This window comes from Lacerta agilis, chromosome 14, assembly GCF_009819535.1.
Source record: "Lacerta agilis isolate rLacAgi1 chromosome 14, rLacAgi1.pri, whole genome shotgun sequence".
Taxonomy (NCBI): Eukaryota; Metazoa; Chordata; class Lepidosauria; order Squamata; family Lacertidae; genus Lacerta; species Lacerta agilis.
Window position 1 is genome coordinate 38,298,827 of NC_046325.1, and position 72,089 is coordinate 38,370,915.

Below are 72,089 nucleotides of genomic sequence, written 5' to 3' on the forward strand. Positions count from 1 at the left end.
GAATGGGCAAAGTAATGGTAGGTAGGGTTGGAATGGATTTTTGTGTAATTTTTTAGAATTGGAAAATTTCCCCAAACTAAGACAAAATTTTGAAATTCTATTAAAAACTTGATGTTGAGAACACCATTAAAGAAACATTGAATCTTGAGGTGTTGTGTGACAAAGGAGGAGCGTCTAGGAAATCAGTCAAGATGTCCTACCTGACCATGAGTGGGTTTCCATAGGCAGGATTGGAGACATAGTTAACTATGTAGCAGGTAAGGTCAGGATGTGGAGAGTTTCAGAACTCACCAAGGGTAGCTGCGGATTTCTCCATTCCATTCATCTGCATCTTATTTCCCTCAAGGGAAAGGTCACAGTTCAGTGGTAAAGCATTTCCTTTGCATGCAGACTGTTCCAGTCCCAATTCTTGGTGTCGGAAGCTGAGGAGGCAACAGGGTTTAGTGAGCAGGAAGAGGCTGTGGCAGAGAGTAGTCCAGACTTGGAGGCCGAAGTAGAGGCTGGTGAATTGGGGGGGGGGGGTCAAGAGGCAGAGTGGAGGCAGGCTGCTTAAGAAGCCAGGGGGTCTCTCTTTCTGCTGTGACCAACTCTCCTCCCCTCTGGTCTCTCAGAACTCGAAGAGGTATTAAGAGGGCAGAGCAAAGGCAGACAAGATGGCAGAGTCTCAGATTGCTTTGGAAAAACTCTGGGAAAGAGGAGACTTGGGGAGCTGTGGGACAGCGGGGACCTCCAGTCCTCGCAACTGCCTCCTTGTGGCAAGACCTGCTGGAAAGAGTTGCTGTGTTCACTAGACCTGAACTGGTTGGGTTCTTTGACTAAAGAGTGAACTGCAAGGACACCTTGTGACTTATCGTTCACCTGCTCCCGATTCCCACCTTGACACGTTCCCTGTTTTGGCTGAACAATAGCAGAGGACTGCGCAAGCCTCTCTTGTTGTCCCTCTGTGTGTGTATTCACGCATGTGTGTGAGTACACATGTGTGCCGGGGCACGCTAGGCCCTGTCATAAGCAGTCACAAACTGAGTCCTGGTAATTGCACCTGCTGGAGCAATGCCAGATGTCTGAGCCTGGCTGCCATTTTAATTTCCCACAATGCCGCTGATGCAGTGTAACTCCGAAGCATTTGTGGCAAATGAAAAAGGTTGTTTGTAGCCACCTGGCACGGCTGCTACAAGCTGGCATTGCTGCCAGGTAAGCCAACAAGGCCTCAACCACAGAGGAGGGGCCTGACCCAACGCCAGTTTCTATAAGGCCCCCTCAAACCTGGAACTGCTGGACCTGCAAGGTTGACAGGATGATGTGCAGTACACCCCCCCCCCCCAAGATCTCTGTCTCCCAGAAATTTAATGAAAAAGTAAAAAAAATACAAAATTACATGGACAAAAAGAACCTGCCATGGCTGATGTGCAAACGGCTGATCTTTTGGCCTCAGCGGATATTAATTGGTTGCTTTTGACCACAGCTTTGTGCAGGGGTCACCAGCAAATTTTAGAGTTCTCTGTTAGAATTCATGTTATGAGGTACCTGCATCAGATATTGAAGTTATCCCAGTTATATGACCCATAGGTTGTAGTAACAGGTAGTTGGCTACACCCAATACTTTTTTGGCGGTGAAATTAATGCTGTGCTAGTACTAGTATATCAACAAAAGTTCTGTGGGTGCCAGCACAAAATGGCTGCCATGGTCTGCAAAAACAAAAGAGGTGACTGTATTCCATATTAGTGAGTATCATTCAAAAAAAAAAAAAAGTGCTGGCCCCACCATCACTTGACCTCAGGGTTGAAGAGGGGGTGGGAAGTGTAGGCCTCTCATGCGGCCCTTTTAGCATTCGTAAAGTGCTTCATATGTTATCCCCACAATCCGTACAACAGCCCTGTAAGGTAGGTCAGTATTATTATTTCCATTTTGCAGGTTGAAGGGCAGGAAGCAGAGGATTGCCTAGACTGCATTAGCAACTGAAAACCCAGCTAGGTTGTTCTTTTTCTGAATCCGAATAGGGTTTTTGGCGGCCAGGGGGCGGGGGAAATACATCAAAATGCAGTATTTCATAAGAAACGACAGGATGGATATGAATCGTGGCTAACATTTTTGTGCACACTGATTCCCAAGCCACCAGCAGGAGCACAGTAGATGCAGAATAAATGGGAATGTGTACATTTTGGCCCATGCTCCTAGCTCCTGGGTGCTATACCAGCTTTCCATGTTGACCTGCAGAGACTCCCTGACTCTCTCTCTCTGTGTTTGCTAGGCCCACATTCCACTGCGGATGGTGGTCGGGCCTGGGATTGGGGGAGGAAGAGCCGAGGCTACGCAGAGTGAAAAACACTATTCCGTAAATGCACCAGTGTCCCGACGATGTTGCTCCTCCCCAGGGAGCCGGAGACGGAGGCTGCCTGCTTCTTCATTCATTCTAGAGAGCCGTCTCCCTCTGGGCACCTGTCATTCCTTATCGATGGCAATGGATATGGATATGGCAGACAATGGAACGGCCCAGGCTCAGACGCTACAGACAGCTGCCGGCTCCCGGGTCAGGCCAGGCGGCCTCCTTCCTTAAATCCCAGATGAGTCCACCCATTCTGGCTTTAACCATTTGGAGGCATTTCAGGTCCACCCCAGCATGCATTGTATGTGTGTTGGTCCTGTGCTGTTTCCTGCTATGGCTTGGAGGTGGGGAGAAGGCGCTGCTGCTAAGAAGACGGAGCCTGAAGGCCTGCACTCCTGGCCAGTCGTTCCCTTTCTTCTGCGCAGACATGCATAGGACTGCAAATTCAGAGGCTCAGTCGGTCTTAGAAGGTGAGGCACCAATGTTCTTTGCTGAATTCAGGGCGGAGTGAATCAAAACCAGGCTGGCAGACCCTCCAAGTCTCCCCATTTTCCAGGGACAGTCCTGGATTCACAGAAGCTGCCCCAACTTCTGATTTGATCCCGCAATGTCCCGCTTTTCCTAGGCTGTCCCTATTTTCATTAGAGAAATGTTGGAGGGTATGGTGGGATGTCCCTATTTTCATCGGGGGAAAGTTGGAGGGTATGAGGAAGTCAGTTCTGTTCCTGAGCACTGCAAAAGCGCTCTTCTCAATTGCGATTCTCAGCAAATGTTGTTGCTGTGTTGTGGATGAAACGAGTTACTACTACTAATACTGCTGCTGCTACTTCTAATAATAATAATGGAATAGCTAAAGGTAAAGGGACCCCTGGCCATTAGGTCCAGTCGCGGACAACTCTGGGATTGCGGTGCTCATTTCGCTTTACTGGCCGAGGGAGCCGGCATTTGTCCGCAGACAGCTTCCGGGTCATGTGGCAAGCATGACTAAGCCGCTTCTGGCGAACCAGAGCAGCTCACGGAAACGGCGTTTACCTTCCCACCAGAGCAGTACCTATTTATCTACTTGCACTTTGTTGTGTTTTCAAACTGCTGGGTTGGCAGGAGCTGGGACCAAGCAACGGGAGCTCACCCCGTCACAGGGATTTGAACCGCCGACCTTCTGATCGGCAAGCCCTAGGCTCTGTGCTTTAACCCACAGCGCCACCCGCGTCCCTCAGTAATGGAATAGGACATCCCTATTTTAATTGGAGAAATGTTGGAGGTTTCCCTTCTATTAAGCCCTGGAAGAGAAGTGGTTGACCAGCAGAATTTTTGTTATTACTATTTTTAAAAACTTTAAAATTTAGCACATTCTAAATTTTTGCAGGCCCTTACTTGGCAGAAAATATTTTGCCCAGCCGAATTTGTCTTGGCCTAATGATGTGGTAGGCCTAATGACGTGGTAGGGGACGTGCGGCTGTAGCTAACCCGTATTTCTGTGTGGCTTCTAAAGAAAGCCATATTGTGTGATGTCATTATTTTCAGGGATACCCCGCCCCTGCTGCAGCTTGCATGGGGTGATGACATCATGCAGGAGTGGCGCCAGCAGCTGGCAGGGGGCAGGAAGGGAGGGGGAAATGATGATGGGGGGAGGGGGGACACAGTGAGGGTAGAGTGGCAGCAAGAGCAAGAGAAAAGGGGTTTGCCCCACCCCCTTGCAGCTCTGGCCCCGCCCACCTTTTGCTCAGCCAATGGCATCCTCTCTGCCACTTGCTCTGGTTTTGTCGCGCATGTGACCCCTTAGTTCATCAGCTGCCATGTGGCTCCTTTCCCTTCAATACAGCAGTGGGCGGATTAGATTTGCTTCGAAGAAAGGTGTTGAATTTCATGTGTCGTTTGGACCCTGATGAATGAATATCCTCCTTTTGCAAGTGGCGAAGGCTGTAGAAAGTGATTATTATAGTTATTGTTATTCTCATTTATTCATTTTGAATCCCTCCCTTCACCTGTAGATCTCAGGGCGGTTCGCAGCCTAAAAATACAAGATAAAAAAAACCACAAAATTCAAAATGCGTAGAGAATTCTTGAAGGATCTCGGACAAAAAACGGTTTTGCGGTTGCGGTTTTCTCCTTTTAATTTGATGGGGATGCACACATCTATCTATCTATCTATCTATCTATCTATCTATCTATCTATCTATCTAATGACTACTGCGGAGGCCGTCTGAGTCTGATGCAGAAATGGCAGGGCGTGTTGGATCGGGACATCCTTCCCATAAATGCTGGCACATTCCTGGTGTCGCGTGGAAGGATCAGCCAGCGGGTAATAGCCTTGTGCTGGCGCCACGCCAAATTCTAATGCCCAACGACTTCAAGCGACCGGCTGCTGACATGATGCGGAGCGATAGCTGTCTGGGCAGGGTGGCGCAGCTTCCCACCCCCTCCCCTTCCTTCCTGCCCCCTTCAGCTATTTTGTCCCAGTTTTTTTTTTCCCCTCCCCACCCCTCCTGGGCTCCCCAAGTACGCGAGGACAAATCGGCAGCGACAAGATCCAGGGTCTGGGTTGCGGGGGGGGGGGGAGCAGCCGTGTGACTTAGAGGACATGACAAACTGTGACTGTAGGGTTCTTTTTTGGAAGAGGGTCTATTAGGGACGATCCAGGAGAGAGATTTGTTTTTGAGAGCCTGTTTCTAAGCGGGGGAGAAAAAAAGCATTGTTTTTCAAAGAATTCAAGCCTGTGGACTTGTACAATAGAATCAACATATGTCTTATTCCAATAATCCAAAAACGCCCTCCGGACTTCATAATACAATCCTTCTCTTTGTGGTAGGTCTTTCCTTATACAAATAGGGTATAAGTCAGCTTAACCGGATCTGCCCTGGATGCTATTACAGTTGAAGAACGGGAAGAAGACAGGGCCGGCCCATCCAATAGGCAGATGGGACATTTCTCCACATGTTGCAACTCCACTGGTTACTGCTGTTTGATTGCCAGTTTCCACTTCATTATTATTTTCATTATGAATGTGTTGGTTTTTGGTCAGTTTTGCAAGTTTTGCACATGCTGAAGAATGGTGCTTAAGATATTGAGATGGATAACTAAAAGCAGACGGCAAGGAATGGAAAGACTCGGCTGATGTTTCAAAGTACTGTATAGCATTGTGGGATTGGAGCTTGCACGATGAAGGAAGAGCACATTTGCAAGACCTCTTTTGCAAACTGAAGCAAAACCTCAGCATCTAGACCAGGGATGGGGAACATCTAGCCCATGAGCCAAACTCAGAACAACAGGGCTTCCTATTTGGCCTAGGAGGCTGTTTTCCCCAAACCAAGTCCACCTGTCTACACATGATATTATATGCAATGTAAAAAAATTATATGCATTTGCAAAAATCAGGATGGAACCCTCAGCTGAGGAAATTCAATCCTGCTTGATCTGGGTGGGCATGCCAGCCAGTTCTCGGGCGGGGGGGGAGAGAACTGGCTGGCTTCCCCGACCTCTGTAGAAATCAGGATTAAACCCTAGATCTATGATTGAATCTAGCTCGGAGGAGAGCAGGACCTGGGCTGAATGCTACACTTCACCCGGGAATCAACTCAGCAGAATCAGATGCCGGGGTTCCACACACCTGTGGACCACAATTTATAATAAGAACCATCTAACTCGGTACAGTATTATATTCTCTGACCAGAAGCAGATCTCCAGGGTCTCAGGCAGAGGAAGATCTTCCCTGTCATTTGCTATTTCTAATCCCTTTTCAACTAGTGATTCCAGAGATCTAACAGATCCTGGGATAGCTCAGTCAGTAGAGCATGAGAATCTCAGGATCATGGGTTCAAGCCTCACGCAGGGCAAATAAATTCCTGATTTGCAGGGGATTGGACTAGATGACCCTCGCGGTCCCTTCCAACTACATTTCTATGATTCTTCTGCATGCAGAACAGCTGCTCTGGTTCAGCCATCGCCACCTCTCCTCTAAACAACCTACCAGGTCACGATCATACAGCTTAGTCAGTACTTTTCTGTGGGTTTGTATCCAACTAAGTCCTAGTCGGAGTAAAAAGGACCCCTGACAGTTAAGTCCAACAGCGAACGACTCTGGGGTTGCTAATCTCACTTTACTTGCCGAGGGAGCCAATGTTTGTCCGCAGACCGTTTTTCTGGGTCATGTGGCCAGCATGACTAAGCTGCTTCTGGCGAACCAGATCAGTGCACGGAAACGCTGTTTACCTTCCCGCAGGAGCAGTACCTATTTATCTACCGGTACTTGCAATTTGACATGCTTTTGAACTGCTAGGTTGGCAGGAGCTGGGACCGAGCAACGGGTGTTCACCCCGTTGTGGGGACTCGAACCACCGACCTAGGCTTAGTGGTTTAGACCACAGCGGAAATGAATGAACCTATGTTCACTATGAGTAGGACTAGCCTTGGATATAACCTGGCGACTCCAGAGGCCGTTGAAGGCTGCAATGCGCATCGTGTGCAGTGACCTCCCCCTTATGTGCTGTGCGGCTCAAATGTCCTTCTTTGGGATGCGTTTGGGGGCACCAAGCTGCATCGCGAGCTTGCAGTTTTGCTGGAGCAGGAGGAGACGGGGTTGCCTAGCAACCACAAAGTGCTTACTTTCCTCCCCAGAACTAAATGGCTACAGCAGTGCCGGAAGGATGAGCTATCTCCAGAGCCTGGGGGGGGGGGGAAGTTCAGCATCATCCCGCACCCCCTTTATGGGTAGCCAACACTAAAAAGTTGGCCTCATTGTCCCCACTGCTTTCCCAGAGGGTGCTTAGTTTCCCATACACACACCACCCCATACATCTGCGGGTGGTAGTCAGAGTGCTGCCTCCTGCCAGCCGCCGCTCCCAACCACAATCGCTTCCCTGCAGCTCTGCTTTGACATTGCCCTCGCAGCAGCCTGACCTTCCCTGAGCCTGAACATTCATCCTCGCCTAGCACAGAGTCAGCAGCCAGGCCGGGGCAGAAGTCGCACGGCACGCTGACAGGCCTGCTGTCCGATGCAGCCTGCGACGAGCGGAACAGGGGAAAGGATCTGCCAGCGGCTAGGCCAGATGCGCTTTCAGGAGTTGGGGCCCCCCGCAGGCGAAATAGACTCTCTAACCATTGTGAAAGGGCCAAGCAGCACATACGGAGACAGTGTGGTGTAGTGGTTAAGAGCGGTAGACTCCTAATCTGGGGAACCAGGTTCGTGTCTCCGCTCCTCCACATGCAGCTGCTGGGTGACCTTGGGCTAGTCACACTTCTCTGAAGTCTCTCAGCCCCACTCACCTCACAGAGTGTTTGTTGTGGGGGAGGAAGGGAAAGGAGAATGTTAGCCGCTTTGAGACTCCTTCGGGTAGTGATAAAGCGGGATATCAAATCCAAACTCCTCCTCCTCCTCTAATGTGCCCGAGTCTTCTGTGCGGATGACTCAAGCGAGCTAGCAATGCATTGGCTCTCTCTTTTTACCTTCACCCGCTTCCAGCTCTTCACAGTGAAAGCAGCACGCTGCTTCATAAAGGAGCCTAATCTCTTCATTCTCTGTAAGGTTGCTGGGCCATGAACAGTGTGCCTGCCACTCCACCATGCTCCGTTGTCCTGGGCTACCTTTATGTGGCACATTAATCTTCCAGACCAGTGGTGGGGAGACACTGGCCTAATTTCATGGCAGACCTTCAGGTGCTCTGGGCTCGCTTTTGCTTTCTGGACTGCCCTTCTGGGAATCACTTGTTCTGCTGTTTGCGTGCGGCGGGGAGAGGGGTAGGGAAGGAGACATGGCCGCGCTAGAGTAAGCCCCGCCTCGAGGCTTAATTTTTGGGAGGAAGCAGGAGGGGGGATCCAATTCCGTTCACATTTCACGGCAAACTCACTTTGCACTTCCTGAAACAATCTGCGAACCTAAAACTCCGCTGTCCTTCGAAATCCCCATTTTTGCCATCATGCAGTTCCCCGGGCCAAGTTATATGCACAAAAATGCATACTAGGGTGAAGCGTAGATGAAAAGGCACGTTTTTGCATTGTTTCACACTATGAAACTATTAGGGAAAGCACAATCACGAGCACACACACACACACACACACACACACACACACACATGTATATACAGGGTACAAAACTCAATGGCTTGGAACAACCAGCTCAGACCTCTTAATATGCTGAGCTTCTCAGGTAGACTGTGGGAACAAAGACTTGATAACCTAGCCCCTCCCAAGATGAGCTAAACCTGGCAGGACAGCTTACTCTATGACTTTAACCCCTTCATGCATTAATCAGACTTAAGCAGAGTGTTTTTTCAGCCAAAACATGCATGCCAAGGCCCCGGGCCCTGCAGTTCCCTTAGATAATAAACACAATCATCAACAGGTGGCTGCAGTCCTGAGCTGCTTTGCAGTTTAACAAAACCCAAGTCTTAATCCCGTCATAGCAACCTTTGCTCTGTCCTCCGCAACCTTACCTCTTAAACCCTGACAGGCTAGCAGACCCCTCTCATGGGCCAAGTCTGGCCCAGAGGTTGCCAGTTGCCAATGAACAGCTTTTCAATATCGTCCTTTTCTCTCTCTTTTTTTTCTGGAGGAGACGGGTGCTTCAGCCCTTGCCCTCGAGCTTTCCACTGTTCATTAAAAGGTAAGCGAAAGTCCGTTCCCCTCGGACCAGCTGCTGAACAGCTGAGAGGGAACAAATTCCAGGCGGGCTCTCGCCACCCCCATCCGACAGCAGCAGCTGCCTGATTAAACCTTGCTAATTATCGATCAATATCAGACTACCTATGATTCCCCGGTTGCTATGCCAATTAAGCTTGTATCTCCACTAGGTGCTGGTTTGTTACAGAAGGACCACATAACACAGTCTTCCCAATATGAAGGGATTGTCAAGAGAGCTTGGTTTTCTTAATATCTATCTATCTATCTATCTATCTATCATCTATCTCTCTCTCTCTCTCTCTCTCTCTCTAATAGGACTGTGACAAGTGAAAATACCACATATTCCCCTTATTCCAGGGGTGGGGTGGGGGGGTCTGTTTCAGCTCAAATGTTGCATTCCATTGTAGGGGGGGAATTGGGGGGGCATATGAAAGTGGTAGTTGGGCCAGAGGACAGATTAGTCGATTTCTCTGAACTTGTGACCAGCTATGCAAAAGTCAGAGGTTTCTGTACCCATATATATATATATATATATATATATATATATATATATCCATTCAGCATCCCAGCAAGCAAGAGGCATTCACCGAATTCAGGCAGGCAAAATCACTCGAGAAGCAGGTAGACGGGCTGGTGTGAGGTTTGGTATGACATTAAGAAGGGTAACAGGGGAGGATGTGTGCCAGAGCCAGAAAGTGGAGGGCCACTTTTGGCTCCTGGACCGCTGTGGTGTTGGGGGGCAGATTCAAGACAAGCCCTACCTAATTCGCATTTTCTGAAAAAAAAAAAATCAGAACCAGGAGCTGTCCTGCGGAATTCGCACTTCTTCAATTTTGCAATGGCACTCGGAAGTTTTGGCTCCTGAATGCCACAAACCTGGAAGTGACTGTTCCGGTTTGCGAACATGCTTTGGAACACGAATGTCTGACGGGGTTTCCGCAGCTTCCGATTGGCTGCAGAAGCTTCCTGCAGCCAATCGGAAGCCACGCTTTGATTTCCAAACCATGTTTTGGAAGTTGAACGGACTTCTGGAACGGATTCCGTTCGACTTTCAAGGTACAACTGTATCACCCAGCTCTAGTTGCCATATGTCTGGAATTTCCTGGACATAGCCGGGATTCGGCTGCCAGAAACAGTGTCATAAATGTAGGTTTCGGTGAATTTCCTAAAATATAGCTCAAAAACTTCAAAAAAAAAAAAAAGATTTTGCAAAGAAAGCTCAACAACTGTGGCGAAAAAAATCTTAACAACTTTTGTGTCTGGGCTTTCACTTTTTGAAATATGGCAAACCTAAATTAAAAATCTGTGATTATACAAAAACCCTGCGCAAACGTTATGAAAGAGAATGGAAGATCATTATCCCCTCGCATCTCTCTCCCTCCCTCTCTCCCCCCCCAATATCTATGACAATACTGTTATGTCTCACAGTGAATGTGAATGAACTGAAAAAGATTCCATGAATTGAAAGTGGAGATGCTATATGTATTTTTCTTTGTTTTTTGTTTTTGTTTGCTTTGTAACACAAAAAAACCCTTAAATAAAAATATGTGTACTGGGAGAAATTCACACTTAAATTCTTGATGAATTTTCTCAGGGACTAAAAATGATTGTCACAAACTGATGTAGAAATGTGGAGAATTGACCTTAAGATTGAAAAAATGAGAAACTGAGAGGAGCCGAAATCAACCTCCCTCCCTAACCCAAAGTGCCTTTATCCATTTCTCCTTAAGGCCATTTCTTCACACATTTCTGATTTCCTACGCAGAAGGCAGTCCAGAGTCTGGTTCTGAACCATGGGCTTTCTCCAACTTTTCTTTCTGCTCTTTCCTCTTCTCATCTAACCTGTGTCACCTTATATATCTTACCTGTGTCTGCTTATACCTATATAGTCAAAACTCCACCAGCAGAGCTGTGCACACGCTATAATTTAAGGCACATTGAAAGCATGTGACTTCCCCCAAAGAATTCTGGGAATGGTAGTTTAAAACACACACACACACCCTGAGCTCCAGTTCCCAGTACCCTTGAGAACATAAGAAGAATCTGCTGGATCAGGCCAATGGCTCAATCTATCCCAGCATCCTGTTCTCATAGTGGCCAACCAGATGCAAGCCACAGTTCCCAGGATTATTTGGGAGAGGTCATGTGCTTTAAGTGCCTGGTGTGTGCACAGCCTAACACGCAAAAGATTAGTAATAACTGGGCCAAGGGATTCCCAAGGCATGCAGAAGTACAAAACTCAATGGCTTGGAACAACCAGCTCAGACCTCTTAATATGCTAAGCTTCTCAGGTAGACTGTGGGAACAAAGACTTGATAACCTAGCCCCTCCCAAGATGAGCTAAACCTGGCAGGACAGCTTACTCTATGACTTTAACCCCTTCATGCATTAATCAGACTTAAGCAGAGCGTTTTTTCAGCCAAAACATGCGTGCCAAGGCCCCGGGCCCTGCAGTTCCCTTAGATAATAAACACAGAGACACAAATATTTTAAGTTAATGGGATAAAATAGGCCACAACTTTATTGGTTACAGATGTGAGCGGTTTGGCTTAGACACATAGCTGTCAACTTTCCCCCTTTTTTTAAAGGGAAATTCCCTTATTCCGAATAGGATTCTTTGCAAGAAAAGGGAAAAGTTGACAGCTATGCTTAGGCATTGGGTGAAACCAGACTATATCCCGACTCCTGCCCATCTGCTGGGAGTCTCACTAAGGGTAAACCACCAGTAGGGGGAGCCCTATGACATAGCCAAATCGGGGCATCCCCCAGGGTCCCCGTTGGAGTCGTGGCATGGCGCCTAGCCCATGTCCAGGCTTTGGACAGGATCCACACCCCCGGATCCCTTTAACAGGATACGCTTATTGAGGAGGGGCAGGCGGAGGCTACAACCTCCCCTCCCTTAAACAAAGGCTTACCCACTGCCTAACCTTACAAAGTTCTGACGATTGCTACGAGGTAGGCCAAAACCAAATGGCTCCCCAAGATGAGCTAAACCTGGCAGGACAGTGTACTCTATGACTTTAACCCCTTCGTGCATTAATCAGACTTCAGCAGAGCGTTTTTTTTTCAGCCAGAACTTGCTGGAGCTCAGTTCCGGCACCTATTAGGTGGGCTACATTGCCGTTAAAAGAGAACAAGGGAGGCATTCATGGTGAGTTCCAGCACCTCTTTTTCTAGAAAAATAGCACTCGACATAAGCATGTCAGTTATATAAAACTGCTTATCGCACGCTAGCCTCCCATGTAGGTAGGTAGAGATTGTCTTTGAAAAGCTTCCATCCTTATAAATACTGAAATACTGAAAAGGGGAGGGTGGTTTAGAGAGATTTATACTGTCATTCTACACACACTTCCCTGTGAGTAAGCTCTCATAGAAACAAGGTGACTTACTTCCAAGTAAACATGTCTAGGATCTCGCTGTTAAAAATCTCCATTTGATGCACCTGAATGAAAGGGATTTGGTATATGCCGTTCTACATTGCATAGGGACGTGTTTTTTCCCCTTCAGCGTATGATATTCAGCGTAGGATACTTCTAAGTGTGTTCCTTAAATTTGAATGTATCCATTATGCTGCCTGTCACTCTCCACAGCTAATCTCTCCTTCTCTTCCTCTCTCTCTTTGACCCTCAGTGGCTTCAAACATTAAATTGGCTCTGCTTTATTATTTATATACACATCCCTTTGGAAGAGTCGGGGATCGGAAAAAAAACTGGGGAAAGTGGAGTCTGCGCCAAATTGCGTCTCCAATTTTGTGTCATTTTCTCTTATTAAAAGAAGCCCCTTGCGTTGTTCCGCAAATTGGCCCTCTGCAAAAAAAGAACATGAATGGGGTTTTGTGTTTTGTTTAATATCCCACGCACACACACACCTTGATATTGATTCTTGGAGGATATCTGGGTGGCGGAGAACTGCCCCTTTTATTTATCCAGAATAAAAGGATCCGTGCGGATTTGTTCCAATTTCAGGGGCCCACATGCGGACACACCCAGCTTGAGCAAAAGTGCTGTGTGAACCGGAGCAATTAAACGGAATGGAGAAAATGGAGGCCAAAGGGAAAGGAATCGAGTGAATGGAATCAATGAGTGTTCTGCGGTGACATAATAACCCCGACAGCTGATCACATGCTACACTCAAACTCGTTCTGTTCTCGGTACCCCAGAACAGCTTACAAGGCAAGACGCCACTCAGCAGGGCAGAGTGACCCGCGCATGAGTTTCCCAAACAAGGCTGTCTCACGCATGGGGCATGTATACCTCTGGTGGCATATCTAAGGTGCTGGTTAGAGGTGGGGTTTTTTTTGTTGGGAATCTTGTTCAAAACAGACTGCCCTCTCAGCAGCCTAACTCACCAGTGCTGGCCTCCGGTGTGTTCCTTGCAAGAAAGATTTCTAGAATGGTTCCTCTAAGGGCCGGATAGGAAGGTGTACCTCAGCATCCTTTGGGGGAAGAAGGTCAGCGGTTCGAATCCCTGCCACGAGGTGAGCTCCCGTTCTTTCCCAGCTCCTGCCAACCAAGCAGTTCAAAAGCACGCCAGTGCAAGTAGATAAATAGGTACCACCGCGGTGGGAAGTTAAACTCCATTTCCGTGCGCACTGGTTTCCGCCACAGAGTCCCGTTGCTCCAGAAGCAGTTTAGTCATGTTGGCCACATGGCCGGGAAAGCTGTCTGTTGACAAACGCCAGCTCCCTCGCCACAACTCCATAGTCACCTTTGACTGGATTTACCCTTCAGAAGCCAGAGAGATGGTGGGATAAGATTTTCAGTGCTTTGGGGATTAAGCTCTCTCCCTGTCCTGTCCCCCCCCCCCACAAATACCCATTACTAACAAAACCAGACTAAATGGTGGAAATTGCACGCTGTATTCACTCTTTCTTTCCTTATCGAGATGACAACCCTATACTCATTTGCAGTGGGGGGTTTTCTGGAAAAAAGGTGGCAGAACTCACCACGAAGTAAGTAAGTAAGTAAGTAAGTTAGTTAGTTGTGGGCCCAGTCACAGTGCCACCCACACCCCTGGCAGGGGTGCTGACCTGGGCCCCAGGTTATGGGTGCCCAATGGCGTCTGTGGCATAACATGACATTGTGGCGTCAAGACATCATGTTGTGGTGGCGGCAGTGCTTCCAAGGCCTTGCAGGAAGTCGCATTGGAGCCCTCTAAACCTGGTACCTCTGACCCCTGGGCAGTGGCTAAATGTAAGATGTAATTAATAAACTCAACCAGACAATGATCTGGATTAGAAATGGCCACTGCTTTATTGATTACAGATATAGGCTCAGGCACTGGGTGTCTATCTGTTCCGGCTTCCTCAAACAAAAATATTAAATATTCAGTTTTTTAAAAAGGTAAGGGAACTCATTTCCCCCGAGTTCCTGCTAAAAAAACAACAACCCCACTGCTCATTTGCCTGGGAGTAAGTCCCACTGAACTTGACTACACAAGTCGTAGTAGAGATGCGTTGGATTGCGCCGGAGGTTTTACACCCTGCCCTTCATCAAACTATTCCGGTGGCTTACAATAAAATGCTTTTTAAAAACACAACAGATAACAAATGATAAAGAAAACCAGCTAAAACTGTGAATCTATACAAGCTGCATTAAAAGAAATTACAAGCCACAATAAAAAAACAGTTCATCAAAAATTTAAAAAGCCTGGGAGAATGGAAATTTAAAAAAAATCACCTGTCAAGGAAAGGGCATCTCAGAAGTTGCAACACAAGCCTCTTGGGCTGGTAATTATTATGCAGATAATAAAAGAGAGTATGGAAATCTGCAGGGTTTGCATAATATTCTACAGCTTATGGAATCCAACTTGCCTTTGACAGGGTGTAAAATTTTGGTTCTCCCCACGAGCATGTGCAGAGTGCCTTTCTCCGACACCTGACTGACCTTAACATGCAGAACGAAGTATACACTGGGTACCTTTTGGGCAGCTCTTGCTAGAGTCCCAAGATCCTTTTTTCTGGTTATGTGTGCTTTAAAGCCAAGATGTCCAGCAGCAAATTCACTTTTTAACTGTTTTAATTATTGAAGGAGGCAGAGAGAAAAGACCGAAGCAGGAAATCTCATCTTATCCTCATCTCTCTGAGAAGTCGTGGCAAGCAGCAAGCCCCAGCAGCAAGATGGCTGGTAATTAAAGCACCTTTGCTTCTCTCTAGAAGTTTGAAGGTGTTATTTTCCAGTCCACCGAAGCACAGAAAATCCATCTGGGGCCAGACAGGACCAGTGCTTAGGAAAAGGAAACTCTTGAAGGCCAGGCGAAGATCTAGTGGAATAAAGATATTTCCTTGCTAATAAGGATCCCTTTGAAAAAAATGACAGCTCCGGGGTTGCAAGGAAAAAAACTTAACAGTGAGGGAATGGGCTTAACCTGGATTCAGAATGGCCAAACAATGCTGGAGGAAGAGGGCAGGAAGGCAGTTTAAACTGGATTTAAATCCATGCCTAACCAAAAAGAAGTACCACCGAGTTTGGGAGAGGTTACTCTCAGGAAGGTGGGCCCAGGATTGCAGACTTAAACTGAGCTGAAAACCGCCCTGGAAAGAGTGTGTGATAATGGTGCTGAGATGCAAGGAGTTTTATTTATTATATGCTCTCTGATTCCAGAGACTCATATTTTGCACAGCGGTATTTGCAAGTTGTTAATCACTTTTATTCAGTTCAGGGGAAAGCTGAGCCTACTAAGCCCTGTTCTGTGTGAGGCTGCCTTTCTTTTTCTCCTCTCTCTTTTCCGATTTAATGCTTTATTGTTCGTGTAAGGCTGCCTTTCAATATGACCCAGAAGATTCGGAATGTGGTGGCTCAGTTGTTTGTGGCATCCGGGAGACCAGAACACATGGATTTTGTATCATCTGTCAATTTATTTTTTCTGATAGTTACCTTTTAAGGACTTTGGGAGCAGGTTATTTGAAGGACTACCTGCACCCATATGAGCTTGCCTGGGTCCTAAGACTGACCTCTGAGGTTTTGCTTGCAGGTCTCCCCCCCCATAAGGATTAGACTGGTGAGCACTAAAGACAGGGCCTTTTTAGTGGTGGCCCCACGAGGGCAGGCCTTACCGTTGGGCACCATGAGGAAGGTGCCTCAGGCAGCAGATCATGGAGATATGTTGGGGGCGTGTGCTTTAGCCTATTGGCTATTTCTCTCTGTTGAAGGACAGACCACTGCCCTCAAGAGCGGCAGTCACATATAATAATAATTTATTACATCCACACCAAACATTTACAGTACACCTAACGCACATGACTGCCCCCAAAGAATCCTGGGAACTGAATTTTAGACCTCGGAGAGCTACAATCATCAGCACCCTTAGCAAACTACAGTACAGTTCTCAGGATTCCTTGTGCTTTAAATGCATGACATAGATGTGACTGCTGCCCTATTGCCATTGCTGAAATTAGATTCAACTACTTCTATATGGGCAAGGTGATGGAATCCAATGTTACTTCAGGCAGCAAAATGTCTTGGGCAGGCTCTGTGCCCCATGCCTGTTGAACTCCTTCCCTAGAAAGGTGCTTACAGCCTCCACACGGCTGATTTTTAAATGCTGGGGTGCTTACATTTCGAATTTATATGCTTCTGTATTTTAAAGTTTGCTATTTTTGCTATTTGGCTTAATCTCTGCACTGTTTTACTCTGATGGTATTGTTTGTATCTGCAGTTGTGACAATGTTTTTGGTGTGTTGGTCTCTTCTAGATTACCGGTACTTTTATGATTTTCAATAAACTGCTATAAATGACACTTTTAACATGCTTTGCTGGCTTATTTGATGGTTTGCAATATGTTGGTTATAAAATGCAATTTTTAACACTCTTTGAGAGCAGTAACCATGAATAGCAGACTATCAATACCAAAACAAGCAAATAAAATTAAAATGAAATAATTGGCTGGGGTGATGTGGTAGACTTTGGAGTACCAGGACAGGATAGCAAACAATCAATTACTTGGCATATTATTGTATTTCAGTGTTACTATCGGGGCTAATGGGGTGCATGGCTTTTTCACTCAATCAAACTTGACTATCATGGGATAGAGTCACAAACCTACCTTGTATGCAAACCATGTCAGCATCTGGGAGAACCCTCCAAATTTTGTGTAACTCAGTTGTTAGCACCAGCGATTCATAACTTGGTATCTGAAGAAGTGTGCATGCACACGAAAGCTCATACCAAGAACAAACACAGTTGGTCTCTAAGGTGCTACTGAAAATAATTTTCTATTTTGTCATAACTTAGTGATATCCATATTGGATTGCTGTAACTTGCTTTATATGCGGCTGCCTCTGAAAAGTTTGTGGAAACTACGGCTGCGTCAGACGAGGCCATCAGGGCGCTGCCTGGAGCAATCCCCTGAGAGTATAGGGTGCTGATTTTGTAACAGGGCAGGGGTGCGTGCCACCTTGAATATTGGGGGGAGGACAAGTAAGCCCTGCCCCACATAATCAATCACATGACATGCACATGCAAACCATCTGAATGGCAATGCCCATCAACTTGGGTGGGTAGGGGAATACCCCTCATATTTTATTGGGGGAGGGTGAAGAGACCTCAGCCCCTAGAAGTTGGCTGCTATTATTTTGAAACAAGTGCATTAGCTTCCAGTTTGGTTTCTGAGTCCTTTCAAAGTCGTGGTGGTATTCATTCTTATTTTTTATTTATTTTAAAATGATTTTTATTGGTTTTACATATAATCACATTACGTAACACCATATCCTCTTATTTTATCTCTTTGGCTCAACTGAGCCTAATGACTTCCCTCCCTCCCACCTGATGGTTTACAAAATTAAACTTTGCATCTTTCCATTTCGCTTCATTTCCTATCCTTGTTATATGGTTACCTAAAACATTATATTACTCAACCTGAATAGGTAGCAGTTTCATCGCTGGTGGTGTTCTTTCAAGCCAGCTTGGGGATTGATTGTGTCAGGACTTTCTTGACAGCGGCACCCAGGCTAAAGGAAAACCTGCCAGGTGTGGTTTGCTCCACCTGCTCCCTGCTGCCATTTTCCTGGCTCTCCTGCTGGGATGTGTCATAGAATATTAGAACCGTAGAGTTGGAACAGACCCCACGAGTCATCTAGTCCAACCCCTGCAATGCAGGAATCTCAGCTAAAGCATCCATGACAGATGGCCATCTTACCTCTTCTTAAAAACCTCCAATAAAGGAGAATCCATAACCTCCTGAGGGGTGACCATTTCACTGTCGAACAGCTCTTACTGCCAGAAAGTTCTTCTTGATGTTTAGTCGGAATGTCCTTTCTTGTAATTTGAAGCCACTGTCGATTTCCTTTATACTGTCTGTATTCTTTTCTGAGATTGAGATTGCAATCCTATACACACTTACCTAGGAGTAAATCTGGAGTGATTTGGAAATATGTGCTAACATCTTGAAGCCATGTGAATGCAGAAAAAATAAAAATACCGGTAAATAAATTCCTGAGTCAGCAGAACAGAATCTCCAATCAACTGCTATGTGGAAGCGGCCCAGGTTAGGGAAAGCTGTTCCAGGCCTTTATTTCTCCATCCCACAGGGCAAAGGGAAGGATTTGCAGTTAGTGGGGCTGGGCTGGGCTTGCCATTGGAGAGGCATCTGTCTTCCAAAATAGCCCTCCTGCGCTAAGGCAGGTAGAGGAGTGGATTGTGATGGCAGGCTTATTTGAGAACAGGTCCCATTAAAATCAGTGGGTCCTGCTTCTGAGCAAATGTCCTGCAAAAAAATAAAAAAATGCTCTCATGGGACCACTTTGAACTGTGGGATTGCTGCAACATTTCTGACAAATTGATTGAGAGATGTGCGCAGGATTCTGCAGATCTAGACACTTTCTGCAAGTTGGGGGGGGGATAACCATCCCAAAAACTGGAGCATCGTGACCAAAAAAAAGTGGGGAGGGTGGTTTATGAGGAGGGGGGAAGAAGAAGAAGAGACAATTGGAAGGATCTCTCTATCTGCGTGCACAGAGAAAGATAGATTTAACCCCTGCATTGCCAGACCCAGTCTCTCTCCCTTCCTCTCCCTTCCAAGCCATCTCTTCGAGTAATTCAAACTGCTCTCCTGCAGCCGGCAAAGGAAACAAGAGAAGGAGTGGGGAGAAGCCTTGGAGGGGTGAAGAGTAGTTGTGAGCTGACAGACCAAGTCTCAGGAAATAAACAAAAGAAAGCAAGATATGAGAGATGATAGCTTGGCTGTAGCGGTAGTAGACATAACAGGATCGTTTTTCTTAGGATGGCAGAAATATGCTGAAGTCTCTCTCTCTCTCTTTCTCTGTCTCCGCTTCAGGAAGAGCAGCCCAGGGCATGGATATTTTTTCTAGGTGTAGGTGTGATCACACTGGATCTCTGCCTGCCTCCTCCAAACCCCCAAAACAAGCTTATACCCAGAACAAACTTAGTTGGTCTGTAAGGTGCTACTGGGACAATTTTTTTATTCCCCCCCCCCCCGACTGCGTCAGACCAACACGGCTACCTACCTGATTCTAGCCATGCACTGTTCTCTTTGAAAAGGCGCCTTGGTGAACTATTTTTGTGTATTTTATTGACTTTCTATCCTGCCCTTCCTCCCCATGGAGTCCAGGGTGGCAAACAGATATCCAATCTGAAAGCAAAAAAACGTTCTAAAACAGATCAAAGCATTCTATAACCAATGATAATTAAAAACAAACTTCCGTCAAACAATCTGGAGGTTGCGAGGAGCGGTATTCTTCAGCCACCAAATGCTTGGGTAAACAGGAATGGTGATCAGATCCCTCATGAAAGTAAATAAGGACGGAGACAGGCATGCCCCACTAGGGAGGGCATTTCACAGTCAGGGAGCCACTACTGAAAAGCCCCTGTCATGGGGCAGCTCCCAGCGGTGGCAGCACCAGCAAGGCATCACCTGCTGATCACAGGGTCTAAGATGGTTGGTATATCATAGAATTGTAGAGTTGGAAGGGACCTTGTGGGTCATCCAGTCCAACCCCCTGCAATGCAAGAATATATTTATCTCACTGTCTCCCAAATATATGGTCTTGCTTGATCAGGCCAAAATTCCAGCTGCTGCAGCACTCTGCTTCAACAAAAGCAGACGTCCCTGGAAAACTCAGAAGCAGGATGTTATATCTTGACTGCCCAAATTCTCTGACCATCACAGATCTGTTTCCGAATGTGGATGTTCTTTTAGCTGTTGAGGCTAAGAATAGTAATGGACTATCTTATCCTTCATAATCTTGTCAGCTCCTTTAAAAAAAAAGAAGGCTTCTAAGCAGACAGCTGCCCAAGTATCCAGTGGCATGGAGTTCCATAGGTTGTCCTGAACCTACTCAAATAACTAATCAATGCCTTGGAAAGTAAGAAGATATTATGCCTCACCACCTTGAAAAAATGAGTATTACCTGCCTTTCCCTGTCTGTGGGTTCATACAATACAATAACCATGGATGTTCCAAGCTGGAAAACAAAGGTGATAGAGGTAAACACCCAACAACAACCATTTCTTGTGTTAAAGTCTCAGCAGATGTCCTTTTATTCTGTGGAACTGAGCTCCCCGGACTTTAGGGAAACTGTGACCCTCAGGATGTTGCTGGATTTTGACTCCCATCATCCTTTGGCCGCACTGGCAAAGGCTGATGGGAATTGGAGTCCAACCCCATCTGGATGGCCACAGGTTCCCCATCCTTGCTCCAGACTGCAGGCATAGGCAAACTCTGGCCCTCCAGATGTTTGGGGCTACAATTCCCATCATCCCTGACCACTGGTCCTGTTAGCTAGGGATGATGGGAATTGTAGTCCCAAACATCTGGAGGGCCGGAGTTTGCCTATGCCTGCTCCAGAGCCTATGCCTATGAAAAGACCCCAAAAGTGTGGATTATCCACATCTTGTCCATGCCTTTCCTTTTTTGGGGGGTGGGGGTGGGGAAAGTCATGCCGTATTTCCCAAAATATATTTGGGCAGAAAGGCTCGGCCCTGGGAACTTGCAAATAACATCAAGGGCACCTAAGCATGTGCAAAATGCCTTCTCCTGGGCTGCTACAACCTGCAAGCTTAGGGTGAAGGAGCAAGGTGTCAAGGAAAAGTGAAATGGGGTGTCCAGGCTGCCTTGAGCATGGTTTAAAAAAAATTCCTTTGAAAAATGTGTGCACGTGAGGCTGCGTACGCACCATATATTCAAAGTACATTCTGCTGTGGGAACTGTAGTTTTTTAAGGGTGCTGGGAACTGTAGCTCTGAGAGGTAAACGGCAGATTCCAGGTTTATTGGGTGGGTACGCGGGTGACGCTGTGGGTTAAACCACAGAGCCTAGGGCTTGCTGATCAGAAGTTCAGCGGTTCGAATCCCCGCGACGGGGTGAGTTCCCGTTGCTCAGTCCCTGCTCCTGCCAACCTAGCAGTTTGAAAGCATGTCAAAGTGCAAGTAGATAAATAGGTACCGCTCCGGCGGGAAGGTAAAGGCGTTTCTGACTCCGTGCGCTGCTCTGGTTCGCCAGAAGCGGCTTTGTCATGCTGGCCACATGACCTGGAAGCTGTATGCCGGCTCCCTCGCCCAGTAACGCGAGATGAGCGCCGCAACCCCAGAGTCAGACGCGACTGGACCTAATGGTCAGGGGTCCCTTTACCTTTAGCCATGTGCTAAATGTGCTTTAAAGGTATTGTGTGTTGTGTATGCAGTAGAGTTTAACTTTTTCTCTCGGGGCAATGGTGTGTGTGTCTGTGAATCCACACGTATTCATACACACACATTTTGAGGCACTCTGATAAGCAAACCTTCGGAATATCGCCGGTGGGCTTGTGGAGGTTACCGTCGCTTTGATCCAGCCGCAGCCTTTCCGCAAGAACCCATCCTAACCAATCTTTCCTTGATGAAGGTGATCTCCCCTGAAATTTGGGATCGGATTCTGGAAAGGCTCTTCCCACCCAACCAACACCCCCTTCCCAACCTTTCGGGTTTTTTAAAAAATGCTCAAACACTGGAAAGGCTGGCAAGAAACCCCACTCGAGTCAATACTTTGGGCTCTCCCTCCTCATTCTGGTGCGTCTCTCTCCAGGCAACAGCTGCTGACGAAGTAATATCACCAAAGTCTCTATACCCCCTGGAGATGAAGCCCCTTCGACTTCGAGTGGGTGCTTAACATAGCAACCACCAGAATCAAATATACTGTAGTAACAACAAGGGAGGCGACCTCGTGCCCAGGGACTCCTGTCCTAACTTTCCCCATTCAAGCGTCCCTTCCTTGGCCTTAAAGGTGGGGAGGGCAGCTCGATGTTGGGGGGGGGTGCGCAAACTCACCCACAAAATGCCTCCTGCGTCTCCCTTTCAGCCCTATCATCTCGCGTTCCCTTTCTCTCTCTCCTCCCCCCTCCAAGGGGGTGGAGGAGAATGGAGTGAGGAGGGGAGGGAAGCGGGGAGAGAAGAGAAGAGAGAGAGAGAGACAAATCAATGATAGCATCTTACTAAGATGTACTGAGCAGAGAGAGAGAGAGAGAGGAGCTGAAAAAAAAAGATATCTCTCTCTTTCCTCTCCTTTCTGTTCTACTGTTTTCTCCCCCCTCGGGGTTTTTTTTCTTTTTTCTTTCTTTCTCTCTGTCTTTCTCCTCTTCCCCCGAAAAGAAGAAGAAAAACCCTTTTCCATGTGGAGTCTAGCATAAAAAGGCCACCCCAGAGCATCCCGTCTTAAGGGTGGTATTTAAGAAGACCGGGAACAAGGACTGCCTCGGGTTTTGTTTTTTTTACGCGCGCGCGCGCTCCTCTTTCTCCTTTCCACCTAAAGGGGGATCCTCTGTTTCTTTTCAAGTTTCTTCTTCTTGCCTCTTTTGCTGCTGCTTCCTCGCCCCTCCCTCCACCTCGTCTGTGGTTTTTGTTTTTGTTTTGTTTTGTTTTGGTTTCCCCAAATTATTACCCTTTATTTCTCCTCGCCAGGTCGCCCGGCCCACCCGTCACCATTTCTACCCCGGGGAGACAGCGCGTCCAGCCCCTGCAGCGGCTGAGCCTCGGGCGCAAAACTTTGGTGGCCGCGGCCATCGGGGTGGTGATGATCCTGATTCTGGTGGTCCTCATCCCGGTGCTGGTCAACTCAGTGGGCATCGACGGGCACTACGAGATGCTGGGCACGTGCCGCATGGTCTGCGACCCCTACTTGGCCAAGACCACCAGCGCCAGCGCCATCCGGACCGAGGCGGGAGAGACCCTCGCCAGCAGCGGCCACGCCGGGCTCCCCGCGCCATCCACGTTGGTGCAAGGGCCGCAAGGCAAGCCCGGGCGGCCGGGAAAACCCGGGCCACCGGGGCCACCAGGAGAACCGGGTCCGCCGGGGGCCATGGGGCCCCCGGGGGAGAAAGGGGACCCCGGGAAGCCGGGCCCCCCTGGCTTGCCCGGGCCGGGCCTGGGCAACGGAGCCATCAGCACGGCCACCTACACCACGGTGCCCCGCGTGGCTTTTTACGCGGGCCTCAAGAACCCGCACGAGGGCTACGAGATCCTTAAATTCGACGACGTGGTGACCAACCTGGGCAACAACTACGAGGCCACCACGGGCAAGTTCACGTGCAACATCCCCGGCACTTATTTCTTCACCTACCACGTCCTGATGCGCGGAGGCGACGGCACCAGCATGTGGGCGGACCTGTGCAAGAACGGACAGGTAGGGAAGAGGGGTGCGGGTGCGGGCGGGGGTCCTGATGCGGGTGGAGGGAAGAATCATGCACACCCCATATTACGCAATGTTTTGCCCCTCCTTAGGGCAAGAAGACGCCCCTCCACAGATTATGCTTGCAGAAATAAAATTGGACAGTCTTCTCAAAAACCCAGAATGTCAGCACTAGCAGTGGCTCAGTTCTGCATTGGAAGATGGCTGAGAATCTTTCGATCCCGTTCCCAAAACTTAATGCTAGTATTGTGGAGTTGGAAGGGTCATCCAGAAAGTTCTTCCCGATGCTAAGTCTGAATCTCCTTTCTTGCAACTCCATTCTGTAATTCTTCACATAATTCGGCTGATCAAATAATATAAATAATCAGGGACATGGAGTGTTTCAATCAAGAGCCGAGTGCTTCGAGACCAAAAAGTTAATTCAGTTACACTTATTGTATTTTATTTTTTTAAAACGGTTCTTTTCCTTTGCCCTTCACTTGCTAAGATATCCCTTTGTATGCTAGGAAACCTGGAAGGTACCCTTAACTTATCAGGTGTGCATGTGTGACGAGGAAAGGAGCAGTCCACTTCTCTCAGAGTTTGGAATAGTGTGTTGTCCATATCCATTTCAATATTTTGTCTAATATCTATCTACACACACACATATGGGAGTTATAGAATCATAGACCTGCAGAGTTGGCAGGGTCCCTGAGGGCCACCCTAGTTCAACCCCCTGGAATGCAGGACTCGAACCCACGACCCTGAGATTAAGAGTCTCATATGACTTACTCTTGAGTAGATGCATAGGATTGTGCTATTTGTTCACTAGCAACCCCAGCTGTGGAGGGAATGTTTCGTATAGGCTTACAGACCTTCTGAGATAACTGCACTTTCGTGGTGGGTGGGTGGGGGCACCTTTTCAAAAAATGCCAAGGAGGGGTGGTCCGTGGTACACATCCTTCCCCACCCTCTCCAAATGCTTCTCAGTTCCCCAAAGCATCTTGCCACTCCCCCCCACCACCACCCTAACCTCTAACACACAGATATAGACCGTTTTCATCTTTCAATATTTAAGCAGCAGTTTGTGGCTCGGTTTCCTTCCAACGTCCTGCATCCTCCCCCCCCCCCGGAAAAAAAAACTCATCTGAAAAGTCTATGGAACTCTAGTTCGGGAAATCTTATGCCATTGTATAATTTGTTAGGTCTTTCAGGTGCCGCAAGACTCTTCCTTGGCTGTGCTGCGACAGACTAAGGACTCCTGCCCCTCTGGAAATTCTTACTTTAAGGAAGATTCCTCTTAGCCCTCAAACCTGCAAATTAGAGGGGTGGGAGGAGAGGAGAAGAAAAGAAAAGAAAAGAGGTCGCTGTCAAGAACCCTTCAACTCTCCTATAGGACTCCCCAGCTCTTGCTCAGGCTTCCTGGGAGGCAGAACTGATGCTTACTCAGAAGTAAGGCTCGTCTGGATCTTAACTCCCAGGCAAGTGTGCAGTGGATCGTAGCTTTACAGCGGGATCCTGTGCATTCCTACGCAGGCAGAAATCCCACAGAGATCAAAGAGGAACCCCCCCCCCCAATTGGGTTGCAGCTTCAGTCAATTTCACTGAGCTAAGAAGAAATCCTTTAAAACCATCCGTTTCCTCCCTTACCGACCCTGGGAACTCCACTGCATTTCATTCTTAATATTTGATACGTATGTCTCTTTAATTTTAAAAGAGGAGGATGAATGCAGCTTGGGACATAACGCTCAGGAATCAGTTGATATGTGTCCCTTATGATTATGATTATTATTTTAGAGAATCCTTTGGGGATATTTGGAAGTCTTTCCCTACTTCCTAGGATATTCCGAAGGGAGTCTGGGTTGTTCAGATTTTTTATTTTATTTTTAAAAAATATATGCATACACTCAACTTTGACTTAAGATGATGGAAACTAAAATGCAGATTGGGTTGGGCCCCCCCCGGCCCCCCCCCCCAGCCCACCCCGCCTCCCTCATCAGCTCCTTCTTAATCAAACCATCCCTTTTGTGATAGCACTAGTTAATCCTGCCAGAGGGAGAGCAGGGAAAGGATTCTTGACGCTTTCTAATTGAATTTCATAATTAAGCCCGGCCTCCGCAGAAACTGCTTTTCATGTTGCATCCAGTTACAGATCCATCTCTGTCTCTTTTTGTTCATATGCCTCCTCCCCTCAGTAATCACTCAGCAGTGCTTAAAAAACAAAACAAAACAGGGATGCCACCACAAACACAAAAGCCCACCTTCGTACTCTGGAAAAAAAACACACACACACCAAAAAACCCCTGAATTAATCCAGAAGAAAGGGTCACAGACCTTAGTTGTGTGCTCACAATTGCTAGTTGGAGTATGAGTTTGAGATGCCACTTCGTCCATAGGTATGCATTGAAAAGGTGGAGAAAATTCCCCTTTTGATTGTGAACTCCAAAGGGTAACTAATGTACAGTATATATTTGTGTGTGCCGACCTTAAAAGTAGCTGCTACTTCTCCCTATTTTATTCTTATTTATCCATATTAATTAATTATTTGGATAAATAAAAATAAAATAGGGATAAGTTGCAGCTGCCTTTTAAGGCAGCTATGTGCAGCCCCACACAAATATATCCATATTTATCCATATTTGGATAAATAACTTTGCTGCTATTTATTCATCTTTTCAAGTTCCCACGGGGGGTGGGGGACAGATCAGGAGGAGTTTCTTCAGGCCAGATGTTAGCGATAGTCTTATATATACAGCTTGAAAATTTGATAGTTTCCAGAAAAAAATAAAATAAAATCGGATTTAAAACACACGAGGTGCGATATTCAGAAAGGGGAGAATCTAATATTCAGTCAGTGCCTAATACTTGCTGCTTTGACCTCCCAAAATGATGTTGGTATTCCACTTAGATAAACGTGCCAAGTTGCCCAAAGTGGTTTGCGAGTTCTTTCCTTCCCCACAAGAGGAGTGTGTAATGCAGAACCAAATTTACTATATACACACTATATATATTAAGGGACGCAGTACGAAAGAAAGAAACCTCGTCCAGTCTCAGATCCTGAACCGTCAATAATGTCAATGCTCAGCCCTGGACTAAGTGAACGATACGGTGCCTCTGAACATGTGTCAAGTGCAACAACAAAAAAATTAAAAAATCCTTCCAGTAGCACCTTAGAGACCAACTAAGTTTGTTATTTGTATGAGTTTTCATGTGCATGCACACTTCTTCAGATACCTTAAGTGCAGTTCAAGTGCAGTTCTCGTGCTGCTGAGTAATCACAACCCAAACACACACACAGTGTCACACAAATGGGAGAGGCAGAACCTCTGGCTATCGTCGTAGGAACATAGGGACGGCTGCCTTACACAGAGTCAAATCATTGGTCCACCAAGCTCAGTAAGGTGTGCACTGATTGGCAGTGTCTTTCCAGATGTCGCTGGGATATGTCAGGAATTGAACCTGGAACCTAACTACCTGTAAATACCAGTTGTTGGGGAACAAGCGCAGGAGAGGACAATTGCCCCTCTGGCCCTGCTGGTGGACTCGGGCGTCTGCATTGAAGCAGGACATTCGGCTCCTAGGCCTTCTTATGCTGTCATCCGGCTGCTCCTCTTCCTAGACACATCCAGATCTTGGCTGTGAAAAGTTTCTGCAGGTCTGAAGCAAAAGGTGTCAAGGCTGAGGTTTAGAAGCTCTACCCTTCTCAAACTTGGATTTGAATTTCGTGAGTACAGGTGGCCATAAGACTTCACAGAATCGCATAGTTGGTAGGAACCACTCTGAGGGTCATCCAGCCCAACCCCCTGCAGTTCAATGATCTTTTGAACCCACAGCCCTGAGATGACCAAGCCTCATGCTCTTATCTATCGAAGGAGCTGTCCCAGGCAGTCCTAAAACTTGTTGGGAGGCTTGTAGCCACTGGCAACCCGATGGCAGTACCAGACGGGTGTGGCTGGCTTCCTTTCAGGCCGCTGAATAGAATAACAGAATTGTAAAGGGACCCCTAGAGTCATCTAGCCCAACCCCCGGACGTCATGGTTCTCCATACAGTGCTATTAAATATATCCTTATGTCAATGTGGCAAGGCAGGGAGAAGAGAAGGCTCCATCTTGACTGCTACCTGCCCAGCCATGCAGACTTTTAAGAGTTTTTCCACTAGGGTGTTCTCTGAGATGTTCTATCTCGTTTCAAGGGGCCTTTTAACTATCCATTGCTGATCCGTTTCCAGAAAGGCAGCTGTGTTGGTTTGTTGCAGCACAAAGCAGCAAAGAGTCTTGGGTTACCTTAAATACTAAGACTGTGTACACTCCACATTTAATGCGTATTTAAAGCATTTGGCTTTCTCTGAGCCCGGTTTTTGGCTGGGAAGGGCGGGGGATAAATAAAAAATTATTATTATTATTATTATTATGAAGAATCTCGGGAACTGTAGTTTGTTAAGAGTGATTCGAGTGGATTTCATAGATAGAACTGTAGAGTTGGAAGGGACACCAGGGGTCATCTAATCCGGCCCCCTGCAATGCAGGAATCTTTTGCCCGACGTGGGGCTCGAACCCACGACCCTGAGATTAAGACTTGATTCCTTGTGTTTCTGTGCTGCTTTTCACTCAGAGGAATCTCAAAGCAGCTTACAAGCAATAAATGACGTGAACATAGGAAAGCATACCAACACAGCATCGCTGATATAAAATAACTAGCAAATCATTGACGAAAAAATTGCAATCCATAAAACCCTGTTAACGAAACTGCAACTGAAATGTAAGCTAAACATCACAATTACAGAAAAAGCTGCGTTATATGATTCACAAATACAATACGACATTTATCATCTATAAAACTGTATTAACAAAATAACAACTAACAAAAATAATCCAGCCCCCTGCAATGCAGGAATCTTTTGCTTCAGTGTATCTGAAGAAGTGTGCATGCACACGAAAGCTCATACCAAGAACAAACTTAGTTGGTCCCTAAGGTGCTACTGGAAAGAAATTTTCATTTTGTTTTAAAAATAAGCTAAGCACTGTGGTGTTGGGAACTGTAGTTCCCAATATTTGTGGGGCGTCATGTGCTTTACATGTATGGTGTGCATGCAGCCATACATGTGCATGATGTATTATCCTGAATATTTTTTTTAAATGATGACAGAGGTGTGCTTGATATACTTTCCTTCAGTCACAAAAGACGGCTTCCAAGGCTTCAGCAGTAAGAGGAGCCAGAGGTTCAAGCCTGTGGGGAAAATTATCTCCAGTCCTAGGAGTGTTAGGGGAAGCAATGAAAAATAGGCACTCTTCACATGCTCAGAGCACTCGCCTCACTATTGCATTGCATTTTCTAAGCCCTAGCATTCAAAACAGGTTTTTGTGCCCAAATTTAAGGCCCGATGAATTTTCCAGGATTTATGAGGGTTCGTTGCCTTCTCGCTGGGTTTGGTCCCCCCGTAAACAGGGGTTTAGACCTCATATCCCAGCATCTACAGTGAGGCAGTCTAATCGCATGCTCCAGGAACGTAAGCAACAAAAGATGCGAGAAGGCTTCTTTGTGCGTCGCATTTGAAAAGGTAGCATTTCAAGCAGGGCTAAGGGAAAAGTCAGGAGGTAAGATAAGGCAGTGGTCTTCAAGTTTACGGAATCCTTTAGACGTTGCTTCGGCCTCCAAGGAAACCCTGTGTGTCAGCCACAGAGCCGCGGTGCCAGATCTGGGGGGCACCTGTGGCCCCCTAGATGTTGTCGGACATCTCCCATGAGCTCCAGCCAGCAAGGTATTCAGTGATCAGGGATAGAGAGAGTCGGCTGCAGGTTCCTGTGTAGCAGAGGATTCTGGGAATCACAGGTGAGCAAAAGCGCTCTTGCATCCTGACATCACACTTCCCAGGGGCATCTGTTAGGCCACTCTGAGAACTACTCACTGTGAGAACAAATACCGGTACTCTTTAGAATACAGTGGTACCTCCGGTTACAGACGCTTCAAGTTGCAGACTCCGCTAACCCAGGAATAGTACCTCGGTTTAAGAACTTTGCTTCAGGGTGAGAACAGAAATCGTGCGGCGGCAGCACGGCGGAAGCGGGAAACCCCATTAGCTAAAGTGGTACCTCAGGTTAAGAGCAGTTTCAGGTTAAGAACGGACCTCCAGAACGAATTAAGTTCTTAACCCGAGGTACCACTGTACCAGGGTCAGGCGGCAGTGGCTCCAGGAGAGATCTCACAAGATCTCGCCAGAAGCCACAGTTGCGCAACCCTGTTGGGTGGGATGATGTCTCATGGGATTCCGCCGCCCAAAGCAGCTGGTTCAGTCTGCCTCATGGGAAGGCCGGGCCGGCAGTCAGTCCTTCCTCCCAGGAAGCTCTGGGAATTGTAGCATAAAATCCCTTCCCACATACTCGGAAGGGCTGGCCTACCATATTTTGAAGGGAAATAATACACAGGAGCTAACATACAGGCGGACGGCTCTCTGCAAAGTCTAATTTCGCCTAAATTTTGTCCTTTCTCAGAGTGCCATATGACCAAAGTCCGCCCCTGCTGTTTGTCCCCCACACGTTATATAATAGTATACGGTCACCATAGTTAGCAGCCAATGATAGCTTTACCCTCCATGAATGTGTCTAATGCCCTTTTAAAGTAATCAAAGGTATGTCTAGACGTTCCAGACATAAGGCGGAAACAGCATAAAGAGAGGGGGATTATGGGGCTGTTATTATTTTTATTTTTATTATGTATTTTACGTTTTTATATTGTGATTTTATCTTGTGAACCGCCCCGAGACCTGCGGGTATAGGGCGGAATACGAATGATAATAGTAATAGTAGTAGTCGTAGTAATAATAATAATAATAATAATAATAATAATAATAATACAGTCATACCTCTGGTTAAGTACTTAATTCGTTCTGGAGGTCCGTTCTTAACCTGAAACTGTTCTTAACCTGAAGCACCACTTTAGCTAATGGGACCTCCCGCTGCCGCTGCGCCGCCAGAGCACGATTTCTGTTCTTATCCTGAAGCAAAGTTCTTAACCTGAAGCGTTATTTCTGGGTTAGCAGCGTGTGTAACCTGAAGCATCTGTAACCTGAGGTACCACTGTAATAATAATCATGCTGTCAATTAGGGAGGGAGGAGACCTTGGATGGTTGAGGGTGGCAGAACTGGGGGAGTGAAGGTCAGAATCAGGTATATAACTGGGAAATAAGAACAAAAAGATGAGGAAAGGGGAAGTTTCCTGCGGGGTGGGGACAGAAGGTGCAAAGTCTTACTCTATACTCTCCTACCTGTTTTATCATCAGCCTTACCTGTTGATGCTGAGTATTCTTTGAGAAATACTCTGCTCTTATTACCTTTTTTTACTCCCCTCCGCAATGCACAGTGTCACTGAAACCCACCCCCTTCTCTTGGAGCAAAAGAAAGAAAGAAAGAAAGAGAGAAATAGTCAAGGAAAGAAAACAGCATGTGATTTTAAAGCACAGATTCTCAACTTTTAATGGGGATGCTCTGTCACACCTTGAATGTCACACCTGATTTTTTCTCAGTGTCAAGCACTAGAGAGAGATGGGGAGGGTAGTTAAGGATCTCTCTCTCTGTGTGTGTGTGTCTATATATATATGTGAGTCATTTTGTAGATATGGAAAGTCTAAAAGGCCGGCGGGCTCTGTGACTTTAAATATTTAATAACTTCCCAATCAGCAAATGTATTTTTCTCCTCCCTCTCTTCTCAAATTTCCCCTCTTCTATTTGCATTTGGAAGGCTCAGTTGTGCACCCCAGAAGACAAAAGGAAAACCCAGCAGTCACTGCCTATAGGGCAGAATAACCCTTTGCTATAGAAAACTTCCCGTCCACCTCCCAGGTCTCTGCCTGGGGTTTCTTGGGTCAGGAGGGCTGAACAGCTTTCGGCTAACCGCTCAGATGACAATATATTTTCCCAAGCAGATCCCTGGTGCTTGAGATGCAAACAGGAACCATGCCAGGAGACAAGGGCAGGAGACAACTCCTTCATCTCCTTATCATCTTGGCAACAGGGTTGCCAACTGACTGGAAAATGTGGCTTACTCTTGCACCCTTAAGAGCTCCTTGATGTGCAGAACTCGGAAGCTGAGGCTTTTTGCCGGTACAGTACAGAGATCAGTATGGTCACCTGCTAATACAAAGAGACCGAGCTGCTTTCGAAAGGCATAGGTGCAGGACCTGGTTCAAAAGCTGGCAACACTTCTCGGCAACAGCCCCATGAACGAGATGCGTAGCTAGGAAATGGTAGGAAGGAGAGTTCTTGTGGGTGCAAAATAAATAGTTATCTGCGTGGCATTTCCTCCTGTTGTTGCTCGGTGTGCTTAAAACTACTGACATCACAGGAATCCTTACAACAACCTAGTAAGGTAGGCCAAGCGTTTTTCATCCGGGGAGGTGGGGGTCAAAGATAGTATGATGGCTATATGACTGGTTTAGTTTATGGGTCTGCCTCTAACAGGAACTCTCGGCTTGGACATCAGCAGGTGCCATGCTTTATATATACATAAAAAACCAGCTTTTGGCTGCTATCCAAACTCCTGTTAAAGGCATAAGAACACCCTAAACCCATTTTTTTGGTCAGTTGGCAATCATAGCACTGAATCTAGGATTTCCTGGTCATTTTTCTGAACCATTTAACTAGCTTCCTTGGCTAAAGTGTACCTATACATTTCCGCAAGCATTCACATTTTGCAAAGCCTAGATATGGCTTAAGCTCTAATAATAATAATAATAATAATTATTATTATTATTATTATTATTATTATTATTATTATTATTATTATTATTATTTGTGCCCCGCCCATCTGGCTGGATTTCCCCAGCCACTCTTCCCCAGACTTCGCCTCCTCTGTTAGGGGTTGCCAACTTCTGAATTTGTCTCTGTAGGTGTATCTTCAGCAGCAGCAGCAGCAGATATGTTTAGAAATCAGCAGGTGATAATACTGATCTTCATGCTGCAAAATCACACCCAGGCATTTCCTCCCCATCAGTTGGCAACCCTGTCTCTTGTTGTCCCCGCCCCCCCCCCAAGACATCATATAATTCCTTTGGTTTTAAGCTCAAGCTGTTGGAAACAAAAGCTGTTTTGATGGCAGAGAAGCAGTGAATTGGTTGATTGGTTGTTGTTTTTTAAGACTTTTCAGTGCCTATTGCGGTCTCTATCAATGGGAGGGTAATAAGAATGTTTTCAGAACTCAGTTAATCATGAAAGTAGGTTTAATATAAAGGGGTTTGCTGCCTGGGACCCACAGAACAAAATCTCTTACTATTATTGGACCAACTTCTCTGCATAAGTGAGCAGATGCTTCAGATAGTCAGATCTCACCACCAAGAAAATACGGCCCTCCGGGGATTGTTCTAGTTCATTCTGCAGATGTCTGAATACAACACATACATAAACGCACTTTCCTGCATATGTAGAAAAACAACAACCCTAAGTGTTCAGGGACCGCTCTAGGATAGACCTGTCATGGTAGTTTTCTGTGGATGAAGCAATCCAAAGGAGAAAGCTGTCCTATGTGATTCCTACCTTGCACCACTGACCATATAGATTGCTTCTCAACTGCAGCAATTGTGTCTAATTATTTCATCCACCGAAGCCGGTAAACACAACAGAATCTACAAAACTGATCTGGTCTGAAGCTGATTCGAGAGCAATTATACTGTCACGTTTTGCCCCGATGAAATAATCATTTTCGCACATTGTGCATCGTTCCCCTTGGTTGTGTGAGCCGTGTCACTTGGAACAGGATGGAAAGGAGCTTTAACCATGTTGCAGAGTGCACAGATCAGAAGGGGTCGGCCTGATGAACCTGGAAAGTCGAGAGAGCAAGAAAGAAATGATGGCTGCCTAGATAGCAAGCCAAACCATCTAATGTGGAAACCTGGCTTAATCAAAGATGAGTGTGGGAATAGCTATTACCCACAGATCAGGGTTTTTAAAAAGGTCCCTGGGCAGCTCCTGGGCTTTTAGCAGCCACTGTGATCTGCTTGAATTGACAAGGGACGTTTTTTTCATGGAGGAGGAAGAGGAGGAGGAGGAGTTTGGATTTGATATCCCGCTTTATCACTACCTGAAGGAGTCTCAAAGCGGCTAACAATCTCCTTTCCCTTCTTCCCCCACAACAAACACTCTGTGAGGTGAGTGGGGCTGAGAGACTTCAAAGAAGTGTGACTAGCCCAAAGTCATCCAGCAGCTGCATGTGGAGGAGCGGAGATGCGAACCCGGTTCACCAGATTACAAGTCTACCGCTCTTAACCACTACACCACACTGGCATAAAACAGGTGTGGGGGACCTTTGGGACTCCAGATGTGACAGAACTACAACTCCCATCAGACCCAGCAAGCATGGCCAGAGCTGATGGGAGTTGTAGCTCAGCCAACTATGGATAGCCAAAGGTTCTCTCCATACCTGGCATAGAGTTAAGGCTTACCATTTGCCGATGCCTGCTGCACAAAATTAAAAAAGTTGGCAACTCCAGAGATGGTGGTTGGTGTTGCTATCGTTATTATGATTATTTATTAAATTTGTATACCGCCCTTCATCCGTAGATCTCAGGGCGGTTCACAACTTTTAAAGCATGAGAAACACAAAATATATAATCGAAACAAAAGGAAACCCATAACCCCCTCCCAGAACACATTTAAAAAGGGGTATCAGATGTCAGTCAGCCTGGTTGAAGAGGAACGTTTTTACCTGGTGCCTAAAGGTGTATAATGAAGGTGCTAGATGAGCTTCCCCGGGGAGAGCATTCCACAGATGGGGAGCCACTGCAGAGAAGGCCCCGTTCTTGTGTTGCCACCCTCTGGACCTCTTGTGGAGGGGGCTCACGAAGAAGGGCCTCACAAGATGATCTCAAGGTCCAGGTAGGTATATATGGAGAGAGGTGGACCTTGAGGTATTGTGGTCCTGAGCCATTTCTTTGCCTGTTCTTCACCCAATGGCCCCAGGTCAGGTTAAACATTAAAACACAGTATTAAAAACAGCTAAAAATGACTTAGCAAAGAACAAAATACACAAAAGCCAGAGTAAAGACCTGTGTCTTCAGCATTCACCAGAAGCTATATAAAGATGCTAGATTGATCTGAGGCTACAATAGTGACAGGAAAACATTCTGTGCATGCTCTGTTGTACTCCCCCCCCCCCAATGTTCCAGGCCTCGATGAAGCTTACAGAAATCATACAGAGCTGGATGTACAGAAAATCTTTCTATGGGCAGCAGAGCCAAGTTCTCCGTGTGCCCAAGGGAGGGTGGCAAATGACTCTGGTTTGCCCCCAGGGGGCCTGGCACAGGGCAGCAGAAACGCGCTGGCTCCGTTCTGGGCCTATGGTTTTGTGGTCAATTAGAGCTGAAACCTGACGTCCGTCCCTATCAAATTTAGCCAATTAAGGTTCCTTGGAATCATTCGTTACCTGGAGGTGGGAGAACGTAGAGACTGGAGGGCCAATTTGGTGGAATTGCTACAAAGCCACACAACCGTTAGCTGGAGAGGAGGGGGGGGCAGATTAGAATAGGCGGGGGGGGGGCAGCTGCCAAAGAGAACAGGGTCCCTGCCCCCTTAATAGTTATGAGGGAGAGGGAATTTCAGCAGGGACCATTTCAGCTATTTGTATGAAGGTGTGTCATACAAAGTCCCTCTTCGACACAGCTATTAAAGGGGCAAAATCCCCCAGCTTTTTGTAGTTAGCCACCTTAACTTGGCACCTTTGGGCCCCTCCAGACTATTGGGGTGGTTTTGGGGGCGGGACGGGCAGGTGTATTCTCCATCATGTCATTGAAGAAGTAGTAGGGCATTTGTGGTGGATTTAGACTAAATCTCACACAATCCTGCTTCATCAGTATTGCAATCCCAGTATTGCATTATTGCATACCCTCCAACAACCCTCTGAGGAAAATAGGTATGCCCTATTCAATAATAATAATGATGATAATAATAATAATATTAATAATAATAATAATAATAATAATTTCATTATTTATACCCCACCCATCTGACTGAGAAACTCCCAACATATATTAGAACATAATAAAACATTAAACTTTTTTTAAAAAAAGCTTCCCTATATAGGGCAGCCTTCAGACGACCTCTAAAGTTTGTCTTATCTCCTTGGCTCAGGGGTCGCATAACTCCATACCCTCCAACATTTCTCTGATGAAAATAGGGATGTCCTAAGGAAAAGTTGAACATTCTGGGATCGAATCAAAAACTGGGACGTCCCTGGAAAACAGGGACACTTGGAGGGTCTGATATTGTCATCCTGAGGGGCACTCTTGCATTGTAGCCAGTGCCAGCCTAACACATTTTGGCAACTGAGGCAGACCCTAAAACAGTGCCAACCCTGCTTGCCAGGGAAGAAAGAGTGAGGGGAGATGTACATCAGGAACAAGAAGGGAAAGAAATATTGACTTAGGGATATACTGTACTGCCCTGGTGGATTCTGCCGCCTGAGGTGTTTGCTTCACTTTGCCTCATGGTTGGGCCAGCCCTGGCTATAGCGTAACAAAAGTTGGACAAAAAATAGAGATAAAACAGAACATGTAGAACAACACGAGACTCTTAATCTCAGGTTCGTGGCCCAAGTTTGACAAAAGATTCCTGCCCTGCAGGGGGTTGGACTAGATGACCCTCATGGTCCCTTCCAACTCCACGATTCTGTGATTTGCAATAAGCAAAATTACAGGATTTCCGCAGAAAGCTACGGGGCATGAAGCAGTAGGTCTGCCCCGAAACATTTGCAGGTGCAAAATCAAGTCTTGCAAGCAGGGTCTGCCTGATACTATCATGAGCACGAATAATCAGGGCTGCAAAATAAAAGGGATCTCTGGAGATGCTCTTTATCTAAGGAACGGTTCTTGTGCCATTTACAGCTGCACAATGGCAGGCGCAAATTAAGCAAGGAGAACTGAGTATAAGAGCCTGAAGGGTTTTTTTTTTTCCCCTGGGCTCCTGCACCTTTAAGAGTTGACTTTGTTGGAAGTTTGCAATGCCGCTCCCAGGCTTAGAACTGAAATTAAAGTATGATCTGCCATTTCACAACGTTTCGTTATTGTTAGCACTGCTGTGCCCTATGGTTAAATAAAAATGATCTTTGCTGAAACCTACATTCTAATAATACCACGCTACTGCCAGTGCCACGCAAACACACACAATCACACACAAACCTCCCTCAGCAGCACCTCCCATTCCCTTTCTCCACATGAGACTTTACAGGTTTTTCATTATTATTTTAAAAGTTGATCTGAGCCTCTGGCCGAGTGTTTCTGAGCATGTGCAGAGTGATGGCCCCTGAAGGGGACAGCATGTCTGGTTTTAAAAATAGACTCCCAAGGGCACCACATTTTATTTAGAGGGTCTTTTCCTTGCAAAGGGAATCAGCTCATACAGTACCTAACTGGCTACAAATATATATCTCTCCACAGCAGTTATTTCAAATTCAGGATGGAAAAAGCGGGGGGGGGGGGAGGACCCGCCATGTTCAGCTCCGTGCTCAGAAATACTCAACGCCCTTCAGTGCAACTATTAAAAGTGCAAGATGACTGTCCCACAGGAGTTGCATCAAAGGGAGAATTTCCATGTGCGCCTTGACAACACCCGTGAATTCATTTCCCCCAAGGTTTCACAGTCTCCTGGTAACTGGCCAGTTGGATGAGGAGATGCTAGCTGGCTCTGCACAGCTCTAGCTCTCTGGGGGAAGCGCATAGGGAGAGTCCAACATTTTGGGCAAAGGGCTGGGTTCAAGGATTGCCAACTTCCTCACTAGCCCCGGGCTCCTCCGCTGCGAACAAGAGTTTGATGTGCAGGCACGAGCAAGTGAAATCCTTGAATCCGAAATCTCTGAACATGCTTTGGATATTTTGAGGACTTTTATCCCTTTAGGTTATTTCCCTTCGTAAGATGAGGATGTTTTATTGTTGCAGTATTTGGGGGCCTATTATTCTTTTTTTTTAAAAAAAAAATTAGGATTCGTGTTACCTTATTTTTGTTGTTGGTTTCTAGTCTCCTCCAGTGTTAATTAGGCGCTACCTCAGTCTCTGAGCGGCGAGAGACATCAGGGGTGCCTGTGCTTTCCTTGGGGGTTTCATTTCCTTGGAATGAAGGACAGCAGAGACTGTGGTGTATTTAGAATATATGGTTTTATATATGGATTGAGATTGAATCCCAACAAGGCAGAAGTATTGTTTCTGGGGGACAGGGGGTGGGCAGGTGTGGGGAACCCTGGTATTGAATGGGATAACTGTGCCCCTAAAGGACCAGGTGCACAGCTTGGGAGTCATTTTTGACTCACAGCTGTCCATGGAGGCACAGGTCAGTTTTGTGTCCTGGGCAACTGCCTGCCAGCTCCATCCGGTACGCAGGTTGAGACCCTACCTGCCCGCAGACTATCTCGCCAGAGTGGTGCATGCTCTGGTTATCACCCTCTTGGACTACTGCAATGCACTCTACGTAGGGCTACCTTTGAAGGCCACTCAGAAACTACAACTAATCCAGAACGTGGCAGCTAGACGGGTGACTGGGAGCGGCCGCCGGGACCATATGACACTGGCCCAAAAGGATCTTCATTGGCTCCCAGTACGTTTCCGAGCACAATTCAAAGTGCTGGTGCTGACCTTTAAAGCTCTAAACAGCCTTGGTCCCATGTATCTGAAGGAGCGTCTCCACCCCCATCATTCAGCCCCGACACTGAAGTCCATCTCCGAGGGCCTTCTGGCAGTTCCCTCACTGCGAGAAGTGAAGCTACAAGGAACCAGGCAGAGGGCCTTCTCGGCAGTGGCACTGTCCCATCAGATGTCAAGGATATAAAGAACTATATACAACTTGTAGAAGACATCTGAAGGCAGCCCTGTTTTGGGGAGTTTTTAACGTTTGATGTTTTACTCTGTTTTTATATGTGCTGTAAGCCGCCCAGATGGGTGCTGCTGCTGCTGCTGCTGCTGCTGCTGCTGCTGCTGTTGTTGTTGTTGTTGTTGTTGTTGTTATCAACTAGCCATCTGATTTCTGCAGATGAAGCTGCTGTGAAATACCCCAGAGCCAGCAAAGTCTTATTTTCTTCTGCTCATTCGGCAACCCCTTTGTTAACTATTCCTTTCCTGGCACCACTTGCTGTCCTCCTTGCGCTGCAATCAGAGTCTCATTGGCAGATTCTGAGCAACATTCTACCCTCCAGACACTTGGACTTAAGAGTTGTTGTTTTTTGCACTGCACAAAACTCAACCATCTTCTTCTCCCTGCGCCTTTACCTCGAGAACTGAATGCAGAAATGCAACAGGGGCAGCTCTCCCTGCCGTGGAGAGGGGCAACGAAAAGGGGAAACTGCACGTCTACTACACCCGCTGCATTTCTGCCTGAGGTCCCTGTTAAAGCCACAGGAGCAGTGCTTGGGGATGGACATGAGTGACAGCCCTAGTCTCACACTCGAGGGAACACTCTTCTTGTCTGAATAGTGCAACTGCAAGGGGGTAGTGTTTCGCAGCCTCCCCACCCCTGAACTCATGAACCCTGGGTCAGTCTGCTGCCGTCACTTCCTTCCTCGCTGTACAAACCTGACCCTAATCTTGTTTGAAGAAAGACAAGGTAGCTAATGGATTTTTTTTTTCAATGTCTGGGGTTTATTTATAGTTCCCAGCATCTTGAAATATGCCTCCCACCCCGCACTTCCCTCTGTAACACACACCGCAGGATCCCCAATTCACACTCCAGGCTGAAACCAGTTTGCCGATAAAGCTTCCTTGCTATTTAAAGGTATGCAGAGCAAGCACAGGGCAAGTTCATCCTAGGTCGGGGCCTGGAGTTGGCTGGCGTCACCTCCCAAGTCCTGCCCCCCAAACACTTGATCGGGGAGCGCTCGGGAGTTGCCGGCCTGTGGGTAGCCTCCTTGCCAGAGACTGGCCCACATTGCAACCGAGAGAGCACAACCATGCTTAGCACTTGCCCATCTTGACTTGAGACAGTCAGCAGGGGGCAGATTGACTTGCAGGGACCCGAGAGTTAAAAATTGCATGAATGAGGAGATGATCAGAACTGTACTTGATTTGCTGTTGGCATCCATTGCTGTCGAGAGACAATGGAATGTGCCTCTGGGGGTGAAGTCAAACCGCTGAGTGCAAGGCCAGGCGGTGTGTATGGAGGTCTTGGGCTGCCCTGATGACAAGACCCCCACTCTCAGCCTCGCTAAGATGGTCCAAAGGAAAGCAGAGCAATATGTTTGGCACCAGCTTAGCTGCAGGAGTTGCCGGAAGGAGGGGTACAAGGAGCCATCCAACCTTCTTAGGGACTCCACTCTGGATTTGTGTAGGCTTTACTCCTGAGCCTTTTCTTCTCCTCAAGACAACCCGCAAGGCTGCAGAGGTTTAGGATCAGAGTTTTCCTTCTCCTAGACGGGCGACATTCACAGGTCGACAAGCCCCACACCTCAGTGCTGTCAAGTATCCCGTTTCCCCCGGGATTCTCCCTTATTTCAAGCAGTTTCCCGCTGCTCTCCCTTATTTTTTATTTCCCTTAAATTTCCCGTTTTTAATGGAAGCAGCTCCTCCCCTGCTGGCCAGGGACTGGGTGGGAAGACCTCACCTACTTGGAGAGAAAAGCCTCAGCCCTCAAAGCAAGTGGGAGCCGTTTCCCGTGCTTACAGGGGGTGTATTCCTCCCCCTGCATCAGCCCCTATCCGCTGCCGCCGAGCCCCTCAGCCGGCCAATAGGGTTAGCTGGCGGGCGGAGCCTGGCTGCCTTTGAGCAGCTGCTGCTTCCTGTCCTGTTTTGATGGGATCAGACAAGAAGACGATGGGGCTCCATTGCGCGGAGCACATGGCTGCCCTCCTCTTTGCTGGCTGCTCTCCTCTTTGCTCCGCTCTGAGCCCGAGCCCGCTTGGAGTTTACATTGCTGCTTCGCCCACTTTTGCTTCTGGCTCCGCCCACCACTGACACGTGACTGTCCCCGGGATAGGTGAGACTGCTGATCCCTTATTTTCAAATCCGAAACTTGACAGCTAAGCCACACCTGCCCCTCACTTCCCTCCACAGCACGTGTTGGAGGTCAGCTTGCTGTGTGCTCCATCCCCAAATATGTGACTGGTCAGACCTTGGTATATATCCACATCGCAAAGACATTTTATTGGACTGGGCACAACTCCACGATATTGAGCGACGAACCTGTGCTGTCTTCGATGCTGGAGAGAAATGGCATCGAGGCAGGGACCTTCTGACCTCAGAGGTCCACCAATCAGAGCTCAAACCACCAGCTTACCTTCATAGCAACAACACAATGATTGTAGAATCATCGAGTTGGAAGGGACCCTGAGGATCTTAACCCCCCTGCCATGCTGGAATAAGCAGTTGTCCCATATGGGGATCGAACCTGCAACCTTGGCATTTATCAGCACCATAAATGTGTTTTGGACGCATTGCAGTTCCTTACTGTCACATATATTTTGGTACCTTTTGGAGGGCGGTGGCGCTAGGGCTTGGGGAAACTAAACTTGGAATTTTGCATGCCCCGGGAAAGGTTGGTATTCGGGGTAAATTTACATCAGTAACCTAAAACTGGGCTGTATGATGTGGTCTTCACCTTAGGAATGGACTCAGTTGGGTGGGTTTTAGCCAAGCTACTCTTTTTTTCTCGAGCCTCCAAACATGGCCTACCCTTCAGGGCTGTTGTAATGATTGTGAAGACGATGTGCCTGGAAGGAAAGCGCTTCACCTTCTCATTATGGATTGTTAGGGGGCAAAAGGTGCTTCCCTAGCCGGAGGGATCCTCAAGCGCCGTGGGCGTGGGAAGCTGTGTTTGTTGGAGTAGCATTTCCCTGAGCCATATTCCCGAAGTGCGACTTGCGATGGCTTTCGGAAAAGCCGCCCAAGCCTTCTTTCCCGATCAGTGAAACTGCCTGTCCCCGGTCACCGTGGATGAGAGACGCAAGATCGTTATGACCGTAAATCAGCCGTGGCAGTTCGGGAGCACCAATGTACCATGTAATTGCTATCTACCAGTGATCAGAGCTACTTTGGTCTCCGGGGGGAAATAACTCGCCTCTCAGTGACTGTAATCCTTCTCTGGATCTATTGCATTGTCAACAGCCCCAAATTGGGGGGGGGGAGGGGGTGTCTGCCTTGCAGGAACAAGGAAGCCAGTTTGTGGTGGTCCAGTTGAATGCGGTGGGTGGAAAGTTGGCTGTTAGGGCTGGGAGATCTGAGTTCAAATGCTACACCATACCCTCCAACATGTCTCCAATGAAAACAGGGATGCCCTAATACCATACTTATTCTTATTTATACCCCACCTATCTGGCTGGGTTGCCCCAGCCACTCTGGGCGGCTTCCAACATACAGTCGTACCTTGGTTCTCGAACAGAATGCGTTCCGGAAATCCGTTTGACTCCCGGAACCGTTCGAAAACCAAGGCGCAGCTTCCGATTGGCTGCAGGAGCGTCCTGCAGCCAATCGGAAGCCGCAGAGGCTGTGCCGCATGTTCCGTTTCCGAAAATCGTTCAAAAAACCGGAACACTCAGTTCCAGGTTTTGATCATTCGGGAGCTGATTTGTTCGGGAGCCAAGCCGTTTGAGATCCAAGGTACAACAGTATATAAAAACATAATAAAACATTAAACATTTTAAAACTTCGCTATACAGGGATTTCTGCAGATGTCTTATTCTTTTTTTCCCTTTGTTTTCGCAAATAAGTGGAGATTTTACTCACAGTTACAGCAAACAAGTTTCCATCCATTGGCAGTAAAATAAAGAAGAGAAAGGTTCCAAACAACTTAATAAAGAAAATAATGTAGTTTCCTTAGAAAAGAATCATGCAATCTTTGCATTAGGAAAGAAGCAGGCTGTAAAAAAATTCTCCTTTTGGAGAGATTAATTAACTTGGAATCAGCTTCTTCAAGGAAGTAGAGAGCAAAGGAAGAAGCAATGATGGTTGGGAGCCTGCTGAGCTCCTTCTACTGGTTACTTGAGCTCAGGGCTCAGATTAACCCTTTCATGCATGCAAATGTGGTCTGCAGATGTCTTCTAAAGGTTGCATAGTTGCAAGACAACAGAAGTTAGGCTGTCCCTATCCAGATAGCCGGGCCACCAGCCAAAGCCGATGGAAGGCACTCCAGACCACCAAGGCCACCTGAGCCTCAAGTGACAGTAAAAGATCCAGAACTTACTTACCAGTTCCAGCTGCACCCCAGCTACAGGTCCCAGATAGCGGAGAGCCACCAGAAGCAATGAAGAGACATGCCTGAATAGCACATTCCGCCAGAAGTCTTGGCGAAGCAAGATGAGCTAATACAGGGTGGGAATTACAGGGAAAGACATAGACTGCTCAAAGTCTCCAGCCAAGCCCTCTGTGAATCACTCCCAATTAACGGTGTTCAAACAAGACCTATCCACCAAGAAACCACGGAGTTGTGTACCAAAATAGAGCACCCTTTTACACCATTGTCTCCAGTAACAAAACAATGTCTACGCAGACAATGCAAATGCAAATATTCTATTGATTCAATACCATTTTAACTGTCAAAAGTTTCCTCCCAGAAGCTTCTGGGAACTGCTGTTCGTTGAGAACGCTGAGAATTCTCTGGTAGAGATCCTAGCACCCTCCCACACAAAAAACTACAGTTCCCAGGGTGCCACGGGGAAAGGGAAATCAGGTTACACCTGTAGTGTTTATAAAGGGACACCACAGTTTCCCAGTGCAACAGAGTTTTGCCCTTTTGGAAAGAGGCTGGGAGGGCCACCCTCAAACAGGCGAATAATAACAGCGCAGCGATCGCATGTTTAGAAGGCACCTTCGGAAAAAGCCCCCCTGGGTAATGTAGAGTTACCCAGCTTCTGCTTACAAAACTCTGTTTGCAAAAATGATTAGCAGCCTCTATTTCTGGCAGTTGCCCAGAAGCTTAAAATTCTACTGAACACAGGAACATAGGAAGCTGTTGGAGGCAATATTGTGACTTGATTTGGTTCATTATATTTCCATGCCGCTTTTCATTGCGACCAAACCCCAAAGCGGCTTACAAACCATAAATAACTATAACACGATTGAACATCACAAATGCAACATAAATCATGTGGAATTATTTTTACTGGTTAGGTGGAAAACTTGGCCCCATCTGCAGCATTCTACCACTTTAAAGAATTGTGGTTTCCACTCAAAAACAACAACCCCGGGATGTGTTTTTTGGGGGGTAAGGGTGCTGAGAGTTCTTAGGAGACCCTCACAGATTTGCGATTCCCAGGGTTCCCTGATCCCAAAGTTAGGATCTGACCCACTGACTGTCAATATCACTTGGGGTCTATTGTGCTCGCTTGATAGTAATTTGCCACCACCAGAAACAAATCTATCTCTCCCGAGGAAGCTGGCAGGAGCTGCGGCCACACAAGGAGGGAAGGTGACAGTAAGACAGATAATGCTTTAGTATTTCTAGGTGAGCAGCCCTGTTCCCAGATTATTACTTGTCTGGTAAGCTGCTGTACAAAGTGCAGATTCCCTGCTTCTCTGTTGTAAAAGCGGGGAGGAGGATAATGATTTCATCAGGAAATTTGTGAACTCACTAATAAATAGCAGACCAGGAGATTTTGTTTTTTGCCTGAACAAACCCCCTCAAACTACATATACTCCCATGATGGCTTATGTTGCCATGTGCATTTGTTAGTCTTTAAGATATCGAGAGAGTGTTGCTTTAACCTTGCACTCTGCTAATTGGAAGCCAATACGAACCGTGCTCGACAGTGCAAAAGCTTGCAGCAAGGCGGGCAAATTTATTAGCAATGTCCAGCTGGGATAGCTCAGTTGGTAGAGCATGGGACTCTTAATCTCAGGGTTGTGTGTTCGAGCCCCACGTTGGCCAAAAAATTCTTGCGTTGTGGGGGTTTGGACTAGATGACCCTCGTGGTCCCTTCCAACTTTATACAGTTCTATTATTCTATGAGCTCTCGTGATCCACAGCCCACTTCCTCAGATGCACGGAAAGCCGGTTGGCAAATGTTGTGTTGGAATTTGGGGAAGGGACGTGGCTTAGTGCTAGACCTCCTGCTTTGCATGCAGTAGGTCTCAGATTCAGTCTCCAGGCACGGCTGGGAATGTCCCCTGCCTCAATCTCTGAGGAGCCCCTGCCAGTCAGTGTAGCCAGCATTGAGCTGAATGGACCAACAGTCTGGCTCAGTCTAAGACAGCTTCCTATGTTCCTACATTTTGTTCAGTCCTGTGCCCCTTATGGTCTGTATTTATGGGCTGCATGCACAGCGCAGATCACTTCCTGCACGCAAAACTACAACTCCCAGCACCCTCGAGAAACTACAGCTCCCAGGATTCTGGGGGGGAGCGGGTGTGTGCTTTAATTGCGTGGTGTGTACACAGCCGGGATTAATTTGATACAGCTGTTTAGCACGCAGTGTGAAAGCGGGAGGGGAAACTAATCTTTTTTCTTTATGAACACCTTCAAACCAACGCTGGGATGTTGTTGAGGCTGGATGTAGGGCCTTGCCCACCCAAGAGCATGTAGCATTGTTACTCATCCTGCTCGGGAACTTTGTCACAGCAGGGCTTTGTTACTCACACCCATCCCGCTTCCCAGCACAGCAAGAAGTTGCAGGGGAAGTGCCACAAGGGTTTGGTTGCCTTTGGATAAGACAGTGCTGGAGGCTTGGGCCAGGGCTGGCACACCCACGAGGCAAGGGGAGGCAATGGCCTCAGGTGGCAGGATCCACAGGGGCAGCAGATCTGGCCTCCAAGGAATGCATCAACCGATCGCAAGCTCGGTGGTTCGAATCCCCGCGACGGAGTGAGCTCCCGTTGCTCTGTCCCAACTCCTGCCAACCTAACAGTTCAAAAGCACACCAGTGCAAGTAGATAAATAGGTACTGCTGTGGCGGGAAGGTAAACGGTGTTTCCGTGTGCTCTGGTTTCCGTCACGGTGTCCCATTGTGCCAGCAGCGGTTTAGTCATGCTGGCCACATGACCCAGAAAGCTGTCTGTGGACAAACGCCGGCTCCCTCGACCTGAAAGCGAGATGAGCGTCGCAACCCCATAGTCACCTTTGACTGGACTTCACTGTCCAGGGGTCCTTTACCTTTTTGTTGGTGGTGTTGATCTTTATTCCCTCACTTGTTCCTGATGCAGCACTTCACTCCTGTCTTCTTCCCTGGCAGGCTAGGGAGAGGACAATTTTTTTGGGTTGGCCTCCGGCTGCCAAAATGTCTTGGGCCAGCCCTGCTCAGGATGCTCTTGCAATTTTTATATTTATTTACAAATGTGCAAGCAGGAGATAAACATGCTCTTTTTTTCAGGAGGCATCACAGATTCATTACGCCACATCAGATTCCTAGACTGCAGCTCATGCAGCTCCTCACAGAGATGCATTCAGATTTTGCTGTCTCCGGCTGAATGCTTAGCTGTCTCTCCTCTAAATTCAAAACTCAGTAGCAAACTGCTTGCCTCTTCCCCTGTCTACAGGGGATGTCACCTTCAGAAAGCTGGGTTTCCAAACCATCAAGAAACCCACAGAATAAGATTCTAGCTGCACAGCATCAGATCACAATCCCTGTTGGCACATGTGATTTTAAAAAATGGAAGTGTTTTTTTCACCGTTCAAAAGAAAGTAAATACAGTTTTCAGTGCAGAAGGGTGTCACTCTGCAACCATAGAAATTTTGTCAGTCGTTCAGTGCATGTGTCACTCTGAGGTTTTTGGTTTTTTTTTAGCTCTATCAAGCATCAGGGGAGAAAAATTCACTAGTTATTTGTAAGCACTATTATGATTCCCTTAGTGAAATTTCTGCCCTCTAAGGACACTTCTGTTTCCAGATTTGTTTGCAGGGGAGTTAGATGACACCAGCTATTTAATGAGCTGGTTTGTTTGCAGGGAGATTAGATGATGTTGCCTCAAAGGGTTATCCCACACTTTTCAGTGCGATTTTCCTGTCACTTTCCTTACAGCAAAAAGGCCAGTCTTTGGGGGAAGTGGGGTTTTGTGCAAGCCTATAATTGTGAAACAGTATAAAAATAAACTGTAATTGTATAACCTGAATTGGCTGCTATGTGAGTCAATCCCACACAAAAATAGTGTTAGCACCCTAATTCATAGTTACGAGGACCATGGGCGTAGCCAGGATTTTTGTTAGCGGGAGCAGGACTTTTGTTGGGGGACAGAACCTCAGTTTGCTATGTATTTTTATGGAATTTTATTGATTTGGGGGGGCAGCTGCCCCTCCCTGGCCCCCCTTGGCTACGCCCATGATGAGGACAGGAAAACTACCGGTAATCGCAGCCACCAAGGGTGGGCAAATTTGATGGATAGCTAAGTTCTATTCCGCACAATGGTCCAAGGGGGCAGATCAGGTCCTTTTGTATGGGAATTTGCAAAAATCAAATTCCTCCGGCGTCTCTGATGCTGACTTCAATAAGACGACTTGAAACTTGGGGTTTTCCATAGCTTCGTGTGAGCTAGGAGGATTCAGCCCAGCAACTTGCTCTGAAAACGCCCCTCTGTGCCTTGTAATACTAATAATAAAAGAGAGCCCCTGAGCATGCGCAAAGTGGATTGTGCAGCTTTCTCACACGTGGAGCCTCATAGCTTGCACCATCCTTGCTAGCTCCTGTTCTGGCTCCGTTCTTTTGAAAATGAGCATTGCACCCAGCTGCGTGCCTGCCATCGCCACCCGGACTATCTGTTCCAGGAGCTACAACCCCAATCTGCCTCACGAGAAACCCCACAACCGGAGCTCAAACCCATTTCCCCGATGCGCCCACCTTGGAAGAAACAGCAGCACCAGGAGGCCAGTTCTGGAGCAGCGATTTATCTTCACTAGTTAGAGGATTATGTCATAACGGGCTCATGTGCTGTGACAAGGCAGCTTCTTAACGAGTGGAGATAAATGGCCTCAGTGACAGAGCCGAACTGCCTTTCGCTGCCACTGGCGTTTAACAAGCGAGTGCGTTGCAGGAAGCAGAGGCGGGAGGAAAAGTATTGGGGGGAACGAAGAAAGCAGCTCTGGCCCTGTGGAGAACGTTTGGGCTAGCACTGCATCAGCTTTCAGGGATCTCGGAACAAGGATTCTCAACCCAGCCTGTTTGGATAACCTGTTTTGCAAAGAACAGAAGCAGCGACGGTCCCCAGCCGAAGATTTAGCTGGTGTTCTATTTTTGTTTTATTTCAACAGGTACGCCAAACAATGGTGGATTTATTCTGGAACGTCCACACACAATTCCCAGTTATTAGTTGTTCTGCGATGCTTCTCTGATGTTGCTACACTCCTGGAGGGACACTTTTGTGCTGTGCTGTGCAACGACAGCAGGATAATAATAATAATAATAATGAACCAGAACACTGGAGGTTTTTTTTTTAAAAAAAAGACAGGATCTTAGCAGGTAGTTAGGAGACATGTACTGAAATGAAGCAGTATGTCCGCCTTGAAGCTTTTGTGGGTACTCCAACATTCCAATATCATGTGCACAAGTCATCATGAATGCACAATAAAAAGGACATCTGGAGGGGCCCTCTTTCTTTGTTTTGTAATCCCACCCCACCCCACACCCCCTGGACTTCCCCTTCAGTGTATGCCACACATAGCTCACTCATCTGAGATGTCTGAGCTACTTTCCTTTGCAGCCACCATATCATAGTCCATCCATTCTTGGCTTGCAGCAGACTGTGTAGTTTCGCACACAGGGAGACTGGTGGGTGGATGAATCCGCTGCAGTGGTGGCTGGTGCCCAGTTAATAAGATTAATTTGTTGTTGTTGTTGTTCAGTCGTTCAGTCGTGTCCGACTCTTCGTGACCCCATGGACCAGAGCACGCCAGGCACGCCTATCCTTCACTGCCTCCCGCAGTTTGGCCAAACTCATGTTAGTAGCTTCGAGAACACTGTCCAACCATCTCATCCTCTGTCGTCCCCTTCTCCTTGTGCCCTCCATCTTTCCCAACATCAGGGTCTTTTCCAGGGAGTCTTCTCTTCTCATGAGGTGACCAAAGTACTGGAGCCTCAACTTCAGGATCTGTCCTTCTAGTGAGCACTCAGGGCCGATTTCCTTGAGAATGGATAGGTTTGATTTTCTTGCAGTCCATGGGACTCTCAAGAGTCTCCTCCAGCACCATAATTCAAAAGCATCAATTCTTCGGCGATCAGCCTTCTTGATGGTCCAGCTCTCACTTCCGTACATTACTACTGGGAAAACCATAGCTTTAACTATACGAACCTTTGTCGGCAAGGTGATGTCTTTGCTTTTTAAGATGCTGTCTAAGTTTGTCATTGCTTTTCTCCCAAGAAGCAGGCGTCTTCTAATTTCGTGACTGCTGTCACCATCTGCAGTGATCATGGAACCCAAGAAAGTGAAATCTCTCACTGTCTCCATTTCCTCCCCTTCTATTTGCCAGGAGGTGATGGGACCAGTGGCCATGATCTTAGTTTTTTTGATGTTGAGCTTCAGACCATATTTTGCGCTTTCCTCTTTCACCCTCATTAAAAGGTTCTTCAATTCCTCCTCAATTTGTATACCGCTTCTATTCCAAAATGGTTTCCAAGGGGTATACATCTATAAAACCAATCCATAATTAAAATACAAACCCGGCAGTGCATTAAAGCATCCTTAATTAAAATATACGATCAAACAGTTAAAAAGTACAATTAAAACAGTTAAAACCTTAGAATCAAAAGATAAGTTCTGGGGACTGCTTGCCTAAACAGGAGCCGGCGGAATGCCAATACTGATGGGGCTTCTCATATTTCAGCATTTTTCGTATATTATTATTCAAATTTGTATCCAATCAGCTTGGGATGTTTTTTTCAGGGGGGTTTATCCCCGCAACTATCCTGCTGGGTAGGTTAGGCGGAGTATCTTTCTGAAAGCCACTCAATAACCTTACATACGAATATGAGAAGCTGGGATAAATACAGAGTCCATCTAGCCTTCTCGGCTTTTCAAAGGAGAGGCCTTCCCCACACTCCTGAAATCCTTTCAGTCAGGGTTAGGGGACATGCGGATGTTGCCAGACTGCCGCTCTCATCATTGCTGTCAGGGCTGGAGTCAGATGCAGGTCAGCACCCAGAGGCAGAGGTAGTGAAGTTTACTCTTTGTTCAAGGAAATGGCACACAACTCAGCAATGCTTCCTAGTAGGCCTTGCCCTGCGGAGCAGTTGCCAGGACTGAAGGTCCCCTGCCTTCTACACTTCCTAAGGCTCCTCCTCTCCTGGATGTTTCCCAAGCAGTCTCAAACTGCATCTGTGGACCTCTGGCCTCTGTTCTGCCATCATTATCCTGTGCATTCTTGGAGACAAGCGAGGAGGGGAGCTTGTCGCAGCAGGAGAAGGAGACTCCCTGGATTCTTCAGCAGTCTCTTGACACACACACACACCCTTTGCTTCAGCCTTGGAGCTTGAACTGCTCTCTGTCACCGTCTCTTCCTGATCACTAAACCCTGTTGCCCCTTCAGCATCCAACACCTTCCAGTCTTCTCCCTCTGACCTCTCCTCAGTGTTCCACCACCAATCCCAGGGCTCTCATCCTTCCTCCTCTGGGGTTTCCATTGGGGTTTCCCCGGCTGGTGCCTCCCGCCACTCCTCCTCGTCCACTCGGTCCCTGACAATTCCTGACCATCGGAGCTGGAGGGTGGCAAATTGCCCATCCCTGCTTTAAATGGAGATGTGGGTGGAAGGGAGGTTGAACATGAACCTTCTGCTTGCAAGACACATGCTCCTCTGTTGAGCTGTGTTTCAGGAGCATGACCAGGAAGTCACCTCCAGTTAAACTGGGGCCCGAGCCCAGATTCCTACCCACTGTGCTACATGGCGGAGAGGGGGAGACGACGATCGTAACGGCAGTGAAAAACGAGCGTGTGGGGAAGAGACTGCCTTGTCGGCTACTGCTGATAATGAAGTCCTCCTGTTTCCAAGTATCTTTCCATCCAATAAGTCCACCTCAACAGGAAACACAAAGTCCTAATTAAGAGAGCTCTTGAGACATAAATTGATCACGTGGGCCTCAGTTCTTGAGTGGCAAAGACACTTTCTTTCTCGCTGTCTCACACCCACCAGGAGGCCAGAGCTGGAGAAAAGCATGTAAAAGGGAGGAGAGATCTGCTTTTGACACATAAGCAGATGTGCTCTGGCGTTACACCCAGAAGGCGTGGGGACATGGCAGCAGCTAGCAGAGGATGTGGCACGTATAGGTTTAGCAAAACGGAAGCAGCGATGGCGGCAGCAGAATCCAGTCCGGCTATGACTGCTCTCTTCAGACGAAGAGCAAACCACTCTCTGGTCACAGATGCCTTCCACGGAAACATATGAGCCCGAGAGAGGACCGAGCACAGCCTCAACGCTGCCTCTAGTGTGACAGTTTAGTTCGGGGCAGAGCTGTGCATTACAAGGCAGGATGGAACAAAAACGTAATCCAGTAGGCATTTAAAGCTGAATTGATCGAATCCACACTTTCGGAAACAATCTGTGAAACGAAACACGGCCGTCCTTCAAAATTCACCTATATCTGAGTCATGTGATACAGCTCCCCGACCCACCAGTGTTTACAAAAATGCATATATTAGGGGAAAGCGTGCATAGGGTCTTAAAAGTGTTTTGAGACTTTCTCTTTATCAAGGGAATTTTAGTTTTTTTTTAAATAAAATAAAAATGCAAAATTATACATCTGAGAATGATACAAATCTACCTGCTCTAAAAAGGCACACTGAAAATAAGTTCTACAATATATGAAGCTTAATATGTCCATCACATACAAATGTCAATGGAAAGCATACGGTATGAGTTGACATCAGACATGGTGAAAAACAAGAGCTGTGTAATGAAAAAATGGAGGACAAGGACTTCAGCCTAGTGGGGTGGGGGAAGCCAAACTTGCAGCCCCTCCAAGTGTCCCTATTTTTCAGGGATAGCCCCAGATTTCAGAAGCTATCCCAGTTTCTGATTTGATCCTGGAATGTCCTGCTTTTCTTTAGGACGTTCCTGTTTTCATCAGAGAAATGTTGGAGGGTATGGAATTATGTGACACACACACATACACCCCGAGTCAAGGAGATAAGTAACTAGACAACCTTTAGAAGACATCTGAAGTCAGCCCTGTATGGGGAGGTTTTTAAATGCTTAATGTTTTATTATGTTTTTATATATGTTGGAAATACATCCAACATATAATACCAGAGTGGGGTATTATTATTATTATTATTATTATTAAATAGGACACCCCTATTCTCATCTGAGAAAATAGGGTATGAGCTTGGTCTACCCTTTTGCTTTGAACAACAGCTCGATCTGCAGAACTCAACAGACAGACACAGGTTCACACAATCATCTAACCGCAGCAGCGGAATCCAGATCAATGGCTGCAGATCAAGCTGCAGGTAAAAGTAAAAGGTAAAGGACCCCTGGACGGTTAAGTCAGTCAAAGGTGACCATGGGGTTGTGGCGCACATCTCGCTTTCAGGCTGAGAGAGCCGGCGTTTGTCCACAGACAGTTTTCTGGGTCATGTGGCCAGCATGTCTAAACTGCTATAGGCGCACGGAGGACCGTGACAAGTGCCAGAGCTCACAGAAATGCCATTTACCTTCCCGCCTCAGCGGTACCTATTTATCTACTTGCAGTGGCATGCTTTCGAACTGCTAGATTGGCAGGAGCTGGGACAGAGCAACGGGAGCTCACCCTGTCGCAGGGATTCGAACCGCTGACCTTCCAATCAGCAAGCCCAAGAGGCTCAGTGGTTTAGACCACAGCGCCACCTGCGTCCCGGATCAAATTGCACAGCAGCAGGGATCAGTGTAAAACAATATTTGCAAGCTCAGTTTGTTCTTTTAAAGGTTTGCAACCCCGATACTACACACACACACACACACACACAACAGCTTGGTTTGTGGTAAGGAGGAGGAAAACACAGGCCTGATGAATGTTGAAAGAAAGGATCTTCAGCTGAAGCAGTAAAAGGGGTGGGTGGGAAGGGAAGGACGTTGTGGCTGATGCAGTACCTCCTAATCACATGGCAAAGAGGCATATGGTTGGCAAGGACCTCTCACTGTGCTGAGGCATACTTGTACCAGCTCAGCAAATTGCAGACAATTTAAAGAGGCGGAAAATCCACCATTATCTCTACTTCCGCAAAGCGTTCACCCTTGCGCTAAAGCCACTGCTCTTCGGCTCCCGGCTCCCAAATTGCTCAATATGTAGGGAAGGACTTGCACACTTCGTTTTAAATTAAGAAGCAGGCACACCAGCAAAGGCACCATCATTCTAGACCTCTGACCCCTGTTTAGACCACATGCAGTTATTCCTCTGGAGCAACTACAATTCTCATCCTAGAAATTCACGATTGCTTCTACACTGGAGCCTTTTACCCATTCCTTCTTCACAATGAGCTGGAAGTGGGATTAAAGCAAGTGGTCCCATACGGTTCCTAACAGAGCAATATATTGTTCAGCAACACCAGTCCCCAGAGTTGTGCTTCTATAACATTTACTCAGCAGTCCTCTGCAAAATAAGTTAGTAGCTTCCTCCTTCAGCTGCTTCTGTTAGCTTCCTGTTCACTGCAGCAGCAGCATGACTGATTCACATCTAAATTAGTTCCTGCCATGAAAGAGTTTTCTCCATATTTTGAAAAATGTGGAGTAGCAATATTGCATTGTAAAAAGATTACAAGAAAAAAATAATGAAAGGAAACAATTATAATGCCTCCTTGAGCAATAGGAACTGCCTGATTAAGATACAGTTAAGAAACTCTGGGTGTTTCCAGACTGTCGCTATTTTCAGGTGGGATTCAATCATATCTAGATTCGGGTAATGCAATTAAAGCTGATCTGGATCTCTTGTGCAACAAAACCGCTTCTCCGAAAAATCCGACTCTTGGTGATGAGGCAAGTGAAAGGAAAATACACTGGAAAGTGTGGGATAGCACTTGCTTTGACATTGTCTAGCCTCCCCACAAACAAATCAGTGTGAATGCTAATTCCAGTGTTGTAATGCTAACGTCAGTGCCAACAATGTAGAATCTTCCTTTGGACGATCAGGATGAATGCTCGATGAACAGATGGTCAACCATGCACCAAACAGGACACAATAGCAGGGGTGGGTATTGCAAGGAGGAAGCTGCCAATTAAAGGCAAAGAAGCCCTGAAACTCTCGAAAAACCTTTTTTCTTTTATTTTTTGGCCAGCCCATACCGGCTTTGCATTTTAATTTGAAATAATCACCACGAATAAAAGCAGGTTTTAAAAAGGCAGAAGCACGGCACTAAGGACGCTGGAAGGCAGAGCCCACTCACTGGAATATGACAGGTTGGCAGTGAAATTTCTGGACCCACTCTATATTTAAAAAGAGTGAATGAAGGGTGGCTGCGCCAGACTAAACCGGCAGAGTAGAAGCAACCCCAAGTGACCGTTTCTATAAACAAAGATGTGCAGAAAACTCTTCAAGTCCTTTTGCTTCATAAAGGGTGGTTGTTTGACCTGTGTTAATTACATTATAATTAATATACCGGTATAAGGACATCGTTACAACGAGTTTTCTTAATATATACTGGGGTGGGGGGTTGCATCTTGAATCTATCCAAGGGAGGGCCTGTGCATTCAGACAGAAACATTAAACACTCCTTTCCCCTATTGCATTTAGAGAATTGCCTAACATGGTCTCTTCTTCAGTGTTCATGGAGATGGAACCATTACTGTACAGTCCCACACACAAAACAAAATGGAGGATGCCTCCCATGTGACCAAAGTTAACCTATCGCACGAGAGTTACTGGGGAACATTCCAGAATGAAACACACAGCAGTGCATTTGATCATTCCCCGTTTCAGTCAATTAAACCACTATGCTTAACAGGCCATGCATTTGACTTTACAAAGGACAGAGGCTCTTCGTTGGGGAGCTTTGTCTTGAAAGGTTTTTGGGTCCAGGTCCACCTTATAGATAAATAACTCTGAGGAAGCAGAGGAGGCGCTAGGTTAGTGGTTTGGCTTCAGTAGGATTTTTGCTGCCACTGCGTCCTCGTGGGGAAGGCTTTCACCAGGAGAATCCCTGCCTGCCATGCACAGAAACCCCTGCCAAGGAGAAAAGGCGGAAGGCTGAATGGAAATTGGCTGATGTGGGCAATTTGGAAATTTGACCACATTAGCTGTTGGCTTCGCTTTCTAAAGTTTAGCCCCCGTACTCAGGAGGGCTAGAATCTTGTCGCTTTTAAAAATCTAAAACGTTAAGCCGAGAATTATCAGTGTTTCCAACAGATGTGATATATTCCGGGCACGTTATGCATCTTGCAGCATAATCGCTGCCATAAAGATTTCCAGTCTTGCCATACAAAAAAAATATATAAGCCTTGTACATCTATTTCACAGAGCCCAGCCATGATTCAACAGTGGACATTGTGTTGTTCTTTTTAACCTCTGTGATCTTGCCCCTGTGTTAATCTTCTACAATAAAATAGCAGCGGCAGCAGACCCTGTGGCCAATACTCTCCTGCTACTATAATTATTATACACAAAGAGCATCTGCTTTTAACCGGACAAATCCCACCATGGACCTCCAAAAGTGCGGATTGGTTTGCTTTGCTGCCTCTCCCAGAGTCCCTTCATGTATCCAGTTGTAATTAAAAGCTAACACTCTTCTCCACCCAGGCCATTCAGCAGCTTTCAAGTTCAATTTTAATTACGGTGCAAACCGTGGAAAGTGAAGGCCTGTTTTCAAAGGCCGCTTCTCTGTATTTGGGTGCGGGGAGACCGAGAAACGCACTTTTCCTGACTCTCTGAGCCAGTTGTGCACACCAGCACAGGTAGTCGAAAAGCAGCTCCATCTGTGACTGTTAACACATTGTCCAGACTAGCAACGGCTAAGCATTCAATGGCACACCTGAAAAATAATTTGGGGGAATCTGAGTGCTCAATACCAATGCCCCACATGAGCCTCTGCTTCCCACTGTCTGACAGTTCCCACAGTAGAGACTCCTCTGTTGCACAAAGTGGGGCATAGCACACACCCACACCCAGATTGTGAGGCCCCCAAATCTTCCAAAGGCACATCCAATCTTTCTCCTGTCACCAGCAGTCCTTATTAATATATTTTCCACTGACAGAGGCATTCTAGATGCATCCGTCCATCTCCTCTGCTTAGCCAACCAAAATAATCGCCACCAGTAGTTCCCACCCCTGGGTCCAGCATCTCTCCCCCCCCCCCCCCAAATAGTTTCAGTAGGGTGGTGAATTATTTTGGTCACCCTCCTCCCATTTTTTTTTTCTCTGTTGGACGCCACTGAGAGGAGGGGAGGCAGACTTGAAGATTTATAATGAGGAAGGATGGGAGGTGGGATACTGGTAGCCTTCCCTGTCAAATCACAGACCCTCCAAGTGTCCCTATTTTCCAGGGACGTCCCTGATTTAGAGAAGCTGTCCAGGTTTCTGATTTGATCCTGGAATGTCCCGCTTTTCCTTAGGGTGTCCCTATATTCATTGGGGAAATGTTGGAGTATATGGAGTTATCCGACCCCCACCCCCGAGCCGTCTAAAAGCAATCCTGTACAGGAAAGTTTTAAAAAAATGTTTAATGTTTTATTATGTTTTATATATGTTGGAAGCTGCCCAGAAAGTTTGCTACAATCCTTGAGCTCTTCCTGCCTTTTCCTCCTAAGGCCCTGTTCCTCTTTCCTTTTCTTTGGATCACCCACCTTCTTCAGTCCCCTCCTATTCCCGGAACATTAAAGCTAAAAAGCACACTCCAGACTCTTTCCACATTTCCCCAAGTTTTAAGTGTGCATGCATATTATATTTGCAGTGTCTGTACGCTAAAGTGTTTTCTTGGGACTGCCATTAACCTGAAGTACGCTTGTAATGTTGTTTTAAATTGCATATTGTGTTTTGATTTTAATTTACAGTTTTAACTGTTTTTACTTCGCTTTGGGAGACACCCGGGGAGCTGTTTTGAGAAGCGATATAAATGCTTTTAATAAATGAAGCCCACTTAACCTGGGAGGAAGCTCCATTGCATTCAGTAGTACTTCTTTCAGATCAGACACGGTAGTCAAAATAATTGGCTTGTTCATGTTGCTGCTTTCCCATGACAATGGCAGAAAGCAGTCCAGACTCAGAGGCAGAAGTAGAGGCTGGGGAGGAGGGAGGCTGAGAGGAGGCAGGCTGCTGAAGAAGCCAGGAGGTCTCCCCCTCCTGCTGCGAACAGCTCCCCCGCCCCGGTCTCCCAGAACCAGAAGAGGTATGAAGAGGGTGGAGCAGAGACAGACAAGATGTTGGAGTCTTAGATTGCTTAGGGAGAAGGAGACTTACTTAGGGAGTGGTGGGAAGGCAGGGGGACCTTCGGTCCTCCCAAGTGCTTCCTTTGATCCACTGGGAAGAGTTGCTGTGCTCACTAGGCCTGAGCTGTTTTGTTTCTTTGAACAAATAAGTCACAGACACCTGATGAGATATTGCTGATCTGCCGATCCACCCTGACACCCAGCAAAGGCTGCTATGTTATGGCAAACGAGGCACTGCCCCACCAACCTTAGCCTGCCTTCTTACACACACTCAGTCGGCAGATGGCTCTGCTTCTCATTGGCTCTGGCACCCCCTACTGTTTTTCTCCCAGTCTTCCATCGCACCAGTCCAGCAGGCACCAGCCAGACTACTGTTGGTACCTCAGAAGGCATCCGAGGGTGTCAGCATCTGCGGCTAGGCCTGCCCTGGTCCTTTCCTCACACAGAACCCGCCTTGCTTTTATTTCTTGGTCATGCTAACAATTATTATTATTATTATTATTATTATTATTATTATTATTATCATCCCACCCATCTGACTGGGTTGCCCCAGCCACTCTGGGTGGCTTCCAACATATTTAAAAACAAATAAAACATTACACCATAAAAGCCTCCCTATATAACATTTTGTAAACATCTGAAGGCAGCCCTGTATAGGGATGCTTTTAAAGGTTTTATTATGTTTTTATATATGCTAGAAGCCACCCAGGGTGATTGGGGCAACCCAGTCAGATGGGAGGGGATAATAATAATAATAATAATAATAATAATAATAATAATAATAATAATACAAGGCTGCCTTCAGATGTCTTCTAGAGGTTATATAGTTACTCATCTCTGTGACATCTGACGGGAGGGTTTTCCACAGGGCGGGTGCCACCACTGAGAAGACCCTCTGCCTGGCTCCCTGTAGCTTCATGTCTTGCAGTGAGGGAACTGCCAGAAGACCCCCGGTGCTGGACCTCCAAGATACCCTCGGTGCTGAACAATGGGGGTGGAGATGCTCATTCAGGTGTACAGGGCTGAAGCCATTTAGGGCTTTAAAGGTCAGCACCAACACCAAATCGCACTCAGAAATGTACTGGGAGGAGCCAATGTAGGTTTTTCAGGACCGGTGTTATGTGGTCCCAGCAGCCACTCCCAGTCACCAGCATTCTGGATTACTTGTAGTTTCCGAGGCGCCGTAATTCTAATTGCATAATATTACCCTTTATTGGAAGATCTCAGGGCAGTGTACAACATGAAAAACACCAGGCCAGCTTGGAGAGAGAGGAGAGGTTTCAAGTTGTAACTCAGCAGCCGCCAGGCTAGCAGTTTGCTGTGAAGAAGTTGACGTCCCTTTTGCTCCCTGCCTCCTATTGCCATAGGAATTATAGTGACGGGCTTTGCAAGACGAAATTAAATAGGAGGAGCAGCACTCCTTCAACTCTTCCCTTCTCCACCTCCTTCTCTGTGCTTGGCCCTGTGCAGCTCCCATTCCCATCACTGTCACCAACGCTTTGACCTTTTCCCCCTGTCTCTTTCCTCCCCTCCTTCTTCCCCATCTGTTCTTTCCCTCTCTCTCTCCCCAACCTGCCCGCGCCCTCTCTCACCCCAGGTGCGGGCCAGCGCCATCGCGCAGGATGCGGATCAGAACTACGACTACGCTAGCAACAGTGTCATCCTTCACCTGGATGCCGGCGACGAGGTTTTCATCAAGCTGGACGGAGGCAAAGCCCACGGAGGGAACAACAACAAATATAGCACCTTCTCAGGCTTCATCATCTACTCGGACTGAGGGCTGCGAGCAGCAGCAGCAGCAGCAGCCATGCTAGTTCCCGGCCTCCTGGATTTCTCTCTTGTGTGTCAGCTGCAAAGTCAGCTGCAGAACTCACATCCACCGACATCTTCGCACGCTGTCCGTCTCCCCGCCAAGGTGCAGGGATGCGGTGGTTGGGTCCTGTTGCCCTTTTCCCCGCCCCTCCAGGGGGCACTGCGGAGGAACAACAGATGAGTCAAGCCAACCACCATTCCCACCCCTAATTTTCCTTCCATGCATTTCCAGGCGCATCACTATTTGCGAAGCCTTCTAAGGTTGTCTCCGTATTTATTTATTTTTTGGAAAGAAGGCGAAAGAAAGCAAAGGGATGGGGCTATGGGGAAGGTCCGGAGAACTTATCAGCTTGCCACTTTCCAGCACATTTTCCTCTCCGTAACCATAGGGGTTGTCGAGACTCAAGCTGAAAAAGCGGAGGTCAGGATTCGAACTCCGATCTTCAGATCTGCATGCCCATATTTCAAATTTTGATTCGAGTACGTACTATATTTGGGACAGATTTCTGTCTTGTGCCTGTCTGCACCTAGATGTTTAAAACACACAAACCATTTTTTAAAAAAAATATGGAAGAAATTTGAGACGGGGGGGGGGACAAAATTAATGTTTAAATTTCAAACTGGGGGGGAAAGTCAACAGTGACATTGCCCTAATTTAAAACTTGGTGTGAACTGGTGGGGTCCTCCTTTAGCTGTATTCCAGATTGTTTCAGAAGCTGTTGAGCCATGTATACATGAATACAAAGTATAGCCAAACCATTGTTTACATGATCTCTTATAACTTAGATGATGGTGGTACAAATCAACAAGCTCACCGTGGGGCTAATTCCCCAAACTTTCTGTTTGCGCCCAAATCAAATTGCAGCATGCGTCACAGTCTCCAGTCCTCCTGCCCTCTGCCATTTGGTCCCAGAGAAGAGAGGCACATATCTGCACAGTCTCCTCTAGTTGGATGCCTCACCCACTCAGTGTCCAAACTGATGTCTACTCAGCACTAGCCAAAACAGTGCTGGCCAGAGGACTTCTTCTATGCCCCAATCCTAAGCAGCCAACCGCTGATCATGTCACCTTCTGATTGCACACAGCCCTCCCCGCTCCAGTGCAAATCATATTTATATTATTTATTCGATTTATATACCACCCTTTAGCCAAAAATCACAGGGTGGTGTACTGCATTAAGAGCATAAAGTATGCAGCATAATAATAAAAAAACATGATACACAGAATAATAATTAATGGTTAGCGTCCGTTTGTCTCGAGAGACAATGGACTGCGCCTCCAGGGTTGATGTCAAACTGATGTGTTTAGCAGCACCAAAGTGGCCTGGTCAGTTTGTATGCAGGTCCTGGGCTGCCCAGACAACAAGACCCCCATTTTGGCCTGTCTGATGTGGTCCAAAGGAAAGCAGAGCGAGACGTTTTGCACCAGCTTGGCTGCAGAAGTTGCCAGAAGGCACCAGCCAACCATCTTAGGGACTCCACTCCAGATTTGTGTAGGGTTTACTCCTTAGCCTCTTCTCCCAAAGATAACCCGCAAGGCAGCAGAGGTTTAGGATCAGAGTTTTCCTTCTCCTAGGTGAGATCCCTTCCCAGGTTGGCAAGCCCCATCTGCCCCTCACTCCCCTCTACAGCATGTGCAGAAACTGCCTTCTTGACCGCTGGACCCACAATTGGTCTCAACCGCTCAATCCACCAGAACATGCAGGGAAATCCCTAACTCACTGAGGGTTTGAGACTCATTGGCTTCCCTCACCTGGTTTAGCCAGCCAGTCAAAGCTGTACCTGGGGTGTGGCTACTGTCACCTGCTGTCAGCTTATAGAAGCCACAGGTGAGAGCTGAGTGCAGGGTGGGGTCCAAAGGTGGACAAACCACCCCAGAAGGAGCACGACATGTTTTCTACCAGATACACTCCTCTTCCCCTAACACCTCCGTTCAGCATAAGATTACACAGCATAATAATAAAAGAATCAGAATAGCAGCCCTCCTCCCAATTTAACATTCCCTACTCATGGCAAGCTCCCTGCCCATCAGAAGGTCAGCAGTTCGAATCCCCATGACGGGAAGAGTTCCCGTTGTTCAGTCACAGCTCCTGCCCACCTAGCAGTTCAAAAGCACGTCAAGTGCAAGTAGATAAATAGGTACCGCTCCAGCGGGAAGGTAAATGGCGTTTCCATGTGCTGCTCTGCTTCACCAGAAGCGGCCTAGTCATGCTGGCCACATGACCCGGAAGCTGTCCCTCGGCCTGTAGAGCAAGATGAGCACCGCAACCCCAGAGTCATCCGCAACTGTACCTAATGGTCAGGGGTACCTTTACCTTTACCTTTACCCTTTACTCATGGCAAGCTCCCTGCCAAAACAGTGGGCATCAGGAGTGCCAACTTGAATAAAATATTGTGGGGGCCCAGGTCAGGCCCACCCCACATAACTGATCACATGACGCGATGCACACTATTTGAATGGCAATGCCCATCAACTTTGCGGGGGGCTCGGCCCCCTCAAATATTTTATTGCAGGGGCTGAAGCTCCTGCGGCCCCAGGAGTTGGCTCCTATGGTGAGCACTGCAGACAAGCTGCATCCATGGCAAACTCCACTGCCAGGGAGAAACTGTAAGTGCATTCCAAGCCAGATGCTCCCAGCGGACGCTTGGCAGCTGTGTCTTGCTTGCCGCGGCTTTACCTGCCCTGTGCCTGACATCCTATGATGTCAGGTGAGTGGCAGGAGGATGCTGGCATCCAAGAACAGCCACATGGGCCAACCTGGGTGGTCTCTAGGGGGTGATTTGGCCCACAGACTGGAGGGTCCCCACCCCTGCCCTACTGAGAGATGGTGGGTGAAATTCTTACACTCATCCCATCCATCAGTTGTGTATATATTCACCTCACAGGAATGCTCTATTCATAGCATTGGAAGAGGAAAAGGAAAAGGAAAAGGGATACTGTCTACCTGGGTCACCTGCTGGCCAGCCTTACCACTTTTCTTGGACCGTGAGATAATCTCCCTCCATTCCTTCCTCATCCTAACTTAGCATCCCAGTGGTGAGCTTATTTTGCTAGCTTTTCTGCGGGAATGCATGTGGGACAGGTTTGGATTCGAACATCCGACCTTACTCCGTCACGGGGATTCGAACATCCGACCTTACTGATCAGCAAGCCCAAGAGGCTCGGTAGTTTGGCCACAGCGCCACCTGCACATCCTGGGAGATGAAGTTGCATCAGAGTAAGCGTTACCCCGCACTTTCCCCAGTGCAATTCCCGGTCACTATCCTTATTGCAAAAAGTCTGGTCTTTGGGGGAAAGTGGGTTTGTTGTGCAAGACAATGTAGTATTGCACAACCTGTATTTGTCAGGCTATGACTATTACCTGAAAATATCAACTATCTGGAAGCACCCCTAATACGTTGAAGTGTCCCTTGCAAACCCCTCCATTATGTCTGTGGCTTGGTTCCCTCTTATGCTGCCACCTGGACTATACATTTAAAGCAGGGATGCGGGTGGCGCTGCGGTATAAACCACTGAGCCTCTTGGGCTTGCCGATCTGAAGGTCGGCGGTTCGAATCCGCACAACGGGGTGAGCTCCTGTTGCTATGTTCCAGCTCCTGCCAACCTAGCAGTTTGAAAGCACACCAGTGCAAGTAGATAAATAGGTACCGCTGCGGTGGGAAAGTAAATGGCGTTTCCATGCGCTCTGGTTTCTGTCACGGTGTTCTGTTGCACCAGAAGCTGTTTAGTCCTGCTGGCCACATGACCCGGAAAGCTGTCTGTGGACAAATGCCAGCTCCCTCGGCCTGAAAGCGAGATGAGCGCCACAACCCCATACTCACCTTTGACTGGACTTAACCGTCCAGGGGTCCTTTACCTTTACCTTTTACATTTAAAGCATCATTGTGCCATTAAAAAAAAACAGTCATGGATTCCCCCACAATGTCTTGGAAACAGTAGTTTGTTAAGGGTGCTGAGAGTCATTAGGAGACCCCTATTCTCCTCACAGAGCTACAGTTCCCAGAGTGGCTTAACAGTCATGCTGCCCTCTCCAGCAGGCAGGATGTGCACCACTGTTTCAGAGCATTGTGTCAAAGAGAGGATGGGAGCAGGTCGACATGTGCAGCACTAGATTCTTCACATCCCTGTTGATTCTAAGCAGATGCTGAATTGCTCTTGAAGGAACTCTCCAAACTGGGCCATATCCACATCCCATGTTTAAAGCAGCATCATGCCCCTTTAAACAGATGTGGTTTCACACAAAAAAAAACTCCTGGGAACTGTAGTTTATTGAGGAGGTTGAGAGGTGTTAGGAGACCCCCTTTTCCCCTCACAGAGCCTCAATTCCCCAAGCAGTTTAACAATCCCTCCTTCTTCCCAGGGAACTCTGAACTGTAGCTCTGTGTGGGGAATTGGGATCTCCTAGCAACTCTCTGCACCTATAACAAACTACAGTTCCCAGGATTCTTGCAGGAAGCTGTAACTGTTTATAAAGTGCTGTCATATTGCAATAAATATATACAGTAATGCAGGTGGAGCTTTACTTGGGAGTAAACTCAGCAGGGCATGCATCTGCGTAGTCATGTGCAGTAGTGGTCTGTTAGAAAAAGAGAGCAGTGATGATTTAATGCTAAATTCAAATTTTATTTTATTTTCATATGGCAAAAGCAACCGTGTACAAAGGACACCGCACACATTCACCATACATTAACTGTACCTGCTCTGTAGGGCTTCATTGCAAGGTAGTTCAGGGCATGGAAGGATTTTGTGACAAATAAGGATTTAACTAGGCAGCGATTTCCGTTCATCACAACCAGCGCTGCTTCCATCCCACTGCAGTTCGCTTTCCACCAAATACTATGATTTTTTTCACCACGCCCGCTATATTCAACTTACACTCATTTCAATGTAAAGCGAACATCAAAAAATAATTCATGGATTGTATATCGCTTGTGGACTTTAAAAAAAATCCCCAGTGTGAACTAATACTGATCATATTAGCTTGGCTGATTTCCTTTCCTGACCACAGATAAACTGCAGCAGTTTCTGCTTCCTTTTCAGCTCTTTAAGTATCCAACAACCCTAGTGACAAATGTTTCTTGTTAGTGTGCCTCTGCAAGGTCATAGATGACGTTTGTGATGGGGAGAAACTTCACAATGTACATCCAGATTTTTTTTGGGGGGGGGTTGTAGAACTGACAGCTGACTAATGCGTAATTGGTGCTATGACTCAGCGGGGCTCAGCTCAGAATGTTTTTCATGCTCAACCATACTAAATAAAAAGAAAAGATGGAAGCGGCCCCTGGACATGAGCAAACTATATTTCTCCTCGCCACAGAGGATGTAAAGAGACTTTCTACACACAGCAGGAAATGGAAGGGCATGCAGAGGATGCTTCTACCAAACAGACTTGAGACCAAAATCTTCCTTCATCCCTCGCCAACCCCAGAAATTAAGCACTCCGAGGTATCTCTGACCCATTCTGGTTATGCGCTCACTTTTTCTTCCTACAGGGTTTATTTCTAATGAGCAAGCTTGTACCTCATGATAAGTCCAGGCCAGGGTTCTTCAACTTTTGGTCCCCAGATGCTGATGAACTACAACTCCCATCATCCCCAGCTGGGTTAGCAAATGTCCAGGGATGGTCCGAGTAACAGTGCAACATTGGAAACCCAAGGTTGAAGAGCATTGGTCTGGTCCAATCCTGCGCAACATGTGGCTCACCAGACCACGTACTACTTGGGGGCTGCTTATTATGGCCGTTAACAGGAAAGTGAAAGAACTGAGTAACAGAAATGAATAGGAATCATATTAAATGTACAATGTGGATACTGATTATCCAAAGTTAGTAATATTCAGAGTAGACCCATTTACATTAATGAACAGGTAACTTAGATCAAATGATATCAGCAGGCACACACTTTGTATAACTAAAGATGAGTACCACCCATAATGATTAAATAAATAACAAAATAATCGTATCTAATGGAATATAATAGACTTCCAAAAGTACAAAACCCCCAGTAAACATGGTGCTAAGGTGTTCACAAGTCCGCAAATGCCTGTAATATCTTCAATATTACATATAAATCCTGATGGAAAGGTGTTCTGTTGGCCCCGTTTTGGATCCTTGTTCGTCAAGATGGAGAAACAACATCCTTAAAGAAAAACACTGAAGTCAAGTCTTTCATTGAGACTATGGGTTTGTCCAGCGTGTTAAATCTGAAAATCTAAAAGGCTTTGTGTGGTTCAGCTGGCAGATCCTGCACTGGAAGATGCTCTCAGTATCCACCATCTCTTTCAATGCTAAAATTCTGTGAATCGCAATGGATGAAAATAAACAATGCATTGGAATAGGATGTGAATCTGTTCATTCTGGTCACTACACATCTTTATAAAAGTAACAGGAAGAGAGAATTTATAGAGGCTCTAAATGGATATTTATTTCAATATCTAGTGTTTTTTGTGCCTTTGAGTATAGGCTTTCATTAAACCAAAGATGGATTCTTGTAAGTTACTGCAGCTACTATTTATCAGCAAGTTATTTATCTGAATGTAAGGAGAGTGCATGTTGAGTGGCTGGTCACTTTTAGAATCAGGAAATGTATATATGCCCTTCGGATTTGTGTGAGAAGAAACAGGATAGAAAGAGAGGGAAGTGAAGAAAACATCGGGGCCTGTGCCAGCAGAACAGTCCTTTCTCTCCCCCTGCCCCCAAAGAATCCTGGGAACTGTAGTTTGTTATGGGTGCCGAGACCCCTGTTACCCCTCACAGAACTACAATTTGCAGAGTTCCCTGGGAAGAGGGATTGATTATTAAACCACTCTGGGAATTGTAGCTCTGTGAGGGGAATAGGGGTCCCTTAACAACTCTTAGCACTCTTAACAAACTACAGTTTCCTCATTTGGGGGGGTATGATGCTGCTTTAAATGTGTAATGCAGATGAGGCCTAAATATTACTTCAGCTCTTCCTCAGCTGCACCCAAGGGCAGCAGGCTGGTTTACGTGGCCCAAGGCAGGCCACATGACACATCCCGATTTACCTCACCATTGCTCCCCATCACATGGCACCAGCCGCCTCAGGTATCTCTACCTAACAGTAGGGCCTGTAGATTTGACAGTTGCCTCTTACGCCAACTCTGGTGACGGTATAGGAAACATGCTGCGCAAAGAGTCCCAGGAGTGGCTTGTGGTCTGTAATGATTGTGAAAGGCCGACCATAAAGGAAGTCATGAAACTTTTTGACTCCTTTAACTATTGCCAAACCCTCCTTGTCGATCTGGGAGTAGTTGCGCTCTGCCGACGTGAGAGTTTGGGAGAAGTAAGCCACTGGAACTTCCCTCCCATCTGGGAGCTGGTGGCCCAGTACTGCGCCCACTCCATAAGGGGAAGCATCGCAAGCCAACACCACCGGAAGCTTTTCGTCGAAGTGTGCCAACACTGAGTTGGACACAAGCAAGTCTTTGACCCCTCGGAAAGCCTTGGCCTGTCGAGGGCCCCAGACCCATGGTGCTTTTTTGTCCAGGAGCCTGTGCAAAGGCTCAGCTACAGCTGCCTTGTGTGGCAGGAATGCATGATAAAAATTAAGAAGTCCCAAGAAGGCTTGTAACTCTGCCTTGTTCTTTGGGTCTGGGGCATCGCAAATGGCACGCACTTTGTCCTCTGCTGGATGCAGGCCATCCGCGTCAACCCGGAACCCCAGGAAATCCACACTGCTAACTCCCAACAGGCACTTTTTCTGCTTTACTTTAAGTCCTGCTGCCTGGAAGCGTTGGAGCACTGTCCGTAATCTGGTGGTAAAGTCCTCTTTTGATGATGCGGCAATCAGCACATCATCGAAAAATGGTGTGACTCCGGGAATGCCTTTAAGGAGACGATCCATTAGGCTCTGAAATAACCCTGGGGCCACGCAAACTCCAAACTGTAGGCGTTTGACCCTGAAAGCACCCCTGTGAGTCACGATTGTCTGGGCGTCTGCGGTGGCCTCATCAACGGGCAGCTGCTGATAAGCTTGCGCTAAATCTAACTTCCCGAAAATCTTGGCCCCAGCCAGGGTCGCTAACACGTGGTTCACTACTGGAACCGGGTATGCGTGGTCCTGTAAGGCCCGGTTCAGGGTGCATTTGTAATCACCACAAATACGGACTGAGCCGTCTGGCTTAACCGGTGTGACAATTGGGGTTTCCCAGGTTCCCGAATCTACCGGCTCTAAGACCCCTTGTGCGACTAAGCGATCAAGCTCCTCATCGATCCTGGGTTTCAGCGCAAATGGGACTCTACGGGCCTTGACCCGGATGGGTTGCACTATGGGGTTCAGCCGTAGGGAAATCGGGGGTCCGTTGTACAGGCCCAGGATTCCATCAAAGACTGATGGAAACTCCTGGCAGATTGATTCGAATTCTGCCCCTGGGGAAATCTGATTGAGCCCTGAAATGCTTAAGCCTAATGGTCCAAACCATGCTAGGCCTAGAAGGCTAGTGAATGGGCCTTTAGTTATGATTAGGTTCAAATTCTTGGTGTACTTCTTAAACTGGACCTTGAAGGTGCCCATACCCTTTAGCTGTATTCTTTTCCTCTGGAAGTCCCGCAGAACTATGGGGGCTGTGCGAAGAGGAGGACCGCCGTCAGGACAAAGCTCTTTCAGAGTCTTAGCAGATATTATGGAGTAGGATGAGCCGGTATCCAACTCCATAGTACACGGGGATCCCTCTATCTTGAGTCGCACCCTAAGCTTATTGGGCCCCGGGGACGGAAGTTGCAGTACCCTGGCTGAAGAGGTGGACTGTAACTCCTCCTCTATGTAGGCCTCATGGACACGTTGCTTGGGTCGTGCTCCAAAGGTCTTGGAGCGGCAGACTCGACCAATGTGCCCAGTTTTCCCACAGCGGCGACATGTGGCATTCCGAAACCTGCATGTCCGCCGCTCATGGTTTTCTCCGCAGCTGGCGCAGGTCCCTTGAGGTGCGTCAGATGATCGCTGGTTCGACACTGTGCTCGTAGCTTGAGAGCTGTGGTGTCGGTCGGATCTGTCCGAAGCTCGGTGGACATCCCCATTGTGGGAATCTACTGAAGATGACCGGTCTCGCTGTATGCGGTGAGTTCTCACTTCGGCATGTAGGCTGTAGGCCGCCTCATGGGCGTTATCCTTCTCAAAGGCTGTGGCCATATTTATTGCTTCCATCATTGTGATGTCATCTTTTGCCAGCAGCTTGCGGCGGAGATGGCTGTCTCGCACGCCAGTGATGAATCTTTCGAGAAGTCGTTCCTCGATGTCAGTGAATTGGCAATACATCGCAATTGCCCGGAGCGCGGTGATGTATTCACTCGCTGACTCTTGCGCTTGTTGCACTCTGTGCGCCAAGTCGTAGCGGCAGTGGTTCTTAGTTGGCTGAGGCGCGAGGTGTCTTGTCATAGCCTGTGTCAGCTCATCGAAAGTGCAGGCCTCTATGTCCCTGGGTGCCATCAGACCTTCCAGTAGAGTGATGGCGGAACTTCTCAGCACAGTGAGAAGTACATCTACTTTATCAATTTCCCTAGTAAACCCTTGAAGCCGTACATAGCTCTTTATTCGGCGGAGCCATTGTGGCCATTGCTCGGGGTGGCTCAAGTCGAAGTCTGGTGGTGGCCTAGTCTGCCCAGTGGCCATTTTCGTACCTTGAGCTGTCGCTTGTGTTGTGCTGGTTGATTGCGAAGGCGCTGCAGTGCCAACTCAGGCCTCAAATCCAGGCCTCCAACTCAAGCTCACTGTGTGTGGCAGGCCTCAAAACCGGGAGGGCCAGAATCCCATCCTCGTCGCCAGTGTTAAATATTCAAGAAAAGTCAGAAGCCCAATGTAACTTCATTTATTCAACAGCTCACTCCCATTTTAAAACAAGAACACACTCTGAAAGCCCAACAACAAGACCTGCCCGTTGGCAGTTGACAGTTGACAGAGATTGCCATTAGAACTTTCGTCCACCTACGCTCTGCGATTGGTTAGAATCATAACGTGTTAAACCCAATACATAACAGCACCTGAGAGACAGAGAGTAGGACACATGACACTAACTGTTTCGTCACTCCAAAGCTTGTTTATTCATCCTGATTTGTGAGGGATATATACAACGTCGCATCAAGCAAACGTTTTATCGCACTGTCTTGTGTATTTTACCATCGTTTCCCTTACCCTCAAAAGTCCTATTTTGTGTGTGTGTGTGTTGTGTGTATTTGTTGAGCTAGACAAATCCGGTTCAGTTGTGCAACCTGCATTCGCTGTTGAATCCCATCTGCAAAATGGCGATGGCCTGGAAGCAACAAAGAAAACAACCCTGCAGTTCTGTGACAAGGAAATGTGCGAGGTGAGGAAACACATGCAGATTAGTACCAGAAGAGAGGATATGTCTGCATTTCACTACTGACTGAGCTTGGTTAAAAGGCGTTCCTTCGGCTCAAGGAACTATAATTCAGTGGCATGAGTATAAAACCAATATGCATGGAGAGCATAGCCAGTTGCACAAAATGGAACTCTTATGGTGTGGCCTGCATTCCCTGGTGTGGCATACATTCTCTCACATAGGGCAGCAAGCTAGCTTAGGGTCTGCAGGACAGACCACATGGCACGCCTTTCTAGCCGTTTTCACCCCTCATAATTTGCCGCCTGAGGCAGCTGCCTCACTCTACCTCATGGTAGGGCTGGGCTGGCCCTGCTGACGTGGCAAAAAAAGGGGGGGAAAGGAAAGAACGTCAGCCATCATTACGTAGTGGTGCCTTCATACTAAATGTTTACTATGGAAAATTGCCATACTAGAAAATAATCCGATGAATGATAGTTGCTTCTATACTTTGGCGGTGGAGGCATTGCATTTCTGTAATCCGTTGGGTGCAATATTGAAAGAGTGGATCTAACAGTCACAAAATAATTTGATTATGATCCAGCAATGCCGGTCATCCCAGTGGCCAAGATCCTTCTAGCAAACTTTACTCTGCAGTTCGGATCCGCAAAGATCTCCTGCAACATTAATTGGAGCCTTTCTCCTTGCTGCTTCTGCCTTGTCTAATTGCTTCTTGTCCCAGCAATACTGATGAATTGCCCATTCATTATCCAGCAATTAGCCAGTTCCCATTGCCTAGGGGTGTGGATTCTAATTGCTGGCCTCCTCTTATTATTATTTTTTTATTTTCTTGTATCGCAGATAGTGCCGTTTTACTATTAAAAAGAATAAAAGAACGAGAGGGAAGCAACAATTAGAGCAGGCGTACCCCTGGACAGTGTCATTTGGCTACTCCATAAAAAGTAAGTCAAGTAATTCCAGGCAAAATTGCTTATGGAGAAGGAACCAATGTTAACCTTCCCGACGGTAATATATAAATCACAGAGTGAGGAGGGTGGGAAATGAATTTATTCCATTTTCATTATTAAAGAACAACAAGAAGAAGAACTCGTTGTCTGCCACTGACAATTTGGTTGGCAGAAACTGAAGACGACCTGTGGAACTCAACGGTCCAGGATAGTTGATAACTACTCGTTTAAATGGCCTTTTATAGGATTTTGTGAGGACATGGAAGGATTGTCCAGTCAGCTTGGTGATGGGCAAGACTTTCTCTGCCTGTTGAATAAAGGGCATAGAACCCCTTACCAGCCAAATGAGCGGGGTATAAATTATTATTATTATTATTATTATTATTATTATTAGGGGGCGGAAAGAAGCAATGTTGCTTTCAGGCCTCTTCCAAGTGGAGCTCAAAACTGATCGCCTCCGTCTTGACAAGAAAGAAGGACATCCCTTCACTGTATTTCAGATGTGGGGAAGCTGTGGCTTCCGAGATGATGTTAGACTCCAGCTCCCACCAGTTCTGACCATTGTCTGTGCTGACTGAGATGGATGGGAGTGGAGTCCCACAACATCTGGAGCAGCGCTGAATTTAAGGCTGTGCGGGCTGTTCCCCTGCACAGGGCTCCAAGCTGAGGGGGGCACAAAATCATCATCATCATTCCCTACTGGGAAGATCCATTAAAAAGCAACTGTACCAACAATAATTATTGTGAAAATAAGAAATGTTTGGGACGCAGGTGGCACCGTGGTCTAAAGCACAGAGCCTAGGGCTTGCCGATCAGAAGGTCGGTGGTTCGAATCCCCATGACAGGGTGAGTTCCCGTTGTTCGGTCCCAGCTCCTGCCCACCTAGCAGTTCGAAAGCATGTCAGAGTGCAAGTAGATAAATAGGTACCGCTCCGGCGGGAAGGTAAACAGCATTTTCGTGCACTGCTCCGGTTCGACAGAAGCGGCTTAGTCATGATAGCCACATGACCCGGAAAAACTGTCTGTGGACAAAACTGGCTCCCTCAGTCTATAGAGCGCCGCAACCCCAGAGTCATCTGCGACTGGACCTAACGGTCAGGGGTACCTTTACTTTCACCTTTAAGAAATATTTAAAGGGGGCGCCAAATTTTGTCTTCACCCAGGGCGCCATATTACCAAAGTCCGACTCTGTCTGGAGGGCCACAGGTTCCCAATCTCTGATGATGGGGGTCCAGAGGTTGTACCACAGCAGAAACTGAGTCTGAATTTCACTTGACTGGACTCGTGCAGAACTGCAGATGTGCAAATATGCATTGTTCCTGAAAGAGTCTGTCTGTGAAAACCTTCTTGGCTAGGGGCAGGAGCAGAGTACAGAAGGTTTCAAGGTGGTGAGAGGAGGTAAATACCTCACAACTGGGATTTTCTGAATTTAGAATTGATTTAAATCACAGGCTTTGGCCCTCCATACAGCTTACAGGATTGCAGTTCCCATCCTGCCTGACCATTGGCAATGTTAGCTGGGACTGATAGATGAAGTGGAGTCCATTTGGAGGGTCACAGATTCCCCATCCCCGATTTAAACAAACCAGCCATATTTTGGGCTGCAGACCTTCCACTTTATTGCTCCCTCAGATACACCTCTGCGAATATACTAAAAGGAAAAGGGAAAAGAGCATTGTTGGGAAGGGAAGAGACTGCAAATAGTCTCCTTTGAGGTGAAGTCACATTGGCTGACATGGCCGAGGGAATGGGCAGCAATTCATCTGACAGGAGCAACTGTCCGATTTTAAACTGACCGGACAGGCTGCCTTTTGCCATCTGTCAGGCGTTGTTCACAGCTGCCAGCCACTCTCCCCGAGTGGGGACCAGACCAGCTGTGTTTGGACACAAGGCTTGAAGAACTCTTTGGGGGTGGCAAAGCGAGAAAGGACAGGAGCGGAGGATTCTGGGTAGGAGGTCGAGGCCTCGGCTTGCACAGAGTTTCAGGGGTGCGATGATGGAGAACCTGGAAAAGTGCCACCAGGAAAGAGTGGATGCTTCAGGAAGCACCAAGGAAGCCACCGTGATGAATACAGGGGGGAACTGCATCTGTTGGATTTCCACCTGTCATTCCACTGTTGCAAAGCGCAAGAGCAGGGGGGAAACTATCAGGATTACAGCAACCTCCAGGCGTTAACAAGGGTTAGACTTACTGGCCATACATCAAAGACACACCATTAAATGGATTTTTAAATAATCAATTAACAGCTCGTAATGTATAACATTCCTTTGTGTTTGCATATTTCCACCCT

General features: G+C 47.1%; 1 protein-coding gene across 1 annotated transcript; it reads left to right on the forward strand.

Annotated features, from left to right (window-relative positions):
* Positions 1–8,866: 8,866 nt before the first annotated feature.
* C1QL1 (complement C1q like 1) lies at positions 8,867–58,801 on the forward strand. The gene is made up of 3 exons (XM_033170886.1): positions 8,867–8,922; positions 22,825–23,545; positions 58,326–58,801. Exons 2-3 carry the CDS (start codon positions 22,937–22,939, stop codon positions 58,503–58,505), a joined length of 789 nt encoding a protein of 262 aa, XP_033026777.1. The 5' UTR covers positions 8,867–8,922; positions 22,825–22,936; the 3' UTR covers positions 58,506–58,801.
* The last annotated feature ends 13,288 nt before the right edge of the window (positions 58,802–72,089 follow it).

Coding starts and splice junctions, on each gene's coding strand:
- C1QL1 (XM_033170886.1), top strand. CDS start 22,937: ATGATCCTGATTCTGGTGGTCCTCATCCCGGTGCTGGTCAACTCAGTG. Junction 23,546..58,325: donor ACCTGTGCAAGAACGGACAG/GTAGGGAAGAGG, acceptor CTCTCACCCCAG/GTGCGGGCCAGCGCCATCGC.